Source organism: Giraffa tippelskirchi, chromosome 10, assembly GCF_054371585.1.
Source record: "Giraffa tippelskirchi isolate mGirTip1 chromosome 10, T2T-mGirTip1v1.2.pri, whole genome shotgun sequence".
NCBI classification, from domain to species: domain Eukaryota; kingdom Metazoa; phylum Chordata; class Mammalia; order Artiodactyla; family Giraffidae; genus Giraffa; species Giraffa tippelskirchi.
The window spans coordinates 48932323-49004411 of record NC_137284.1 but is presented as its reverse complement, the minus strand read 5'-3'; positions in this window follow the sequence as shown (position 1 = coordinate 49004411).

Genomic DNA, 72089 nt, shown 5'->3' with positions numbered 1-72089 from the left:
CGACTGAACTGACTTAGCAGCAGCAGCAGCATGACATATCTGATTCTGAATTTTGTTATTTCTTCCCACATTTGAAAGTAACAAATACAACTTTAACGTGCTTTACCAATAACAACTGAGAAAATCAAAGGCTACCATAACTAATATTTTGTGGCCAGAGTGGCTCTTTACTTTCTTCTCTGATGTTCATTATGTGGTTCAATCAGTCAGTTCAATTGCTCAGTCGTGTCTGACTCTTTGCAACCCCATGGATGCAGCCTGCCAGGCCTCCTTGTCCATCAGCAACTTCCGGAGCTTGCTCAAACTCATGCCCATTGACTCTGTGGTGCCATCCAACCATCTCATCTTCTGGAGTCCCCTTCTCCTCCCACTTCAGTCTTTCCCATCAGCAGAGTCATTTCAAATGAGTCAGTTCTTCCCATCAGGTGGCCGAAATATTGGAGTTTCAGCATCAGTCCTTCCAATAAATATTCAGTACTGATTTCCTTTAGGATTGACTGGTGGATTTCCTTGCAGTTCAAGGGACTCTTAAGAGTCTTCTCCAACATCACACTCCAAAGGCATCAGTTCTTTTGCACTCAGCTTTCTTTATAGTGCAACTCTCACATTCATGCATGACTACTGGAGAAACCATAGCATTTACTAGACAGACTTGTGTTGCAAAGTCATGTCTCTCCTTTTTAATGTGCTGTCTAGGTTGGTCATAGCTTTTCTTCTAAAGAGCAAGAGTCTTTCAGTTTCATGGCAGCAGTCATTGTCTGTAGTGATTTGGGAGCCCAAAAAAATAAAGTATGTCACTGTTTCTATTGTTTCCCCCTCTATTTGCCATGAAGTAATGGTCCGGGGCTGCGGCCAAGAGGAGCTAGCCTTGGCCGGAGGCAGCCGAGAAGAGCTAGTCGGGGCTGGAGGCGGGGGCGGCAGCTGAGAGGAGATACCCCAGGTCCAAGGAGTGGTGGCTGCATGGGCACAGGAGGGCCGCAAGGAGTTATTCCACATTCAAGGTCAGGAGGGGCCTTCATGAGTAGATACCCCTTTCCAAGGTAAGGAGCAATGGCAGCACTTTCCTGGAGCAGCTGTGAAGAGATATACCATGTTCAAGGTAAGAGAAACCCAAGTAAGACGGGAGGTATGGCGAGAGGGAATCAGAGGGCAGACACACTGAAACTAAAATCACAGAAAACTAGTTAATCTGATCACACGAACTACAGCCTTGTCTATCTCAGTGAAACTAAGCCATGCCGAGTGGGGCAACACAAGACGGATGGGTCATGGTGGAGAGGTCTGACAGAATGTGGTCCACTGGAGAAGGGCATGGCAAACCACTTCAGTATTCTTGCCTTGAGAACCCCATGAACAGCGTGAAAAGGCAAAAATTTAGGACACTGAAAGATGAACTCCCAGGTCGGTAGATGCCCAATATGCTACTGGAGATCAGTGGAGAAATAACTTCAGAAAGAATGATGGGATGGAGCCAAAGCAAAAACAATATCCAGCTGTGGATGTGACTGGTGATAGAAGCAAAGCCCGATGCTGTAAAGAGTAATATTGCATAGGAACCTGGAATGCCAGGCCCATGAATTAAGGCAAATTAGAAGTGATCAAGCAGGAGATGGCAAGAATGAACGTCAATATTCTAGGAATCAGCGAACTAAGATGGGCTGCAATGGGTGAATTTAACTCAGATGACCATTATATCTACTACTGTGGGCAGGAATCCCTTAGAAGAAATGGAGTAGCCATCACGGTCAACAAAAGAGTCTGAAATGCAGTACTTGGATGCAATCTCAAAAACGATAGACTGATCTCTGTTTGTTTCCAAGGCAAACCACTCAGTACCACAGTAATCTAGGTCTATGCCCCGATGAGTAATGCTGAAGAAGCTGAACTTGAACGATTCTATGAAGACCTACAAGACCTTTTAGAATTAACACCCAAAAAAGATGTCTTTTTCAGTATAGGCGTCTGGAATGCAAAAGTAGGAAGTCAGGAAACACCTGGCATAGCAGGCAAATTTGGCCTTGGAGTACAGAATGAAGCAGGGCAAGGGCTAACAGACTTTTGCCAAGAGAACACACTAGTTATAGCAACCACCCTCTTCCAACAACACAAGAGAAGACTCTACACATGGACATACCAGGTGGTCAACACTGAAGTCAGAATGATTCTATTCTTTGCAGACAAAGATGGGACGCTCTATACAGTCAGCAAAGACAAGACAAGGTGTGGACTGTGGCTCAGATCCTGAGCTCCTTATTGCCAAATTCAGACTTAAATTGAAGAAAGTAGGGAAAACCACTAGACCATTTGGTTATGACCTACATCAAATCCCTTATGATTACACAGTGGAAGTGACAAATCGATTTAAGGGACTAGATCTGATAGACAGAGTGCCTGATGAACTATGGACAGAGGTTCGTGACATTGTTTGTATAGGAGACAGGGATCAAGACCATCCCCATGGAAAAGAAATGCAAAAAAGCAAAATGGCTGTCTGAGGAGGCCTTAGAAATAGCTGGGAAAAGAAGAGAAGCGAAAAGCAAAGGAGAAAAGGAAAGATATTCCCATCTGAATGGAGAGTTCCAAAGAATAGCAAGGAGAGATAAGAAAGCCTTCCTCAGCAATCAAAACAAAGAAATAGAGGAAAAAAACAGATTGGGAAAGACTAGAGATGTCTTCAAGGAAATTAGAGATACCAAGGGAAAATTTCATGCAAAGATGGGCTTGACAAAGGATAGAAATGGTATGGACTTAACAGAAGCAGAAGATATTAAGAAGAGGTGGCAAGAATACACAGAATAACTGTACAAAAAGATCTTCATGGCCCAGGTAATCACGATGGTGTGATCACTCACCTACAGCCAGACATCCTGGAATGTGAAGTCAAATGGGCCTTAAAAAGCATCACTACGAACAAAGCTAGTGGAGGTGGTGGAATTCCAGTTGAGCTATTTCAAATCCTCAAAGGTAATGCTGTGAAAGTGCTGCACTCGATATGCCAGCAAATTTGGAAAACTCAGCAGTGGCCACAGGACTGGAAAAGATCAGTTTTCATTCCAATCCCAAAGAAAGGCAATGCCAAAGAATGCTCAAACTACCGCACAATTGCACTCATCTCACATGCTAGTAAAGTAATGCTCAAAATTCTCCAAGCCAGGTTTCAGCAATACGTGAACTGTGAACTTCAAGATGTTCCAGCTGGTTTTAGAAAAGGCAGAGGAACCAGTGATCAAATTGCCAACATTCGGTGGATCAGTGAAAAAGCAAGAGAGTTCCAGAAAAACATCTATTTCTGCTTTATTGACTAGGGCTGGAAGAAGCACAAGCTGGATTCAAGAGTGCTGGGAAAAATATGAGCAACCTCAGATAAGCAGATGACACCACCCTTATGGCAGAAAGTGAAGAAGAACTAAAGAGCCTCTTGATGAAAGTGAAAGAGGAGAGTGAAAAAGGTGGATTAAAGCTCAACATTCAGAAAACTAAGATCATGGCATCTGGTCCCATCACTTCATGGGAAATAGATTGGGAAACAGTGGAAACTATGTGACACTTTATTTTATTGGGCTCCAAAGTCACTGCTGATGGTGATTGCAGCCATGAAATTAAAAGATGATTACTCCTTGGAAGGAAGGTTATGGCCAAACTAGATAGCTTATTTAAGAGTAGAGACATTACTTTGCCAAAAAAGGTCCGTCTATTTAAGGTTATGGTTTTTCCAGTGTTCATGTATGGATGTGAGAGTTGGACGATGAACAAAGCTGAGCGCCGAAGAATGGATGCGTTTGAACTGTGGTGTTGGAGAAGACTCTTGAGAGTCGCTTGGGCTGCAAGGAGATCCAACCAGTCCATCCTAAAGCAGATCAGTCCCGGGTGTTCATGGGAAGGACTGATGTTGAAGCTGAAACTCCAATACTTTTGCCACCTCATGCGAAGGGTTGACTCATTGGGAAACACCCTAATGCTGGGAAGGATTGGGGGCAGTAGGAGAAGGAGACGACAGAGGATGAGATGCTTGGATGGCATCATTAACTTGATGGACATGGGTTTGGGTAAACTCTTGGAGTTGGTGATGGACAGGGAAGCCTGGCGTGCTGCGATTCATGGGGTCGCAAAGAGTCGGACAAGACTGAGCGACTGAACTGAACTGAATGGAACCAGATGCCATGATCTAGTTTTTTGAATGCTGAGTTTTAAGACAAAATTTTCATTCTTCTTTTTCATTTTCATCAAGAGGCTCTTTAGTTCTTCTTCGCTTTCTGCCATAAGGATGGTGTCATCTGCATATCTGAGGTTATTGATATTTCCCCTGTCTATCTTGATTCCAGCTTGTGTTTCTTCCAGCCCAGCATTTCTCAAGATGTACTCCTCATATAATTTAAAAAAGCAGGGGGACAATATACAGCCGTGACGTACTCCTTTTCCTATTTGGAACCAGTCTGTTGTTCCATGTCCAGTTCTAACTGTTGCTTCCTGACCTGCATACAGGTTTCTCAATAGACAGGTCAGATGATCTGGTATTCCCATTTCTTTCAGAATTTTCCACAGTTTATTGTGATCCACACAGTCAAAGGCTTTGGCATAGTCAATGAAGCAGAAATAGATGTTTTTCTGGAACTCTCTTGCTTTTTCGATGATCCACCAGATGTTGCCAATTTGATCTCTGGTTCTTCTTTCTTTTCTAAAACCAGCTTGAACATCTGAAAGTTCACGGTTCACGTATTGCTGAAGCCTGGCTTAGAGAGTTTTGAGCTAAACTTTACTAGCGTGTGAGATGAGTGCCCTTGTGCGGTAGTTTGATGATTCTTTGACATTGCCTTTCTTTGGGATTGGAACGAAAACTGACCATTTCCAGTTCTGTGGCCACTGCTGTGTTTTCCAGATTTGCTGGCATATTGAGTGCAGCACTTTCACAGCATCTTCTTTGAGGATTTGAAATTGCTCAACTGGAATTCCATCACTTCCACTAGCTGTGTTTGTAGCGATGCTTTCTAAGGCCTACTTGACTTCACATTCCAGGATGTCTGGCTCTCAATGAGTGATCACACCATCATGATTATCTGGGTTGTGAAGATCTTTTTTATCCAGGTCTTCTGTGTATTCTTGCCACCTCTTCTTAATATCTTCTACTTCTATTAGGTCCATACCATTTCTGTCCTTTATCGAACCCATGTTTGCATGAAATATTCCCTTGGTAGCTCTAATTTTCTTGAAGACGTCTCTAGTCTTTCCGATTCTGTTGTTTTCCTCTATTTCTTTGCATTGATCCCTGGGGAAGGCTTTCTTTTCTTTCCTTGCTATTCTTTGGAACTCTCCATTCGGATGGGAATATCTTTCCTTTCTCCTTTACTTTCTGCTTCTCTTCTTTTCCCAGCTATCTGTCAGGCCTCCTCAGACAGACATTTTGCATTTTTGCATTTCTTTTCCATGGGGATGGTCTTGATCCCTGTCTCCTGTACAATGTCGCGAACCTCTGTCCATAGTTCATCAGGCACTCTGTCTATCACATCTATTCCCTTAAATCGATTTGTCACTTCCACTGTATAATCATAAGGGATTTGATTTAGGTCATATGTGAATGCTCTAGTGGTTTTCCCTATTTTCTTCAATTTAAGTCTGAATTTGGCAGTAAGAAGTTCATGATCTGAGTCACAGTCCACTCCCGGTCTTGTTTTTGCTGACTGTATAGAGCTTCTCCATCTTTGTCTGCAAAGAATAGAATCATTCTGATTTCAGTGTTGACCATCTGGTATGTCCATGTGTAGAGTCTTCTCTTGTGTTGTTGGAAGAGGGTGTTTGTTATGACCAGTGAGGTCTCTTGACAAAACTCTATTAGCCCTTGCCCTGCTTCATTCTGTACTCCAAGGCCAAATTTGCCTGTTATGGCAGGTGTTTCCTGACTTTCTACTTTTGCATTCCAGTCCTCTGTAATGAAAAGGACATCTTTTTTGGGTGTTAATTCTAAAAGGTCTTGTAGGTCGTCATAGAACCGTTCAAGTTCAGCTTCTTCAGCATTACTCGTCGGGGCATAGACTTGGATTACCGTGAAATTGAATCATTTGCCTTGGAAACGAACAGAGATCAGTCTATCGTTTTTGAGATTGCATCCAAGTACTGCATTTCGGACTCTTTCATTGACCATGATGGCTACTCCATTTCTTCTAAGGGATTCTTGCCCACAGTAGTAGATATAATGGTCATCTGAGTTAAATTCACCCATTCCAGTCCATCTTAGTTTGCTGATTCGTAGAATGTCGACATTCACTCTTTCCATCTCCTGCTTGACGACTTCCAATTTGCCTTGATTCATGGACCTAACATTCCATGTTCCTATGCAATATTACTCTTTACAGCATCGGACTTTGCTTCTATCACCAGTCACATCTACAGCTCGGTATTTTTTTTTTTTCCTTTGACTCCATCCCATCATTCTTTCTGAAGTTATTTCTCCACTGATCTCCAGTAGCATATTGGGCACTTACCTACCTGGGGGTTCATCTTTCAGTGTCCTAAATTTTTGCCTTTTCATGCTGTTCATGGGGTTCACAAGGCAAGAATACTGAAGTAGTTTGCCATGCCCTTCTCCAGTGGACCACATTCTGTCAGACCTCTCTACCATGACCCGTCCGTCTTGTGTGGCTCCACACAGCCTGGCTTAGTTTCTTTGAGATAGAGAAGGCTGTTGTCCGTGTGATCAGATTGGCTAGTTTTCTGTGATTATAGTTTCAGTGTGTCTGCCCTCTCGCAACACCTACCGTCTTACTTAGGTTTCTCTTACCTTGGACGTGGGGTATATCTTCACGGCTGCTCCAGAAAAGGGCAGCCGCTGCTCCTTACCTTGGAAAGGGGTATCTACTCATGAAGGCCCCTCCTGACCTTGAATGTGGAGTAACTCCTCTCAGCCCTCCTGTTCCTACACAGCCGCCGCTCCTTAAACAATGTCAATACAGCACGGTTTAATTACTGTAGCTACACAGTGAGTCCTAATTATATAGTGAGCGTTGATTTTATAGTAATGAAAGTCCTCCCACTCATCCTTTTCATGACTGTCTTCATTACTCTTGTCCCTCTGTAGTTCCATGTAACTCTTTAAAGCAGTTTGTATGTCTTGCTTCATGCCTCACACTTGGACTGGTCATCTACTTCACACTGGGACAACCCAGAGTGATGGGAGGGATGTAGGAGGGAGGTCAGGAGAGGGCGACACCCATGACCGATTCATGTCAATGTATGGCAAAAACCACCACAATATTATAGAGTAATTAACCTCCAATTAAAATAAATAAATTAAAAAAAGCAGTTTGTGAATTTCCACAAGTAACCTGTTAAACATTTTCATGGTGATTACACTAAATTTTAGAAAATAATTGGAATATTTAAAATATAGATGTTTATACTTAATAAGCATGTTATAGCCTTCCAATTCTTTGGCATTTAAATATTCCTTTTAATAATGTTTTATTATTTCCTCTACAAAGTCTTTTGCTGGATTAATTCATAGGCAGTTAATTTTTGATGTTCTGGTATGTAATTTCCTATCTGTTATCCTATTTCAGAAATGACTTAATTTTGCTAATAGTGGGAGATAGTCTGCGAGTGAATCACCCTAATAATCCAGAGACTGATTTGATTTCTCTGTGGGTTGCTCAGGTTAGCCCTTTGAATAGCCCTTGTGTTTCCCAAGTGAAAACCTGGGAGGTTCATTGGGTCTCTCATTTTCAGCAGGTCCTGAACTCTACTCCCATAAGCCTACTAAAAGTTCTGTTTGCCTTATCACTTCAAATGCCACTTAAACTTTGGGGATTAGTAATCACTTTAAAAGGGCTTCCCTAGTGGCTCAGCTGGTAAAGAATCCACCTGCCAGTGCTGGAGACTACTCAAGAGACATGGATTCAAACTCTGGGTTTAGAAGATCCCCTGGAGAAGGAAATGACTGCCCACTCCAGTATTCTTGCCTGGAAAATCCCTTTAAAAGGGAAAAACAGCTGAAACATCAGACTCCCCTCTCACTGCTTCCTTTTCCATGTGATCAGATGATTAGCTCATAAATTCTCATTGTTCTGCTTACCAGCCAAGGCAATCATATAGTTATACTTACATTTTGCCCTATTTTTTCACCAGAGGTTTGAAAAAAAAATAAGTAATTTCAGAGAATCAAAATTTCACTTTGTTAATTCTGTTTATTTTTCATTATATTAAGTTCTACCTTTTTATCATTATTTCCACCCTTTACCTTTTCTCTGATGAGTTTAAGGAACTTCTTTACATCTTCATAGCAATCATAATCATCTTCTATTATGACTTTTGTATTGAAAGCACAAGACATCTTGCCATGGAGAAAGTCTTATTACTGTTATTGAATGTGAAAAATGAGAATGTCACCAACAAGCAGATGATTGTCACATTATGGAATCTGACCTGCCTGGTATCTCTTATAGCTTCTTCAGAGGGTCCAGATTTCCATGGCAGAGATTAACTTTTAGATTTTCAATGTAAACATGTGATACGAGTGTGGGCGTGGTATTTGACTATTAATATGTCACATTTTATTACCTTATTTTCTAACATAACTAAAAAAAAAAAACCTTAGAAAATGTTGGATTTATTTTTTAAAAGATTTAGATAAGCTGATTAAAAGTAATAATACTCATATCTTTCCTCCAAAGATTCAGATTTAGTAATGTAACTTGACTCACACAACCCTCATATATATGCATCACATTTTTGATGAAACTGGGCTTGTATATTGCATACTTTGCCAGTGAATTAGATGATTCTGATATTTGCTCTAATAATCATGATTTTAAAACATTGCTTTAAAGAATGAATCATAGTACTTCTAGGTGCCGGGAGCCAGCTCACGAGATCCCACCCATGACAAGGTCATGAGGAGAAGACCTGATGATCAAGGCAACTCAGGCCTCAGGGGTTTCAAAAAAGCTGCCCCGGCTCTCACCTTGAAGATGATATCTATCTTTCTGATGCTTGCTATGATAAACCTCTCCCTAATTTCTGTGACTTAGGCAGAAGGCCTTCCCTGATCTTTTCCCAAACAGATCAATTTAAAACTTTAATCAACATGCCCCCCGAATGGTGGCACCCTATAAGATTATCCATGATAAAGAGTATTTTAATCTAAACTCCTCTTGCTAGCATATTAGTTTGTTTGATAAATGTGCCTGTGCCTTTGGAGCCAATGTGCATGACTGCTCCTTAGCAATAAACAGCATTGAGAGCCTGAATGCACAAAAAGTCCCAATGGGCACAGAACCCTTCGTGGGGGAGAAAGCCTATTGGAAAACATAAGAAATATTACTTTATGAAACTGTTTACTTGCTATGTTTTTTGCTCTTAACGTGCTTAGCCTGTATAATAAAAGTATAATAGTTAGAGACTTATGTAAATAAAGGTTGAGCCTTAATATTAATAATAAGACAATTGTTAACCTAGCTGGTGATTTTTGCTAAAGAACTGACCTTTGTGCTACATTGTTTCAGCTTGCTGTACCATGACTTTATGGGACCACATTCTTTTCTGTTAGGCATAAGATAGATTACATAAAACAGGTTTTACTTTGAAACCTTGAGTTAATGAATCTTTTTTTTGTCATAATCTACTGTGCCTGTATTCTTTCAAAAATGTAGCTCAGGTACGTTCTGTGCCTGACACAAGAATACCTTTAGAAAAAGTGTTCTGGCTGATCAACCCTTATCAATAAAGAGTCATAAGATGTTAGCAGGCCTCCAAGCCAGAAGATGATGTAAACAACATGAGACTTTTGTAACTAAGGTATACAAACGGTATCCTGGTTTCGATAAAGGTCAAAACCTTCTGACCCGTTGAGCTGATTTGGCATGACTCTACATTTTACATTTTCCTCTATGTACAACTCAAGATATAAAAGCTCCCTTTGAAAAATAAAGCTAGGAGACGCTGATGCTACTTCACACCTGCCTAGTGTCTTCTCTTCTCTTCGCCGACGCCATCCATCCTGAGGGAACCCTGGACCAGCTGGAGCAGGACTCCGGCATCTAGGGATGTTAAAAGATAATGCATACAAACTTTGCCTATTCAACAGTGATTCAGATGTGTTACAAACAACTCTAAGCTTTTCCTTCACCCAATAGAAATTATCACTGTTATCAAATTATTTTCACTGAACTGAACATTTTTAATAATGATAATGAAGACATAAAATATGCCATTTCCAAAGTGAACAACCAATACTTTTTTCTTGGCATTAACGGTCTTTTATTCATAAGACAAAGTGAAAGTCACTCAGTCCTGTCCAACTCTTTGTGACCCCATGGTCTAACTATACAGTCCATGGAATTCTCCAGGCCAGAATACTTGAGTGGGTAGCCGTTCCCTTCTCCAGGGAATCTTCCTAACCCAGGGATCAAACCCAGGTCTCCTGTATTGCAGGAGGATTCTTTACCAACTGAGCTAACAGGGAAGCCCAACACAGTATTATTTGAATTTATTAATAATTATCAACATATTGGAACCAGGAATATTTAGAATATTTAAGATATAAAATACGTAATAGATTTCAAAATTTGGATTTTTTAATGCACATCATTACCTTATATTAAATTATTTCTTCTGGACAAACCTATTTGTTTAATTATATTTTACAAGGGACTTTGTCTTTGTACAATGTTTAATTGGAACTGCTTTTTTATTTTGCAATATCACCATCCCATCATTTTAAGATAAGGGGGTTAGAGTATTTTGAAGTTATTATTTTCTCTCAATGTAGTGTTACTTTTCTCTGACTAAATAAACCACACAAGATTACATAGTGTTATGGTCCAAGTCAACTATGGATTAATTGAACTAAGATAATATGAGATTATCAAATTTTGCCATTCTATTGTTTGTATGATACCTTTTAGTGTTATTAAGTTGAAATTATTTCTAATTGTTTCAGCTTTCACAAATACTGTTGGCTTGTTTTTCCTTGAAAAAATAAGTTAAAATGAATCTAGCTTGTTTATTAAGAAGCAAATTATAAGAAATTATGAAAAGCAACATATGTACATTGACATAAATGCACCAAAGCAAATAACATTAGAAAATATGTTACGTAAAATTGATTATTAAAAGGAAGTCATTGAAGAGTATCATACAGGTAACACTCTATTTTAAGTTTTTCATGTATTAATGTAGCCCTTGTTTTTCTCAGCCATCCAACTCCTTATAATTTATCCAAAAAGTCTACAGTGTACACGTTGTTGTAACTAAAAGTTATGCAATCCAATATTAAGAATAATTTTGAAAGATCAGTTTTGATGTAAAAACTCTAATAATGGAAAATTTAAATCCTATTAAAATTATGCCAAAAAAGATAATTCAATTTTTTGGGAGATTTTGAGGAAATTTATAAAATTTATAATTTAACACAATCTTGATATACTTTTATAAGTGGAAATTCTAAAATTTTGCCATACCACACATTTCACCAAGAGCTCAAAACACAAAAACCTAATCATTTTCTAAGAATTTACTGAGTAATACAGATTAAATTGAAGAGAGACTCAAACCCTCGGATATTAATTACATACTCCAGAGAAATCAATTTTGACTCCTCTGTTCTAGACCTGTGTCTTTGGCCTCTTTTGTTATTATAATCATACATAATGGCCTGCCTCAGAGAACCCTACCCCCTCTACCTGACTCTCAAGTGCCTTTGTTTACCTCAGAGGGAGACAATCTGATATTGCCAACCTGTGGATGACAGTAAACTAACACATCCCACTGCCTGAGGCTTGCCATTCTAGGAGAATGGAAATTTGGTTTGGGATCCTGGAACAGAAAAAAGCACTTTAGGTAAAAACTAAGATAATCTGAATAATGTATAGACTTTAATTAACATAGCATCAATATTGGTTCATAATTACAACATATGTACCATATTAATGTGAGACGTTAATATTAAGTGAAATGTGTATGGATTATATTGGAATTCTCTGTATCATCTTCATTTTTCCATAAATTTTAAATTATGTTAAAATACAATGTTCATTTGAAAAATACGTAGTCCTAACACAACATTGTAAATCAAGTAGATTTCAATAAAAAAATTAAAACATGTACTCTTATTTATAGAATTTCTTTCACAAAATTTTGTAAACCTGTGCTGAAGTTATAGTTAAAAGTTATTAATATAAAACAGCAATGAGTAATATTCCATTGTGTATATGTACCACAGCTTCCTTATCCATTCATCTGCTGATGGGCATCTAGATTGCTTCCATGTCCTGGCTATTATAAACAGTGCTGCGATGAACATTGGGGTACATATGTCTCTTTCAATTCTGGTTGAGGAAAACATGTACACCCATGGTGGATTCATGTCAATGTATGGCAAAACAAATAAAAAATAAATAAATTAAAAAAAATGATTCACAATTATTTATTAAGGACTAGTATAAAAGACACACTGACAAGTGCTTGGTGAAAATATATGAATAACACACAAACTTTCAACTTGTCTGCATTCTAGTGAAGATAGAAGTGAATATATTATGTAAGTGCTATGCTGGGAATGAAGAGCATTATGATTTAGCTAAAATGAAAAGAAAGCCATTATCCAACAGATGAATTTAAAAGGTGTCACAGAGAATGAATAATTAAAATACATCTTGAAATATTAGTACTCTTTCAACTGACATAGTGTGAATGAAATGTGCTCTTGGCTTAGACGAGAACATTCAGTCTTACATTCTTTCATTCTTTCAAACAATATTTATTTAATACACATTAAGTCAAGACCCAATTTTGTAGATTCTGTAGCAAATATATTTTACTGCTATTGTAATCAATAGGTATAGACTACTTTCATTTCCCTTGAATCTGGGCTAGTCCAGTGACTTGTTTTGAAAAGGAAAAGGCAATGAGTGTGATGCTATGTAGCTTCCATGTCAGTGTCTTTAGGAGATCTGCAAGCCCCTTGTTCATTTCTCAGACGGCTGCCTTTTGGAACACAGTCATGAAATGAGAATGAAGACCAAGCAGCAGAGTTTATGCATGTGGATGGAAACCTAGGTGCCCTGACCAACAGCCTTCATGAGCCCCCAGTGGAGAGAGGCACCAGCTGCCTACAGTGTGAGTCAACCCTTAGGAGTTAACAGCCCCAAACACAAACTACAGCCCATTACCAATGCTTAGTGAGATGACAACCTGGGAAAGTCAGAGCAGCTATGTGCACTTTTACATGGGAAGAATGCAAATAACCTACAGTGAGCCAACTCTAGAATTGTGAAAGAGATTAAATGTTTTAAACAATTAACTTTGGGGACTTTTGTTATGAATCAATATATCACAGAAACAGAAGTTGGTATTTGTGAGACTGGCTTTGGATCCAGGCAGAACCTCAAGTTTAAAGCAGGCTATTTGTGAAGTCTGGAAAGGAAGTGAGAAATTTGTCCACAAAATTACTATTTAAGTCTTCAGAAAAGGGATCCTAGTGTACACATAGTATGCTTGCTAGCTGAATGTTCCATGCAATAAGATGCAAGAAAGAAAATGTATACAATGAATTTGTGAATCTAAAAAAGACTTCCAGAAAGAATAAATACCAACTAGTTTCCTTTCACTGACTGTATAAAACTATGGGATTTAAAGAAATTAAAGCAACAGTCTGTAAAACTGGTAATTTAGGGAATTTCCAACCTTGGGCTTGAAAAACAAAGCAATTCCTTTAGTTTCTCCAAGGATCCAAACTTTGGCCAAGTAGGAAATGGCTCCAGGATGAAGACCAAGTTCAGGGAGCTGCCAGTGTAAAGATTAAGTCAAGTCCCAGTGGCTCAGCAGTAAAGAATCCCAGCTGTAATGTAGGAGACTGGCAGGAGACTTCAGTACGATTTATTGGTTGCAAGGATCCCCTGGAGGAGGAAATGACAACCCACTCCAGAATTCTTGCCTGGAGAATTCCATGGACAGAGGAGCTCGGCAGGCTGTAATTCATAGGGTTGCAAAGAGTCAGACATGACTGAGCAACTGAGCATACATGTGGCTACAGACCCTTTATTAAAATCTCAGAAAGCTTTAGGATGTCCCCCACAGTCCTTCCACTAAACAAAAGGGCTTCTAAGATACTAAGGACAATGTTCTACAACACCATGAAGGACTTCACAAAGTTGAGAGGGACTCATCTGTAAAAATGTACAGATATAGATGATCACAGGCAGTGGTCCCCAACCTTTTTGGCACCAGGGCAGTTTTGTAGAAGACATTTTTTCCATGGACCAGGAATGACGGTATGGTTTGAGGATGATTCAAGCACATGACATTTATTGTACACTTTATTTCTATTATTACTACATCAGCTCCCTCTCAGATCATCAGACATGATCTAGGATTTAATCCACAGTATTAAAAGGAGGTATTTAACCTGCACTGAAAGTAGCAGAAACAGTTGAACATGCAAAGGTGACTTTGAGCCCCAAGACTACTTTGGTCAGGAAGCAAGCTTAGAAAATTATTAATTTCTTATGGAACAGGAATACAGGATCCAGACAGTGGATCCAAAATCCATGAGGAAGCATCCCTGTTAAACAGAACTGATACCTGACCAAGGACCACTCTCTGTCCCAGGAACAGAGGGAGTGGGCAGCATGGGCTTGGCTTGATTCAGAAGACTGTAGTACAGTGACTATCATATGTCTCCTGTCCTTTACTTGTGTACTAATAGGTGGATCAGGGCCCAGGCAGACGGCCCAAATTTACCTCAATCTCTTGTTAAAAGACTTATCTTCAAACACAGTCAACATATGAATTGAGGGCCAGACACAGTTCAGACCATAACACCTCCTTTTTTGCACAGAAGTGTCTATGGCAGTTACTTTGTTTTTTTTTTCACCCCATTTCCTATCTGCTGTCATAAGGCAGGTAGATCCCCACAAGTAAAAAAAAAAAGAAAAAAAAATGCATGGAGAGAACCTCATCTACAATTGAACCTGATGTAGATAATGGAATCCTGTACCTTAAGACCAAACGTGATGAGAATCCATCCGTACAGGATGAAAACTGGGGAAGTTTTAAGAGGGGTGCCTGTACTTCAAAGGTGAGAGTAGTAATGTAGTGTTAGTCGCTCAGTCATGTCCAACTCTTTGTGACTCCATGGACTATAGTCTGCCAGGATCTATTGTCCATGGAATTCTCCAGGCAAGAATACTGGAGTGAGTTGCCATTCTTTTCTCCAGGGAATATTCCCAACTCAGAGATTGAACCTGGGTCTCCTGCATTGTGAGGCAGATTCTTTACCATCTGAACCACTAGGGAAGAAGGCAGGAGGAATGTAAGTAATTTACATTACTAACCCTGGGGGTAAGAGGTGCTACAAATGCTTTGCCACTCCTCCTATTGAGAGATTGAGTCCATTTCCACTCCCCTTCATCCTGGCTGGCCCTGCAATTGTTTCGGCCCATACCATGAGGCAGAGCCCACACCAAGGGTTTCCCTTGTGGCTCAGCTGGTAAAGAACCTGCCTGCAATGCGGGATACCTGAGTTCTATCCCTGGGTTGGGAAGATCCCCTGGAGGAGGGAAAATTTACCCATTCCAGTATTCTGGCCTGGAGAATTCCATGGGGTCACAAAGAGTTGGACACGAAAGAGCGACTTTCATTTCATGAGGCACAGGTGACCCTGCTCATCTTCTGTGACATCTGCCTGTGGTACTAGGAACGCTCAGTCTGAACCTAGTGACTGGGCTGAGATTGTAGAGGAAAAGTTAGAATTTTACCTCCTTCTGTCTCTATAACTCACCTTGCCTTTTGAAAAGTCTGGATCACATAGGTCACATAGTCTTAGAAAGTGGGGACTTGCAATACTAGGAACTGGAGTTTATCCCACTCACCCTTGTCCTGCTCTTTGCAATCACCCAGCCCCTGCAAACCTGCTTAATCATGCCTGTCCAGATCAGGCATACCTATCCCCATCTTGATCACTGTTCCCGCATGTGCAAAACCCCTTCGTTTAAACCAGCCTATTAACAGTTAGTGTTGTCCACTACAGTCTGTCTATAAAAACTCTGTAATCCCTTTGTTCGGGGCTCAGAGCTTGGAGTGTTAACTCCTCTGGGCCCACCAGCATAGTAAACCTGAGTTATCCAACTCTCTGAGTGCGTTGCTTGGATTCTCAGATACTGGTTTCTGCAACAAGATCAGCCTCCAGGAGATGCCACGTGCAGGAGAACTGATGTATCCCAGCTAATAAGCCTAGCTGAGCTCTTAGCTGAAAGCCAGCAACTACTCCCAGCAATGTGACTGACCCACCTGAAACATGTCCACCCAGTCAAGTTTCCATATGACGGCAGCTTCAGCCAACACCAAAGAGAGGAGAGGTACCACCTACCTTCAGCCTTTGTTTCTGGGTGGGTGAAATGCATCAATAAAGAACTGAAACTGTCCTGTATATCGCCATGTATTGTGGAAACTTTAAAAAGTAAAATAATACTCATAAAAAATATTTAAGACTTGTGAAATAACAGAGTGTGGTGACCCAAGGACAAAAGAGCAGATAAAACCAAGGAGGATCTTGGAATGTAGGAACAGAAAAACCAGACCCTTATCACCCTTCCCTCCCCCATGTTGTAACTATTAATAAATTTCAGGTCCTCCTGAACAGTATAACCTATCTCCCCTCTTACCCCATAGAGAGAATGTATTTCCCTTATTCTCCCCGCCTCCCTCCCCGCCCCTCACCCAGTATACGTGCCTCTTTCAATCAGCAAATGACCCGTAAAAGACCCCTATCCCACTCCTTGTACCCTGGGTATAAAAGTGGACTAAGGACCCCTGTTCAATGTCGGTGGTCCCTTGAGGGGGCCCACTGTTCTAACAGCGTCTCTCACCCTAATAAACTTTATTTTCCTCTCATTCTGTCTCATGTCTGGAAATTCTTTTCCAACCTGCGCCCAGACCACGACATTTTTGGTGGCCCTTACAGGGAACTTGTGGTCTCTTCCCCTATCTCCTCACTTCTCCTTTTTCAAATGGACCCTCTGCGAAGAGGCCAGTGCTGTGGAAGCAACTGGGGAACTCTGGCCATGGTTTCCATCTGGTGTGTTCCAAAGGCACCACTGCTCACTGTGCCCCAGTAGCTGTCGCCCACATGGATGAGGGCCTCTCCTTTGTCTTCTTTCCAAATGAGAACTGCTGCTGCTGCTGCTAAGTCGCTTCAGTCGTGTCCGACTCTGTGCGACCCCATAGACGGCAGCCCACCAGGCTCCGCCGTCCCTGGGATTCTCCAGGCAAGAACACTGGAGTGGGTTGCCATTGCCTTCTCCAAACCAACTGAGAACTAGCCCAACCGATATTGTGTGGGCATGGGTCAGGCACTTAAAAGTCATCAGCATGTCTGCCACATGAAGACTCCCATGTGAGTATAAGGGAGACATGGAATGGATCAGGCCATCCAGCCCCCAGCAAGACAACTTCTGTGCACCATGTCAGGCACATAGTGGTTGAAGCAAAACAGAGACCATTGTCCCCTGGCCGCCACCTCCCTGATAGGATTGTAAGGCGGGTTCCTCAGCCTTCTTCCCTGTCACTTTCACTTCTTCCCCATTTGGTCCAGATTGATTTACAGGAGCCCGTGTGTTGCCTCTGAGCCATAATTTCTTTACATTCAGTCCTTCATGGCCCTCAGTCAGAATCCGGATTTGAGGGACTCCATGCTGCACGAGTCTTTTTGTTGCCTCCCTATCACCTGTCCCACTCTGTCTCTCTCCATCAGATTTCCTAGAGGACCCCTACTTGACCTTTCATATCCACATGATCTCTAGGAATGGATTCTGAGGTTCCCTTGGGTCCAAGTCTTTCTCCTATATTCAAAAGCCTGAAGAATCAAAAACTCTCCTAATATTCTAAAGAATCCCCTCCTAACTCCTCTTGTTTCTCAGGGTGGAGAAGGACCAAGCTTCCTCCACTCCTGCAAACTCCCTTAACCCTTCAGATGGGAAGGGACAAAGACCTTACTTCCCACCAGAGGGACAATCCAAGATTTTTATCAGCTGACCTGCCTCTGATATCAGAGTCAATTTGAGCACTATTTGGTCTATATTTTAGCTATAAAAGTATGACTATAGAAAGGAAAGATGACTTTTTGACACAAGATAGCCAAGAGATTCTTTAGACTCCGGGGAGAAAATTGATTAAAATGATTTTTTTTTCTTGGAAACTCCAAAAACAGTTATTTTTGCATATGCAATTAAAAACAACTAGCTTGTTAAAAGGCCTGCCTAGGGAAAAGCTTGAAGTTAACCCTTTCCATAGCCTTGAAATACACAGCCCCACTTTGCCTGAGACCTCAGCCTTGGGCAAATTAGAACTTCAAAAAAAAAAAGGGGGGGGGTCAAAAAGACATTTTAAATCTCAAGCGGAAAACTATGAGATCTCTGTCTGTCTGTCTGTCTGGATTTATATATGTCTCAGTGTGTGCCTTTTTTTTTTTAATAATATTGCTGAAGTTGTAAATGGGTTCTAATTTAATTGGCTTAAAGGAAAGTGAGTGCTTACAAATCAGACAATTCTAAGTACAAAAAAATAACCTAAATGAATTTCAAATTCATGTGAACTGGGAAATATTCAATATTAAATATATAGTATTAACGTTTGCTTGTTAATCTAATATAGACATGTCTAGGAGTCATTAAGCATAGTATTTTCATTGTGCCTAGGTTTATTATAAGTTAAGTATTGTTATATTGTTATATCTGTTACAAGTTTATCAGCAACAAAAGTACCTCAAGTGAAGAAATTCAAAGAATATAAACGAGGTATGAGCTTTTAGATAAACTCTATTAAGAATAATTATACTTCAGAAATGTCTGTTTAAAACAGTCTCTCTAGGTTTTGGTAACCTGAATCTCTAAGGTTGTGCTAAACTAAGTGACAGAAGTTTATTGACAAATAAAATAAGATTCTGAAACATACAGTACTTAACACTAACTTCCTCTTACACAGAAATTAAAGAGATTTGGACTATTAATGAATAATCTTTGATGCCATCCTGAGATATTGTCTAGAATTTCTTTTTAGAAATTATGACTGGTATTTATGTTCACCAATCTATAGAATGCTAATATAAAGGTCAGTTCTTGGTTGCTTAAGGGAAGTAGATGTGTGTTTTCAGTAAAGAAGATATGAGGAATGAAATTGCATTTTATGAAGAGAGAGGGAAGTAGGTCTGACTTACAGATGGCTGTTTTAGGATGGGAGAACAAAGTAATGGGTACAGAACTTGATAACAAGTTTCCATGGAAAGTGAACCCCAAGAGAAGAGTTTTGTGCATAAATACAAGTTTTCTTGAGATGTTGAACTGCCTTTGATAATGGATTTCGAGTTTCTTTACCTCTGAAGCGATCTGCTCTATGTTTACCTTTGAAATCTTTTGTTAACTTTGGCTAAGTGAATAACTATTTTTTCGCAGTGACTTACATGCTCCTATCTTCCTGGTGTTATAAACCATTTTGATATTTATCAACAAAACTTCCTAAATAACTTGACTTCTAGCTAACTTTGGGATGCTTCAGAGGGCTCCCGAGACATCCCAAAGAGATATTAAACTACCTGGGTTCATTGGACATGTTAAATTATATGGGAAGTACTGCTGAAGGGGTGGTAAATCTTCTCAGGTTATACTGTATGGTTGATGTTACTAATATAGATATCCTGGAAATCATGGGAAATTCATGAAAATCTGATATGTCCTGGTAAAATGTTGTCAGTTATAATTCGAGTTATCATGTTCAAGTGTTACAAGTCACAGCAATGACCAGGTTACTTTGTCAATTACAATTTAATCAGATATTAAACATGCTTTCTATGTTTCACTCTGATGCCTTTGCAAGAATACTGCTACTTCAGGATTTATGGAAAAGACTTTTCTAAGATCAACCGATAAACAAATTTTGTTTGTTTGTTATCTGGTAAACTGATAACATACTGGAATTTAGTCTACTCTTATGTTAAGAGAACAAAGTTTTCTTAGAATACAGCTTTTGATAACAGATTATGAATTTCTTTGCCTTTAAGTGACTTATATTTGTTTTTAAAATCTTTTGTTGCTTTGTTAAAGTAAATAAGCATTATTTAAGATTATGGTACATGTAAAAGCTCATTCTGCTTCTACAAAAAAGGGTGCTTGGGGCTGATGCACTGGGATGACCCAGAGGGATGGGATGGGGAGGGAGGTGGGAGGGGGGTTCTGGAAGGGGAAAACATGTACACCCATGATGGATTCATGTCAATGTATGGCAAAACAAATACAATATTGTAAAGTTAAAAAATAGATAAATAAACTGATAAAAAAGGATATAAATAATTAAAATATATGTAACAGCAGAATCACCAAATAAATGCTAACAAATAAAAAAATAAATAAAAATTAAAAAAACTAAAAAAAAAAGCCCTTCACTGTTAGACTGAAACGTTGTTTCTGAACCATGGAAGATGCTGGGATTCTTGGCCTCCAGAGGAGAAGAATTCAATCTGGGGCCAGAGACAAGGTTTGGTTGCTCAGAGCTTTTGTGTAATAAAGTATTATTAAAGTATAAAAGAGATAGAGAAAGATTCTGACATTGACATCAGAAGGGGGCAGAAAGAGTATCCCCTTCTCTAGGGTTAGCAAGGGAGTTTTGTACTTTTTAATTAGTTATTACAATGAATCAAAAGAATTTCTGGAGGTTGTAAAGATCTTACTAGACCCACTGCCATAATTTACATTTTAAGGTAAGAGGATTAGCCAGAAGATTTTCAGGAAGGAGAAACTGTCCTCAAGCAGGATATTGTTATATAAGCCTTAGTACAGAGTTTAAACTGAGTCATTTGTTGTGTAATCATCAGTTCGAGGCTTAAAGATAAAAACGTGTTATGTGACAAAGACCAAGAGTGTAGAGGAAAAAAAAAAAAGTTTGTCCTTTCCTCCTCCTTGAGAATTCCAGACCCCTGTCTCCTTGGGGACCCCCAGACTTCTTATCAACCTGCCTAGGAATTGACTTTCTCAAGACTTTTGTTATCCTGATGTCCTTAAAACATGGCAACAGTCATGTTGCCTAAATTGGGGAATTAAAAGTGGGTGAGCAATAGCTGTAAATCAAAGAGTCAGGGCTATGGGAAATCCAAGCGGCCGTCTTGGATTTTCCCAGCTCCCTGACGAACTTCACTTAATATTAAATTAAGGTCTAGTTTTTACTAAAACTCACTTCTGAGATAGTTCCTTGTTGTTATATTATATTGCTAAAAGATTTAATTAGTTATTATAAAGGACACTCTAAGTTTGTTTCTAAAGCTTATCTCAGTAACCAATCTTTGACTAAAGGTCAGATTCTCCATGATGTACAACCGGGAGATTAACAACTGGCTATAATCATTTAACTAAGTCAGATGACCTGAAATATACCTAATGAAAATTCTTGACTTCTAATTCATACTTTTGATGTTACTAATAACTGCTAGCTCTATTATTTTCTATGTCGTTTGTTTCAGAAGATTGTTTCTTACCTTACCAAATGTGTGATTGAGCCTGTAATAAAATGTTGATATGCAGTTCTATATGAAATCAATGATTGTAACAATGTGACTCTAGATATGGGAAGAAGCAGCAAGAGGGAATATTTTCCCGGACCAAGAGGCTAATAAGACAGGTATGGTCCAGAGACTTTTGTTACTTGCAAGGTCTGATCTAGTAACAGCACACTGAGCGACCTGTCAATGGAATCTTTGTTAGACCTGGGAATGAGCCTTCACAGCATTGTGGGACACAATGGCCATGAAATTCCCCAAAGCAAGGTCAAATATGTGGCTATGAAGGGACTCTGCTGACTGGAAGTTGGCTCTTGCCAGCTCTCTGTACAAAGATTACATCATGACCATTGCAAGCTACTGACCTTCAACATCCCCTGAAAAGAGTTCAGGGTGGAGATCAGAAATATGGCACTCTGCCTCTGGGAGAAAAACAAAACAAAACAAAACAAAAAACAGAAGAACTGGCCTTACATAGTCAAATATATTTTCAGGTAAAGATTTTTATGAGCCCAAATTTTTGCATCTTCTCGTACCTAGAGAAACACTAACATCATGAACCAATGTCTGGTCCTGGGCCTTCTGACTGGTCCCTGAGAAGTTTTTCTACTTCTATTAATCTTTGGGCCATGTACCTGTAACTTTCTTGTTAATCTTGTTTCATCTAGAATACAACAAATCTCCAAGTGGCAGTACGACAAGAATATTCTCTGACCAACACCTAGACAATGCTGAGACAAGTCACCTTATCATTTCATGGACTCTCATCTCCCTCCATAAATGCACCCTGACAGAGAGAAGGCCAAGGGAACCCAGAGTCCTATGATGCCCCTGTACAACCTGAAGAAGTCAGAGTGGTCAACGCCCTTTTTCCTTTGAGACTGGGTTCCCAAGTGTCTGAGAAGGGAAATAGATAGATAGTTATACATGAGCAGGGTATCAAAGGGGTCCAAAGAATTGGCCCTAAAACAAAGAGAGGGAGGAATGTGGTGAGCCAAGGACGAAAAAGCAGATAAAACCAAGAAGGGCCTTGGAATGCAGGAACAGAAAAAACAGACCCTTATCTTCCTTGCCTCCCCCGTATTGTAACTATTAATGAACAGTATAACCTGTCTCCCCTCCTACCCCATAGAGAGAAGATATCTGCCTTACTCTCCCCACCTCCACCCCCAACCTCAGTATACGTGCCTTTTCTAATCAGCAAATGACCCACAAAAGACCGCTATCCCATTTCTTGTACCCCGGGTATAAAAGTGGACTAAGGACCCCTGTTCAACGTCAGTTCTCCCTTGAGGGGGCCCACTGTTCTAACAGCGTCTCTCACTCTAATAAACTTTATTTCCCTTTCATTCTGTCTCAAGTCTGGAAATTATTTTCCAACCCACACCTGAACCATGACAAAGAGGTTTTTAGATACAGGAAAATAGATATTTCAGTGAAATTAGTTTACATAAGATCTCTGTGAATTTAGAAATCAAGATTTTTATTTTGGACGTATTTATTTTGACACACTTATTACACATCCAAGTGGAATTTTTAATTAGTTGTTGGATATGAAATTTTAGAATTTAGTTCCAGTTGGAAATAAACATTTTGGAAACGTTGTCCAAAGAAGGTTTTTCACTCTCTGACATAAATAACAGCAGGATCCTCTATGACGCACCATCCAGAGTAATGGAAAAAAAGCAAAAATAAACAAATGGGACTAATTAAACTTAAAAGCTTTTGCACAATGAAGGAAACTATAAGCAAGATGAAAAGACAGCCTTCAGAATGGGAGAAAATGATAGCAAACAAAACAACTGACAAACAATTAATCTCAAAAATATACAAGCAACTCCTGAAGCCCAATTCCAGAAAAATAAACCACCCAATCAAAAAGTGGGCCAAAGAACTAAACAGACACTTCTCCAAAGAAGACATACAGATGGATAACAAACACATGAAAAAATGCTCAACATCACTCATCAGAGAAATGCAAATCAAAACCACAATGAGGTAACATCTCACGCCGGCCAGAATGGCTGCTATCCAAAAGTCTACAAACAATAAATGCTGGAGAGGGTATGGAGAAAAGGGAACCCTCTTACACTGTTGGTGGGAATGCAAACTAGTATAGCCACTATGGAGAACAATGTCGAGATTCCTTAAAAAACTGGAAATAGAATTGCCATATGACCCAATAATCCCACTGTTGGGCATGCACACTGAGGAAACCAGAATTGAAAGAGACACGTGTACCCCAATGTTCACTGCAACACTGTTTATAATAGCCAGGACATAGAAGCAATCTAGATGTCCATCAACAGACAAATGGATAAGAAAGCTGTGGTACATATACACAATGGAATACTACTCAGCCATTAAAAAGAATGCATTTGAATCAGTTCTAATGAGGTGGATGAAACTGGAGCCTATTATACAGAGTGAAGTAAGCCAGAAAGAAAAACACCAATACAGTATACTAACGCATATATATGGGATTTAGAAAGATGGTAATAAAAACCCTATATGTGAGACAGCAAAAGAGGCACAGATGTATAGAACAGTCTTTTGGACTCTGTGGGAGGAGGCAAGGGTGGGACGATTTGAGAGAATAGCATTGAAACATGTATATTATCATATATGAAACAGATCACCAGCCCAGGTTCGATGCATGAGAAAGGGAGGGTGCACAGGGTTGGTGCACTGGGATGACCCAGAGGGATGGGACGGGGAGACAGGTGGGGGTGGGAGGGGTTTCAGGATGGGGAACCCATATACTCCCATGGCTGATACATGTCAATGTATGGTAAAACCACTACAATATTGTAAATTAGCCTCCAATTAAAATAAATAAATTAGAAAAAATTTTTTAAAGTCATAATGCTCAAAATTCTCCAAGCCAGGCTTCAGCAATATGTGAACTGTGATCTTCCAGATGTTCAAGCTGGTTTTAGAAAAGACAGAGGAACCAGAGATCAAATTGCCAACATCCGCTGGATCATCAAAAATGCAAGAGAGTTCCAGAAAAACATCTATTTCTGCTTTATTGATTATGCCAAAGTCTTTGACTGTGTGGATCACAATAAACTGTGGAAAATTCTGAAAGAGATGGGCATACCAGACCACCTGATCTGCCTCTTGAGAAATCTGTATGCAGGTCAGGAAGCACCAGTTAGAACTGGACATGGAACAACAGACTGGTTCCAAATAGGAAAAGGAGTACGCCAAGGCTGTATATTGTCACCCTGCTTATTTAACTTATATGCAGAGTACATCACGAGAAATGCTGGGCTGGAGGTATCACAAGCTGGAATCAAGATTGCCGGGAGAAATATCAAAAACCTCAGATATTCAGATGACACCACTCTTATGGCAGAAAGTTAAGAGGAACTAAAAGGCCTCTTGATGAAAGTAAAAGAAGAGAAAGGAAAAGTTGGCTTAAATCTCAACATTCAGAAAACTAAGATCATGGCATCTGGTCCCATCTCTTCATGGGAAATGGATGGGCAAACAGTGGAAACAGTGTCAGACTTTATTTTTGGGGTCTCTGAGATCACTGCAGATGGTGATTGCAGCCATGAAATTAAAAGACGCTTACTCCTTGGAAGGAAAGTTATGACCAACCTAGATAGCATATTAAAAAGCAGAGACAATACTTTGCTGACAAAGGTCCGTCTAGTCAAAGCTTTCTTTTTCCCAGTGGTCATGTATGGATGTGAGAGTTGGACCGTGAAGAAAGCTGAGCACTGAAGAATTGATGCTTTTGAACTGTGGTGTTGAAGAAGACTCTTGAGAGTCCCTTGGGCTGCAAGAAGATCCAACCAGTCCATCCTAAAGGAGATCAATCCTGGGTGTTCATTGGAAGGACTGATGTTGAAGCTGAAACTCCAATACTTCGGCCATCTCATGCGACGAGTTGACTCATTGGAAAAAAACCTGATGCTGGGAAGGATTGGGGACAGGAGGAGAAGGGGACGACAGAGAATGGGATGGCTGGATAGCATCACTGACTCAATGGGCATGAGTTTGGGTGACCTCCGGGAGTTGGTGATGGACAGGGAGGCCTGGCGTGCTGCGATTCATTGGGTCGCAGAGTCAGACACGACTGAGTGACTGAATTGAACTGAACTGATAAATATTTCTCACATTTAGTGAGAATTCCAAGAAATAATGGGAGAAGAAGCATATAGAACAAGAAAAATTCCCAAACTCTGGGAAAAAACTGTCTATGCACGCAGTATGGAGTCCTTGGGGTGTGATCCAGGTGGGGCAGAGGTTGCCCTGTCAGACCACACAGGAACACAATGTCTCCCAGCAAGAGTGTCCTAGTGTGCCCACCCCATATGGAAGCTTAGTGATGTATCTGGGACAGACAGGTTCTTGGGGAAGACTTCTAAAGAGAGAGCCCTGGTATCAGTTGGCAATGCAGCCACCTCAATTCTTGCAGCCACAACATCACATCCTCCAGCCCTCATTCCCTCGCGGTACACCCTTGTACCAGATCTGAGATGAATGCAGCAGAGGAAGGTTCCCGGCCTGGGTTAATTCCACGTGGACCCACGAACGAATACACAGGAGGTGCTTAGGTCCGCTCTATCCCCACGGGCCTCATTTGCCTCAGTAATCCCCTCCTGAGGGGCAGACCACACACTCAGGGGCAAAGGGACAAGATTTAATTCAAACTTCAGGGCTTTTAAATCCAATAGGTAGGGAAAAGACCCCACCCCTGACAGGGTGGTGACAACCATAAATAGAGAGGAAGCCTTACCTGACACTCTGCGCAGACTTTAGATGTTTCGATGCCAACCACATTTCCTGTTCAGGGCATAAGAGCCAACACACCCATAGGAAAGACCTGGTACCAAAATCTTCCCTCCCACCAAAGACACTGGACACACAGTCTACAGCAGGGATGTTCCCATGTAGAAACACCCCTTAAAGGCCAGAATAGATAGCTTTCTGTCTCTGTGAATTTAGGAGAAACAATTAAGAAGAATTGGAGGAAGGAAGGACAACAGGAAGAAAGGAAGAAACATTTAAAAACAGAAATGTGAATGTGAATGTGCATAGGAGAATTGAGAGCAGTAAATGAGCAGTCTGGTGTAATTGGAACAAGGAGGTTACATATGTCCTGCATCAGAGAGGCCAAAGTACAATATACATTTTTGGATCCTCAGCTTCTAAAAATTTAGTAGATTCGGCAAGTTCTAGAAATAAGAACACACTCTACTGAAAGAGAATGAGTTATAGAGAGAGAATTGAGCAGAGCAAGTGCTCTCTTGTGGTCAGTGGAGGTCAGTGCAGGAGATGAAATTCAAGAAAGAAGGTCTTTTGGGTAATTATAATTGACTGCAATGTGTCATCTTCACACTTTGTACAACTTCTGTATCTCAACATCTTTCCGAAAATGAGGTCAAATTTTGTGTATTTGCATTTATTATTAATAATAATATGATATGATGTCATGTGATATAACAGCTTATCATAACATTTTCAAGTAAAAGTCCCATTTCTCATTAGAGACGAGAGAGTGGAGATCTAGTTTTCAATTATTTAATCTTTAAAGTCCACTGTATTTTCAAAAAGTTCCAATTATTTCTAACTGAGAAAATGAAAAGTTGTATCAACTGTCAAGAATTTAAATTCATCCTTTAACTAATTTATCCTTTCACAAGTAACTCTAGGCTCTTAAACAGTCCCTCATTTTCTGAACTTCACTCTATTCATATCACTTGTGCCCAGAATAAAGTTAACGACCTGCTCTTCCCTTTACATTCCTACCCTGTGCGTTTCATCTTGTCTATGTGACAAATCTTCTCTCCCAACTCCCAAAACACTCTTCAGACCCATATTGAATTTCATCTTCTGCTCAACCAGTCTCAAATGGATTATTCTCTTTCTCTGTAACTATCAAGGACATTGAAATATGTGTTTCTAATATAAAAACAAAACCAGTTACAAATTATAATGGAGGAAAGGAGTCCAAAGGACAGTAGAGTAGACTATATGTGGATAAAAATGACATATGAAGACAGACCTGCTAGAGGATTGTGACATATCCTGCTGACACTTAACAATCCCTAGAGTAATCAGCTCAACTTTCATAGTGTTTTCTGAAACAGGGTATGCTCAGCAGGAGCAAAATTGGTAGAGAAGATGAGAAATGATCACTGAAATTTAAAGTGACTGCAATTCACCTCTGTATGCACGAAGATATATAGTTCTAGACTTAGGACTGATGCTTTGGCCTGGTTCATCACAAGTTTTCAGTAACACAAGTTGAATAACAAGACTTATATGAGCCACTGGCACATGTTGAGGTCACAGATGGGATAATCTGGGGCACTTGAGTAATGTGGTATGAGAAGACATATGACAGAAGGACAGGAGCTTGAACTTTAAGAATGAAGGAAAAGAGGAGATCCTAAAAGAGAATGAATGAGAATAGCTTTTGTTGTCATGCCAGGAAGGCCAAATGCTTTAAACACTGAATGGCTCATAGTGGTGAGGGCCATAGAGAAAACAAGCATGAAACACCTTTAAAATGTCATACTTATATAAAGGTATCAAGGTAACAAATACATTTAGTGACCTTTCCAGTGATATGAGAGATGAGGAATGACAATCAATGATGTCAGTTATTGATTAATGGCTGACATTGACAAACTGATCCATAGGAATTATATTGATTAAATACTATATTCGAGGTTTTACACAGGTTTTGGGACTTCCAAAGGGGCACTGGTATTCCCATATCTTTCAGAATTTTCCACAGTCTATTGCGATCCACAGAGTCAAAGGCTTTGGCATAGTCAATAAAGCAGAAATAGATGTTTTTCTGGAACTCTCTTGCATTTTTAATGATCCAGCGGATGTTGGCAATTTGATCTCTGGTTCCTCTGCCTTTTCTAAAACCAGCTTGAACATCTGGAAGATCACGGTTCACATATTGCTGAAGCCTGGCTTGGAGAATTTTGAGCATTACTTTACTAGCATGTGAGATGACTGCAACTGTGTGGCAGTTTGAGCATTCTTTGGCATTGCCTTTCTTTGGAATTGGGATGAAAACTGACCTTTTCCGTCCTGTGGCCACTGCTGAGTATTCCAAATTTTCTAGCATATTGAGTACAGCACTTTCACAGCATTGTCTTTCAGGATTTGAAATAGCTCAGCTGGAAATCCTAGTGATGCTTTCTAAGGTCCACTTGACTTCACATTCCAGGATGTCTGGCTCTAGGTGAGTGATCACACCATCGTGATTATCTGGGTGGTGAAGATCTTTTTTGTACAGGTCTTCTGTGTATTCTTGCCACCTCTTCTTAATATCTTCTGCTTCTGTTAGGTCCATACCATTTCTGTCCTTTATCAAGCCCATCTTTGCATGAAATGTTCCCTTGATATCTCTAATTTTTTTTGAAGAGATCTCTAGTCTTTCCCATTCTGTTGGTTTCTCTATTTATTTTCATTGATCGCTGAGTAAGGCTTTCTTATCTCTCCTTACTATTCTTTGGAACTCTGCATTCAAATGGGGATATCTTTCCTTTTCTCCTTTGCTTTTTGCTTACCTTCTTTCCACAGCTATTTGTAAGGCCTCCTCAGACAACCATTTTGCTTTTTTGCTTTTCTTTTCCATGGGAATGGTCTTGATCCCTGTCTCCTGTGCAATGTCATGAACCTCTGTCCATAGTTCATCAGGCATTCTATCTATCAGATCTAGTCCCTTAAATCTATTTCTCACTTCCACTGGATAATCATAAGGGATTTGATTTAGGTCATACCTGAATGGTCTAGTGGTTTTCCCTACTTTCTTCAATTTAAGTTTGAATTTGGCAATAAGGTTTTCATGATCTGAGCTACAGTCAGCTCCCAGTCTTGTTTTTGCTGACTGTATAGAGCTTCTCCGTCTTTGGCTGCAAAGAATAGAATCAATCTGATTTTGGTGTTGACCCTCTTGTGATGTCCATGTGTAGAGTCTTTTCTTGTGTTGTTGGAAAGAGGGTGTTTGTCATGACCAGTGCATTCTCTTGGCAAAATTCTATTAGCCTTTGCCCTGCTTCATTCCGTACTCCAAGGCCAAATTTGCCTGTTACGCCAGGTGTTTCTTGGCTTCCTACTTTTGCATTCCAGTCCCCTATAATGAAAAGGGCATCTTTTTTGAGTGTTAGTTCTAGAAGGTCTTGTAGGTCTTCATAGAACCATTTAACTTCAGCTTCTTCGGCATTGCTGGTTGGTGCATAGGCTTGGATTACCGTGATATTGAATGGTGTGCCTTGGAAACGAACAGAGATCATTCTGTCGTTTTTGAGATTGCATCCAAGTACTGCATTTCGGACTCTATTGTTGACCATGATGGCTACTCCATTTCTTCTAAGGGATTCCTGCCCACAGTAGTAGATATAACGGTCATCTGAGTTAAATTCACCCATTCCAGTCAATTTTAGTTTGCTCATTCCTAGAATGTCAGCATTCACTCTTGCCATCCCCTGTTTGACCACCTCCAATTTGCCTTGATTCATGGACCTAACATGCGAGGTTCCTACACAACATTAGTCTTTACAGCATCGGACCTTGCTTCTATCACTACGGACATCCACAACTGACCCCTTGAGAAACTGCATGCAGGTCAGGAAGCAACAGTTAGAATTGGATATGGAACAACAGACTGGCTCCAAATCAGGAAAGGAGTACATCAAGTCTGTATAGTGTCACCCTGATTAACTTATCTGCAGAGTACATCATGAGACATGCTGGGCTGGATGAAGCACAAGCTGGAATCAATATTGCTGGGAGAACTATCAGTAACCTCAGATATACAGATGACACCACTCTTATGATGGAAAGTGAAGAACTGAAGAGCTTCTTGATGAAAGTGAAAAAGGAGAGTGAAAAAGCTGGCTTAAATCTCAACATTCAGAGAACTAAGATCATGGCATCTGGTCCCATCACTTCATGGCAAATAGATGGGAAAACAATGGAAAGAGTGACTGACTTTGTTTTGTGGGTTTCCAAAATCACTGCAGATGGTGACTGCAGCCATGAAATTAAAAGACACTTGCTCCTTGGAAGAAAAGTTATGACCAACCTAGACAGCTTATTAAAAAGCAGAGACATTACTTTGCCAACAAAGGTCCATCTAGTCAAAGCTATGGTTTTTTCAGTAGTCATGTATGGATGTGAGAGTTGGACTATAAAGAAAGCTGAGTGGTGAAGGATTGATGCTTTTGGACTGTGGTGTTAGAGAAGACTCTTGAGAGTCCCTTGGATTGCAGGAAATCGAAGCAATCCATCCTAAAGGAAATCAGTCCTGAATATTTACTGGAAGGACTAATCCTGAAGCTGAAACTCCAATAATTTGGCCACCTGATGCGAAAAACTGACGAATTTGAAGAGACACGAATGCTGGGAAAGATTGAAGGAAGGTGAAGTAGGGGATGACAGAGGATTAGATGGTTGGATGGCATCACTGACTCAATGGACATGAGTTTGAGTAGGCTCTGGGAGTTGGGGGCAGACAGGAAAGCCTGGCATGCTGCGGCCCTTGGGGGTCACAAAGACTCAGACATGACTGAGACACTGAACTGAACTGACTGATAAATTATTTAGTATCTAGGAAACATACTCTAAAGGAAATGAAAACTATCTAGCTAGGAGGCAGCAGATAGAGCTGAGGATAAGTCATGAAATTTACATTTAATCACTAGGCTTAAGCTCTGGATCTACCATTTGTTTATTGTTTATATTTGCATAAATTGTTAACTTGACTGTCAGCTTTCTCATTGACAACTAGGTAGAATAATTCATAAGTAGTTGAGAGATTAAGTGGGATAATCTGGTGCTACCAAGATCTGAAAAATAATTGAAAATCAAACATCTCTATTATAAAGTAGAACTTACAGATAGGCACAGAAATTTATCAGCACATTTCCATATTAACCTGGGTCATATAGCCAAAAGATCAAAATGGGACATGTAGATGAAATGGACATTATGGACAAATATCAACAATGGCTTTTGGAAATATGATGGGGAGGTGTCTGGAGACAACTCAAATTATTTGAAACAAGTCAATTATATATTTTACTATAAGAATGCAAATAAAGTTTCTTAGATTTTAGAATTGTAATTTTTTCTCTATGAATTTAAAATTCTATAAAAATGTTTTTATTCTGAAAGCTTGTAGTATTGTCATCTAGTTCTTCTGTTAGTACATGGCCTCACAATTAGTGCTGTACTTTCTGAGTAAGTGCTACAGATCTGACAGGAACCCTCTCTTCAGTTCAGCTGTGTTATAACCAGACAGTGTTGTCATTATATAATGGGCAGAACTCTTATCTTGCTACGGACAGTTTCTCCCTACTCAGTTATTACAATTCAGAATTTCTCTGCTCTCTTTATTCATTTGTCTGTTAGTACTTAATAATAAAGTTTATTGAATTATTAGTAGCAACAATGGATGGTGTACATTTAGCTTTGGTGTTGTCTTGTCATTTCTCATTACCAACACCAGTAGAACTTGACAGTAGATTCAGTTCTTTGTGGTTTCTTTCAAAAAGCCATGCCTTAAGATATAATTAGGAACTTGGCAATAGTACCATGATAAATGTTCAGAATTCTGAAATGATCTTTTTTCCCCACATCAATAAGCTGTATGTTACGTCTAAAGGCAGTCATTCAAAATTTCTTAATGATGGTGATTGCAGCATTTTGCTGACTATTCTGCAGTCACTATAGCTGTAAGAGCTGAAAATTAACTTCAAAGAAACTGAATTCATGTCACAGCCTACACTAAGCATAATCCACAGGCTGTCCAAATAGCATATGGGCAATTCAGACCTGCAAGATTACTTTGAATTTTGCTGTGTTGGCAGCAGTTCTAATAAACAAGGCACTCAAATACCAAAGAAGAAAATCAGAGTTGACAACATCTGGTGTTAAAAACACATGCATAGAGGAAGGTATAGAGGGTCCGATGAAAGGCCAAAAGAGAAAAAAAAAAAAAGAGAGAGAGAGAGAGAGAGAGAGAATCTTGAGAGCAGCTTCTGTGAATGTTCCTCGCAGCGGGAGAAGCAGATAGTCCATGACCCGTCTATTTCAGCAGATCAGGCCAACCTCTCTCTCAAATTTTCCTTCTATTCCAATGAAATAAATTATGACAGGAATCATTAAATATAAGACAAGAGGCTATTTCAGAGGGCATTATTGGAACTGTCTATGATACTGGCCTGGTAACACACTGGACACAAAAATAGAAACCTGGATTTTAACAGTTGGAAAGGAATAAGGAGATAATTGATGAGAGGCTCACTCCTATGCAGCCCTGATGTATGTTTGCTCAGCAGTGCTCAAACATTCCTAGTTCCAGGGAACTCATTATACAGAAGATAAAGCGATATATTTGAGACTCATAGACATAAATTTGAATCCTTGATTTACTTTTCTAGTAAATGACCTGGAGAGATTGAAATAAATTTATCTAGCGCTCAATTTCCTCATTTTGGAACAGGGATGTAATCCTAAGCCAAAGTCCTTATTCATTATTTCTCAAAGTTTCAGTTCAGTTCAGTTCAGTCGGTCAGTCCTGTCCGACTCTTTGCGACCCCATGAATTGCTGCACCCCAGGACTCTCTGTCCATTACCAACTCCCGGAGTCTACCCAAACCCATGTCCATCGAGTCGGTGATGCCATCCAACCATCTCATCCTCTGTCGTCCCCTTCTCCTCCTGCCCCCAATCCTACCCAGCATTAGGGTCTTTTCCAATGAGTCAACTCTTCGCATGAGGTGGCCAAAGTATTGGAGTTTCTGCTTCAACATCAGTCCTTCCAATGAACACCCAGGATTGATCTCCTTTAGGATGCATTGATTGGATCTCCTTGCAGGCCAAGGGACTCTCAAGAGTCTTCTCCAACACCACAGTTCAAAAGCATCAGTTCTGCGGCGCTCAGCTTTCTTCACCGTCCAACTCCCACATCCATACATGACTACTGGAAAAACCATAGCCTTGACTAGACAGACCTTTGTTGGCAAAGTAATGTCTCTGCTTTTAAATATGCTGTCTAGGTTGGCCATAACCTTCCTTCCAAGGAGTAAGCGTCTTTTAATTTCATGGCTGCAATCACCATCAGCAGTGATTTTGGAGCCCCCCAAAATAAAAGTCTGACACTGTTTACACTGTTTCCCCATCTACCTTCCATGAAGTGATGGGATCAGATGCCATGATCTTAGTTTTCTGAACGTTGAGCTTTAAGCCAACATTTTCACTCTCCTCTTTCACTTTCATCAAGAGGCTCTTTAGTTCTTCTTCACTTTCTGCCATAAGGGTGGTGTCATCTGCATATCTGAGGTTATTGATATTTCTCCTGGCAATCTTGAATCCAGCTTGTGCTTCTTCCAACCGAGAATTTCTCATGATGTACTCTGCATATAAGTTAAATAAGCAGGGTGACAATATACAGCCTTGACGTACTCCTTTTCCTATTTGGAACCAGTCTGTTGTTCCATGTCCAGTTCTAACTGTTGCTTCCTGACCTTCATACAGGTTTCTCAAGAGACAGGTCAGATGGTCTGGTATTCCCATCTCTTTCAGAATTGTCCACAGTTTATTGTGATCCACACAGTCAAAGACTTTGGCATAGTCAATAAAGCAGAAATAGATTTTTTTTCTGGAACTCTCTTGCTTTATCGATGATCCAGTGGATGTTGGCAATTTGATCTCTGGTTCCTCTGTCTTTTCTAAAACCAGCTTGAACATCTGGAAGTTCATGGTTTATGTTATGATTATTATTTTTTTTTCCCATCTCTCTCTTTTCTTGACTGCTCACAACCTTAATTCTGGTCTAATCTTGAATTATGTATCCATTAGTTTATCAGTGGTTCATGTATATTTTCTCCATTCACCTTCAGGATAAAGACAGGAGTGAAGGTCACTTAAAATGTCACTTAAAAACACCCTCATAGATACAGATATCAGTGGTTGAGTAATCTTAATATTTTTGTTATCTTTTAGCATTGTTGCTCCAAGTTAGTCCTAGAATTCACTGACCTCTAGGGTAGTGGTAGCACCTGAAAAACTCCTTTGGCAGGGTGTCTTTGATCTTAATTAACAAGATACTAGGGGCTTCCCAGGTGGTGCAGTGGTAAAGAATCCACTTGTCAATGCAGAAGACACAAGAGATGCAGGTTCGATCCCTGTGTTGTGAAGATCCTCTGATGGAGGAAATGACAGTCCACTCCAGTGTTCTTGCCTGGGAAATCTCATGGACATTGGAGCCTCGCAGGGTGTAGCCCATAGGGTCGCAAGTAGTCAAACAGAAGTGAGGGACTGAGCAACTGACCAACCAAACAAAACACAAAGTTAAACCTAAAATAATTAATTTCTGACTCCTGCAGCTTTAGAGATACATGGGATTTGATACATCAGTTCAGTGATATCCCTGCTACCTGCTTTATGCCCTTCTGTTCTGCCTTCTAAATGATTGATAAGTTTAAATTAAGTTTTAAGTACACCAAACCAATGTGTACAGGTATAACAAACTAAAAAGAATTGCAATTCAGACCATATTTGGGGATTTGCTGAAAGAAGACACATAAAAATCAGTTACACTCTTTATAATTCACAAGTTCCTCCCTCTCCTTAATGATGAAAATAAAATACAGATTACAGGAGGATTTTATAAGGAAGACTTTTCTATGGTGATCTTTAGGTGTACTTCAAATTCTACCTCTTCCTGTCAAAACTGAGTAATGATAATATTTTTCACCATTTTCAGTCAAAGAGAAAGGTTCACTAAAACTTATCTAAGGAATTACCGTGTGTCTTTTCCATTCAACTTGAGGAAGGCAAGTTGCACACTTGTATCAGCCTCACACCTCAAAGATCTGAAGGGTGAGAGGTGGACTTGCCAGCTACTACTGTCAGTGGTGAAGAAGCGACCAGCGTGGGAACAGGGAGCTGCATTCTAAGAGTTTGTAGTGACAAAACTTGATAGATTTTCCTGCAACCACACCTAGTAAATGCAAAAAGGTCAGTCAACATAGGAATGGATGCAGATCTACCCAGTGGAGTAAGGTAGCTGAGGAGGTTTACAGGGTGAATCCTCAGTTCTTCCACTTGGCCCCAGTAGCTGATGAGTTTTTGCAAAAATAACTTGCCAGGAAGTCATTTAGCTCCTTCTTCTCTGCTTTTTACAACCAGACTTTGTCCAGGAGGGCTTCTGCTGCCCAGTTTTAGACCCTACTCTGCTACTATAAGCAGGTGTGGAACTTTTCTGCAAGAAGTGCTCCTCACTGGCTGTTTGTGAAAGCAGCAGCATAGTGTCTTCTCACAGCTGCTTTTACAGGTCTTCCTTCTCAGTTCCCACTACTTTCTGCAACACAACATGTTCTAAACGTTTTAGGTTTGAAACAATAGTTTCCTAATTTCAACCACAATTGAATGTGTATTTTTGCTTCACGTTATCATTATTGCTTTTAAGTGCTTCAAGGAAAAAAGTTGAGAACTAACAATTTTATTTCATCAGTATTATACCAGGATTCCCTCATTGATTTTAACAGGGGAATTTTATGTGCATAGATCAATAAAACTCTTGATTCTTCTTTACACCCTCTTTTCAGACCATACAACCCCTATATGGCCAATCTTCAGAATTATATCTTTTGTTATTCAGCTATTTCACTAGTTTTGAGGAATAATCATATACATTTTTTCCTAGATTGAAAATTCTTATATAGAAGCTCATTCTTGTTTTACAGAAGTGGTATCCTCTTTTTTAATTTTCATTGCTGTTGTTGTTGTTCTCACTCTGAAAATGAATTATACTGATGTTATCTTTGTTTTCTCATTTAACTCCCTTTATATGTGTTACAAGCATACCTCTTTTTACTGTGCTTTATTTTATTGTACTTCACAGATACTAAGTTTTTTACACATTGGAGTTTTCTTTTGTCAGATGATGGCTAGCATTTTTTAAGCAATAAGGTATTTTTAAATTAAGGCACGTACTTTTTAAGACACAGTGCTCCTATACACTTAGTAGACAACAGTATTATGTAAACATAACTTCTATATAGACTCAGATATAAAAAAAAAAATTGCGTGACTCATTTTATTGCAATATTAGCTTGATTGCAGTGGTATAGATCTAAACACATAGTATCTGTGAGGCATGTCTGGAATCTCTTTCCTAGTTTTCATGCTTCTTGTTCTTATCAACCAGTTGTGATTCTTGGATATCTATTCACACTCACAAATGAACGACTTGGTGGATAGTGTTAATAGTTCTTGTGTATGCCACACTCACTGATATAAAACTTTCTGCCAATGGTGAACACTGTTTCAGATCCTGTGTGATCTTCAGCTTTATTTTCATCTTTGTATTTGTGCCTCTCCCTAGTCTCAGGGCGATTTCCTCACACATTAATCAGTACTTAATTGAATCATACTCAAGGGGCACCTCCACAGATCTCCAAAGAACCTTCCAAGCAGTCTTTCTTTCTAATGCTCCTGTCTCATAAACTCTAACAACTTGGCCTTCCTAGACTCTTAGCCCCATCTCCTTAATAAGAAAGTCTTTCAGCTACTCCAGGTTTCCTATTCAGATGGTTTTCGATGGAAGGAGAGCTACATATATGTCCTCATTCAGTCGGGGTGCACCTCCAATTAGTCAGGTCACCCGATTCAACTTTAAAAAATGTCAAGACATGAGAAATAGATATTTTATTTATAACTAGAAGTGGAGAATTCTTATGTAATTGATAAATCATATTTCTAGAGTAATAAGAAAAGATTCTTGGACTTGACACCCTCCTCTCTTTAGACAAACTCATGAGTCATAACACCAATTATATATTAGAAGATCGTCTAAATCATGAAAAGTGAATTGCCAATTTATATCTTTTCAATGTTTACATTATAATGTAGATCAAATGTGTCTTATCTTTAAATTAATAAATTATAATAGGAAATAACATTTTAATTGCCAATCCTAAATTTCAAGTTTAACTAATTGCTGAGTCATTATATGAAATTAGCTATATTAAAATAATTATTTTATTTATTTTGCTTTGTTTTGTTTTGTTCATTATTTTGTTTTGTTTTGTTCAATCATTTTATTTTATTTGCTTTTTTGTTGTTGTTCATTATTTTGTTTCATGAACAGCCCCAACATTCAAATATGACTTACAACAGTATAAAAATAATAGTCCAAGACTAATGATTTAGCATGTATGCAGTAAACCGCAGTCAAAAGGGACCCTTTTGGTTTGAGTATCACTAAAAAGTAAAATACTGAGTCATTTTTTCTGACAAATACACAGATATATCCACAATCTGTCACTTATAGTCCGTTTGCAAAAAGAGAAAGATGGACATATGAACAATTTAGTGTATCATATTTATTTCAGAAACATATAGAAAACTTAAATCAAACTTCTGCTTGTAAATGAATCTCTAAAGAACATAAGTTTTCACACTATTTGATTTTTGTTTTGAATTATGGCATAGATAATAGTAAGTTTAACTTGACAGTGTATAGTGATAGTTGTACTGAAAGTGAGAAGAGGGCACAATCCCAGGGGAGAAAATGTATGAATCCTCCTTCTGAGCATTTTAAAGATATCCATCCCACGGTTTGTGAGAAAGTAGAATCTCATTCCTTCTTATTCAAGAAATGCTTCCTTAGAATCACTCAAGTCTCTCTGTATAAAGTCAGCATGAGATTCTTTCTGTAATAAAGTAGAAACATATTCAACAGAAGCTAATGTATTTACATCTTTGAAAGTGAATGTTTCTAAATATCAAATTCACATTTTGGGTATCCCAAAAGTACATGTGAGTATCAGAGCTCTCATCTTTGGTGGTCTTTGTTGGGCCCAACCAAGGTTTCTTCAGTGATAATATACTTTTGAACTCTTTCTCCTTTTTTCTACATCTTACTTTTTTTTTTTCACTCCCCAAGATTAACACAGGAGTACTCAAATATGCCAGCTCCAAAATCCGGGAATTTCTTTCAAATCACCTATGCTTTACATTCTGGGAGAATAGCATTGAAACATGTATATTATCATATGTGAAACAGAACACCATCCCAGGTTCAATGCATGAGATAAATGCTCAGGGCTGGGGCAGTGGGATGACCCAGAGGGATGGAATGGGAAGGGAGGTGGGAGGGGGGTTCGGGATGGGAAACACATGTAAACCCATGGCTGATTCATGTCAATGTATGGCAAAAACCACTACAATATTGTAAAGAAGTTAGCCCCCAACTAAAATAAATAAATTTATTAAAAAAAAAAAATTAAAGGAAGTACTCTACCTGGAGAATGGAATGAATTCAATAAGACTATCAACAAAATAGAAAACAGAAATAAGATTCTTCAAGAAAAAATATTAGCAGATAGAATAGAGGCAAACCTGCATGATATATACAAATAATTATCTAACAGTAAATTTAAAACTCAGAAGTTGACTGTAGGTGTTTCTAGTTGCTAGCTTTTTTCTAACGACTCAGTTTAAGAACATTAACGTATTACAGTAGAACTAAGCTTACGATGATGTATCTTACTGAGTCTTACAGGTACAATAAAAAATTGGCATGCTGACAGAGGTAGTTACAGAATTGGATTCCTGCCCAGGAAATTATTATCTGTAGGTGAACCGTGGCTGTGACAGAGAAAAAAATCACAACTCCTGAGAAATAATCAATATCAGAAGCATTGAAGTTAAATTGGTCTGGAAGTTGAGGCCATACTTAGTGAGTGATTTTGTATCTGCACCCCTGAGAGATTTATTGCCTACAAGAAAAAAAAGATTATTGTGATAATATGACATTATCATTTTAATATCTTAGTTTTTCTCTGTGATAGGCTTTCTTAATATTACTTATTTAGTATGTATTATCAGTTATTTTAAAACTTGAAATAAATGTAAATCAGATAGAGTTCTCTATGTGTATTAAAGAGAATGTTTGCAAGACTACTGAAGTTTTTTTTTTTTTTTTATTGTAATTCCTGGCAAAATGGAACTTGGCAGGGCAGATGAGCTAAAGTACAAGATTGTTGTACTGATAAAAATAAACTATTAGAAGTTTGCACTATGGCCCATGAGACAGAGTGAGGTTTCATAAACAGCTCTTTCTTCAGAGATGGCTATTGTGGAGAAGTCAAAGGACAGCTGAGTTTTGAAAGACAAGTAGAAATACTCAGGGAGAAACAACACAAATACAATGTGTGAACAGAGAGAACATGGAAATTTCTCTACTTTCTGTAGCACTCACACACAAGCCAATAAGACACTTTGTACAAAATGAAATAACTGATATACACACACAAATACAAATATAGGAATATTAAAAAAAAAAATGAGCACCAGTGTCAGATAAAGAAAGAAGTATATAGTAAATCTGGAGGGAAAAAAAAAAAAAAACAGTGGGAGTTGGAGCCAAATTATCAGAGATACAGCACAGGAAACAGAAATAAAACAAAGGCTGTAAGAGGGTTCCCTTTTCTCCACACCCTCTCCAGCATTTATTGCTTGTAGACTTTTGGATAGCAGCCATTCTGACTGGTGTGAAATGATACCTCATTGTGGTTTTGATTTGCATTTCTCTAATAATGAGTGATGTTGAGCATCTTTTCATGTGTTTGTTAGCCATCTGTATGTCTTCTTTGGAGAAATGTCTGTTTAGTTCTTCAGCCCATTTTTTGATTGGGTCGTTTATTTTTCTGGAATTGAGCTGCAGAAGTTGCTTGTATATTTTTGAGATTAATTGTTTGTCTGTTGCTTCGTTTGCTATTGTTTTCTCCCATTCTGAAGGCTGTCTTTTCACTTTGCTTATAGTTTCCTTTGTTGTGCAAAAGCTTTTAATTTTAATAAGGTCCCATTTGTTTATTTTTGCTTTTATTTCCAATATTCTGGGAGGTGGGTCATGGAGGATCCTGCTGTGATTTATGTCGGAGAGTGTTTTGCCTATGTTTTCCTCTAGGAGTTTTATAGTTTCTGGTCTTAAAAAACTGGGAATAGAACTGCCATATGACCCAGCAATCCCACTGCTGGGCATACACACCGAGGAAACCAGAATTGAAAGAGACGCGTGTACCCCAATGTTCATTGCAGCACTGTTTACAATAGCCAGGACATGGAAGCAACCTAGATGTCCATCAGCAGACGAATGGATAAGGAAGCTGTGGTACATATACACAATGGAATATTACTCAGCCATTAAAAAAAATACATTTGAATCGGTTCTACTGAGATGGATGAAACGAGCCCATTATACAGAGTGAAGTAAGCCAGAAAGAAAAACAATACAGTATACTAATGCATATATATATGGAATTTGAAAGATGGTAACGATAACCCTATATGCGAGACAGAATAAGAGACACAGATGCATAGAACAATTTTATGGACTCTGAGGGAGAAGGTGAGGGTGGGACGTTCTGGGAGAATAGCATTGAAACATGTATATCATCATATGTGAAACAGAACACCATTCCATGTTTGATGCACGAGACAAATGCTCAGGGCCGGGGCAATGGGATGACCCAGAGGGATTGGATGGGGAGAGAGGTGGGTGGGGGGTCCAGGAAGGCGAACACATGTAAACCCATGGCTGATTCATGTCAATGTATGGCAAAAACTATTACAATATTGTAAAGTAATTAGCCCCCAACTAAAATAAATAAATTTATTTAAAAAAAAAAAAAACAAAGGCTGGTATTTTCATGGCCATATGGAAGATGAGCATTTTAAACTGTTTGATCCATGCATGTTTCAGTTTCAGTTCAGTAGCTCAGTCATGTCCAACTCTTTACACCTTCAAAGACTGCAGCACACCAGGTAATCACTGTCCATCACCAGCTCCTGGAGCTTGCGCAAACTCATGTCCATTCAGTAGGTGATACAATCTAAAAAGCTCATCCTCTGTCATCCCCTTCTCCTCCTGCTTTCAATCTTTCCCAGCATCAGGGACTTTTCTAATAAGTCAGTTCTTCTTATCAGGTGGCCAAAGAATTGGAGCTTCAGCTTCATCATCAGTCTTTCCAATGAAAATTCAAGACAAATTTCCTTTAGAATTGACTGGTTTGATCTCCTTGCAGTCCAAGGGACTCTCAAGAGTCTTCTCCAACACCACAGTTCAAAAGCATCATTCCTTTGGTGCTCAGCTTATTTTATGATCCACCTCTCACATTGATACACGACTACTGGAAAAACCATAGCTTGACTAGATGGACCTTTGTCAGCAAAGTAATGTCTTTGCTTTTTAATGTGCTGTTGAGGTTGGTCATAGGACTTCCCTGGTGGCTCAGACGGTAAAGCATCTGTCTAAAATGGGGGAGATCTGGGTTCAATCCCTGCGTTGGGAAGATGCTCTGGTGAAGGAAATGGCAATTCACTCCATTACACTTGCCTGGAAAATTCATGGACCGAGGAGCGTGTAGGCTACAGTCCATGGGATTGCAAAGAGTCGGACTCGACTGAGCGACTTCACTTTCACTAGGTTGGTCATAGATCTTCTTCCAAGGAGCAAGCGTCTTTTAATTTCATGGCTGCAGTCAACAACTGCAATGATTTTGGAGCCCAAGAAAATAAAGTCTGTCACTGTGACCATTGTATCCCAATCTATTTGTCATGAAGTTATGGGACTGAATGCCATTATCTTAGTTTTTCAATTGTTGGGTTTTAGGTCAACTTTTTCACTGTCCTCTTTCACTTTCATCAAGAGGCTCTTAAGTTCCTCTTCAGCCTCTGCCATAAGGGTAGTGTCATCTGAACATCTGAAGTTATTAATATTTCTCCTGGCAATCTTGACATAGAGAACTCTATCTGATTTACATATAAGTTAAATAAGCAGGGTGACAATATACAGACTTGACATACTCCTTTCCCGATTTGGAACAAGTCTATTGTTCCATGTATGGTTCTAAATGTTGCTTCTTGACCTGCATACAGATTTCTCAAGAGGCAGGTCAGATGGTCTGGTATTCCCATCTCTTTCAGAATTTTCTGCAGTTTGTTGTGATCCACAGAGTTAAAGGCTTTGGCATAGTCAACAAAGCAGAAGTAGATGTTTTTCTGGAACTCTCTTGCTTTTTTGTTGATCCAACAGATATTGGCAATTTGATCTCTTATTCCTCTGCCTTTTCTAAATCCAGCTTGAACATATGGAAGTTCCTGATTCATGTACTGTTGAACTCTAGCTTGAATTTTGAGCATTACTTTGATATCATGTGAGTTGAGTGCACTTGTGTGGTAGTTTGAAGATGCCTCCTAAGGCCCACTTGACTTTGCATTCAGGATATCTGGTTCTGGGTGAGTGATCACACCATTGTGGTTATCTGGGTCATGAAGTTCTTTTTTATACAGTTCTTCTGTGTATTCTTGCCATCTCTTCTTGGTATCTTCTGTTTCTCCTAGGTATATATGGTTTCTGTCCTTTATTGTGCCCATCCTTGCATGAAATATGCCTTTAATATCTCTAATTTTCTTGAAGAGATCTCTAGCCTTTCCCATTCTATCGTTTTCATCTATTTGTTTTCATTGATCACTAAGGGAGGCTTTCTTATCTCTTTTTTCCTTTCCCGGTGCACACAAGTTTTGTTTGATTATACTATAGTCTATTAAGTGCCCAATTTCTTTAAAAAACATATATAACTCAAAACTATTTTATTGCTAAAAAATGTTAACCATCATCTAATCCTTCAGAAAATCATAATCTTTTTATAATGATGGCATAAAAAATCACAACTCACTGATCACTATACCAAATATAAAGGTAATGGAAAAGTTTGAATTAGTGTAGAATATACCAAAATGTGAAACAGGGACACAAAGTAAACAAATGTTTCTGGAAATATGATGCCAAAAGACTTGCTCAAAACAGGATTTCCACAATGCTTTATTTTGTTAAACAAAGAAACAAAAAAGTATCTGTGAAGTACAAAACAATGAAGCACATTAAAACAAGGTATACATTTCTTCACCATTCATTCATCAGTGGACTCTTAGATTGTTTTCATATCTTGGATACTATAAATAATGTAATAATCATGGGGATGCATTTATTTTTTCTAGTTAGTGTCTGTGTTTGATCAGATATATACCCAAAGATAGAATTGCTGGTTATATGGTAGTTCTATTTTAAATTGTTGAGAAATTTCCATACTGTTTTCCATTGTGGCTGCACCAATTTATATTCCCAGCAATGGTGTTTTTTTTTACTTTATATATATATACATTTTCTTTTCATCACATTTTTCCCAATGCTTCTCATTTGTTGTCTTTTTGGTAATAACATTTAACAAATTAAACATTTAACATAACATTTAACATTTAATAATATTTTATTGTGATTTTGTATTTCCCTGATGACTGGTGATATTGAACATTCACTATCCACTGTTTTGGAAAAAAATGTTCTGTAGATATCTATTAAGTCTATAATTTCTCATGTATTGTTAAAGCACAATGTCTCCTTATTGATTTTCTGTCTGAATTATTTTCCCATTGATGCAATTTACAAATTTATAATTGTAAGTTCCCTACAGTTATTGTCTAACTCTTTGCAACCTTGGCCTATGTCCCACCAGGGATTGATTTAGGTAATATCTGAATGGTCTAGTGGTTTTCCCTACTTTCTTCAATATAAGTCTGAATTTGACAATAAGAAGTTCATGATCTTAGCCACAGTCAGTTCCCAGTCTTGTTTTGCTGACTGTATAGAGCTTCTCCATCTTCAGCTGTAAAGAATATAATCAATCTGATTTCAGTATTGACCATCTGGTGATGTCCATGTGTAGAGTCGTCTTTTGTGCTGTTGGAAGAGGGTGTTTGCGTTCTCTTGGCAAAACCCTGCTAGCCTTTGCCCTGATTCATTTTGTACTCTAAGGTCAAACTTGCCTGTTACTCCAGGTATCTCTTGACTTCCTGCTTTTGCATTCCAGTTCCCTATGATGAAAAGGGCATCTTTGTTTGGTGTTAGTTCTAGAAGTTCTTGTAGGTCATTATAGAACCATTCAACTTCAGCTTCTTTGGCATTAGTGATTGGGGCATAGACTTGGATTACTGTGATATTGAATGGTTTTACTTGGAAACAAACAGAAATCATTATGTCATTTTTGAGACTGTACCCAAGTATAGCATTTCAGACTCTTTTGTTGAATGTGAGGACTACTGCATTTCTTCTAAGGATTCTTGCCCAAAGTAGTTTATATAATGGTTATCTGTAATTAAATTAAATAGATGGCAAATAGATAGGGGAAAAGTGTAAACAGTGACATTTTATTTTCTTGGGCTCCAAAATCGCAATGGATAGTAACTGCAGCCATGAAATTAAGAGACATTAGCTCCTTGAAAGAAAAACTATGACAAATCTAGACAGCATGTTAAAAAACAGAGACATCACCTTCACCAACCATAGCCAAAGCTATGGTTTTCAGGAGTCATGTATGGATATGAGAGTTGAACCACAAGGAATGCTGAGTTCTGAAGAATTGATGCTTTTGAATTGTGGTGTTGGTGAAGACTCTTGAGAGTCCCTTGGACAGCAAGGAGATCAAACAATTAAATCCTAAAGAAATAAACCCTGAATATTCATTGGAAAGACTGATGCTGAAGTTCCAACATTTTGGCTACCTGATGTGAAGAGCCAACTCATTGGAAAAGACCCTGATGCAGGAAAGATTGAGGACAAGAGGAGAAGGGGTCAACAGAGGATGAGATGGTTGATGGCATCACTGATTCAATGACATGAGTTTAAGCAAGCTCTGCAAGATAGTGAAAAAGAGGGGAGCCTAGCATACTGCAGTCCATGCGGTCGCAAAGAGTCAGACATGACTTAACGACTGAACAACAAGCAACTTGTTATTGTATTACTGTCAGTTTTTATTTCCCTTTACACCTGTTTGTGTGTGTGTGTGCCCCCCCCCCCCCGTAGCTCAGTCAGTAAAGAATCTGTCTGTATTGCAGGAGACCTGGGTTCAATCCCTGTGTTGGGAAGATCCCCTGGATAAGGATATGACAAACCACTCCAGTATCTTTGCCTAGAAAGTCCCATGGACAGAGGAGCCTAGCAGGCTACAGTCCATGGGATTGCAAGAGTCGGACATGACTTAGTGACCAAACCACCAACCACCACTGCTAATTTTTCCATTTACACCTGTTTTTTTCTTTATATATTAGGTGCTGCTATGTTAGGTTTTTACATGTTTAGAAATGTATCTTCTTTGATTTACATTTTTTTTAATAAATTTATTTATTTTAGTTGGGGGCTAATTACTTTACAATATTGTAATAGTTTTTGCCATACATTGACATGAATCAGCCATGGGTTTACATGTGTTCCCCTTCCTGGACCCCCCACCCACCTCCCTCCCCATCCCATCCCTCTGGGTCATCCCATTGCCCCGGCCATGAGCCCTTGTCTCGTGCATCGAACAAGGAATGGTGTTCTGTTTCACATATGATAATATACATGTTTCAATGCTATTCTCCCAGAACGTCCCACCCTCACCTTCTCCCTCACAGTCCATAAAATTGTTCTATGCATCTGTGTCTCTTATTCTGTCTCGCATATAGGGTTATCGTTACCATCTTTCAAATTCCATATATATGCATTAGTATACTGTATTGTTGTTTTTCTTTCTGGCTTACTTCACTCTGTATAATGGGCTCCAGTTTCATCCATCTCAGTAGAACCGATTCAAATGTATTTTTTTTAATGGCTGAGTAATATTCCATTGTGTATATGTACCACAGCTTCCTTATCCATTCATCTGCTGATGGACATCTAGGTTGCTTCCATGTCCTGGCTATTGTAAACAGTGCTGCGATGAACATTGGGGTACACGCGTCTCTTTCAATTCTGATTTCCTCGGTGTATATGCCCAGCAGTATGATTTACATTTTTTTTGTCTTTATATAATGTCCTTCTTAGTTTTGTTGCTGTTGCTGCTGTTACACTCTCTGTTTTAAAGTCTATTTTGTCTGATATAGGTATAGATACCTCAGGTTTCTTTTTGTTTTCATTTACAAGTATATTTTGTTTCTGTCCTCTCACTTTTTACCATAAGGTTTATAGAGACAAATACAGATGCAGATTTGTTTTAAATTATAGCCTTTTAATTTTAAATATATTTAAAAGTCTGTACATTTTTTACTCCCTTCCCCATTTTATACATTTCTAATGTTATATTTTACATATTTATTTGTATCACTTAAAAGTTGCTTGTAACTATAATTGATTTTATGGTTTATGTCTTTTAACTTTTTTGCTAGCTTTTCTAACTGGTTGATCCGCAGTCTTTACTGCATATTTACTTTTACTAGTGAGATTTTTTCTAAATATATTTTATCTCATATTATGACTTTTTCTTTTTCAATTAAAGGAGACTCTGTAACATCTCTTGTAAGGCCAGTTCAGTGGTGTTGAATTTTTTTAGTTTTTGCCTACTCAGGAAAATCTTTCTCTTTCCATCAATTCTGAATAATAACCTTGCCAAAAAATACTTATGGAACACTTTTGTTTGTAGTTATTCTTTTTCCCTTCAGCACTTTAAATAAATTATGCTAATCCTTTCTGGCTTGCAAAATTCTGCTGAAAATCAGCTGATTACCTTATGAGAATTCCCCCTGTATGTGACTCTCTGTTTTTCTCTTGATGACCTTAAAATTCTCTCTTTAACCTTTGCCATTTTACTATTATATGATTAGATGTGATTCTCTTTGAGTTTGTCTTGTTTAGGACTTGTTTGGGACTCTTTCCTGGAAATGGACATCTTGTTTTCTTCTTCAAATTATGGATATTTTCATCCATTATTATATCAAATGCATTTTTTGCCTATTTCTCTCTTCTCCTTCTGGGACCCTTATCATGTACCTGTTGTTGTTGTTGTTCAGTTGCTAAGTCATGTCCAACTCCTGGAAATGCCATGATCTGTGCTCACTTCAGATCCAAATCTTCCAACAAGGCTGCTGGACACATGCAAACACATAGAAATGCTCCCATAAATAAGCATACTTTTAAGACTTGGATGGATAATTATTTTGTCTACTTTCATACAAACAAACCTAGAAAATTAAGCAAAATGAAAAAGCAGAAGAATATGTTGCAAAATAAAGAAGAAGATAAAACCCTAGGGAAAAAGTTGTAATGAAATTGTTGTTGTTAAGTCTCTTAGTACTGGTTGATGCTTTGCGACCCCATGGACTGCAGCACACCAGGCTTCTCTGTCCTTCACCATCTCCCAGAGCTTTCTGAAACTCATGTCCGTTGAGTCAGTGATGTCATCCAACTATCTCGTCCTCTGTCATCTCCTTCTCCTCCCGTCTTTGGTCTTTCCCAGCATCAGGGTCTTTTCTAATATGTCAGCTCTTCGCATTGAGTGGCCAAACTATTGGTGGTTTTGCATCAGTCCTTCTAATGAACACTAAGGATTGATTTCCTTTAGGATTGGCTGGTTTGATCTTCTTGTAGTCCAAGGGACTCTCAAGAGTCTTCTCCAACACCACAGCTCAAAGCCATTGATGAAATAGAGGTAAACAATTTATCTGATAAAGAGTTGAAATCAACGGTCATGAAAACACTCATTGAACTAAGGAAAAGAATAGAGGGACATAGTGATGATTTCAACAACAACAGAAAAATAATAATAATAATAATAATAAAAAATATTAAAAAAAGAACCAGTCAGAGATGAAGAATATAACTGAAGTGAAAAGTACACTGGGCTTAGTTGCTCAGTCGTGTCTGACTCTTTGTGACCCTGTGGACCACAAAGCCCACCAGGCTCCTCTGTCCATGGAATTCTCCAGGCAAGAATACTGGAGTGGGTTGACATGCTCTCCTCCAGGGGATCTTCCCAATCCAGGGGTCAAACTCAGGTTTCTCACATTGCAGGCAGATTATTTACTGACTGAGCCACCAGAAAAGCCTGAAAAATACACTAGACAGCATTGAAAGCACATTAGGTGTTACAGAAGAATGTACAAGCAGTCTGAAAAAAAAAGAAAAAAAAAAGGTGGAATCATCCGATAAGAACAGGAGAAATAAAAAAGAATTTAAAAAATCAGGATAGTTTAAGTGACCTCTGGGACAACATTAAGTCTACTAACATTTACATTGGAAAGAAGCACTTTTACATGTGTATAAACAGTGACAGTTTTTATTTTCTGTCAGAAATAAAAATGTGTGCCAAAGCTGTTGCCTTGACAGGGGTGGACTGAGCTAGGGTTGCTAGAGCTAGAGCCTGATGGAGGCTGACATTTCTTCCAGGATGTCCTGATGGCCTCTACCTTGGAGGGAGTGGACAGGAGTAAGGTGGACTATTGTTGAATTTTGGTGTGAGCCAAGGATTTTCCCAGGGTATTCTAATAGCTACCATGTTGGTGAGGGGCATGTCAAGAGTTGGAGGGTCTGGAGCCAGAGTATGGCATAAGCTATGGCTTCTTCTGAAGTGTGAGGGCAGCTACTTTCTCAATGTCAGGTAGGGCTGCAGCTGGAAGGGTTCCAACAGGGACCCACTGCAGGCTGAGAGGCTACCTGGGTTGGTCTTCAAAGGCCAACTAGAGTACAAAGCACTTTTCAGTCTGCTGCCTCTGAGCTGGGACCAATGTGAGCAGGTCTATGTGCACAACCTTAAATAGCAGAGCCTTGGTTTCCTACAGCCCTCCAGTAATCCTACTGGCTCATCTTCCTGATGTCAGACCCGAGGGCTGAAGCGCCCACTTGCTCCTTAGGGAGTATTCTTGAGTTTGTGATCTGCTAGGTCAACAGGCCTGTGAGTCTTAGATTATTTCCTTCCACTCAGACCACTCTTTTTCTTCATACCTTTGGATATAGGGGCACCATTCAGCTGTCTTCTCAGAGAGTGCTCTACCTGTAGTTGTAGTTTTAGAGTTTGGGGTAAGCTGAGAGTCTTCCTTCTCTGCTACCTTGATCACAGAAAAACTATTATTTCTTGATATATGTTTGAATATCTGTCAAGTGTCCTTTCATTTCAGCCTGAAAGACTCTCTTTATTATTTCTTGACACCCAATCTACTAGAGACAAATATTCTCATTTATTGTTGATGTTTTTAATCTTCAGTTCAGTTTGGTTCAGTTCAGTCCCTCAGTCATGTTTCACTCTTTGTGATCCCATGGACCACAGCACACCAGGCCTCCCTGTCCATCACTAACCCCCGGAGTTTACCCAAACTCGTGTCCATCGAGTCGGTGATGCCATCCAAATATCTCATCCTCTGTCATCCCCTTCTCCTTCTGCCCTCAATCTTGCCCAGCATCACGGCCTTTTCAAATGAGTCAGCTCTTTGCAGCAGGTGGCCAAATTATTGGAGTTTCAGTTTCAACATCAGCTTCCAATGAACACTCAGAACGGATCTTCTTTAGGATGGACTGGTTGGACCTCCTTGCAGTACAAGGGACTCCCAAGAGTCTTCTCTAACACCACAGTTCAAAAGCATCAATTCTTCAGCACTCAGCTTTCTATATAGTCCAACTCTCACATCCATACATGACTACTGGAAAAACCATAGCCTTGACTAAATAGGCCTTTGTTGGCAAAGAAATGTCTCTGCTTTTTAATATGCCGTCTAGGTTGGTCATAACTTTCCTTCCAAGGAGCAAGTGTCTTTTAATTTCATGGCTGAAGTCACCATCTTCAGTGATTTTTGAGCCCCCCCCCCCAAAAAAAATTAAGTCAGCCACTGTTTCCCCATCTATTTGCCATGAAGTGATGGGACCAGATGCCATGATCTTAGTTTTCTGAATGTTGCACTTTATGCCAAGTTTTTCACTCTCCTCTTTCACTTTCATCAAGAAGCTCTTTAGTTCTCCTTCACTTTCTGCCATAAGAGTGGTGTCATCTGCATATCTGAGGTTATTGATATTACTCCCAGCAGTCTTGATTCCAGCCTATGCTTCATCCAGCCCAGCATTTCTCATGATGTACTCTGCATATAAGTTAAATAAGCAAGGTGACAATATACAGCCTTGATGATTTGGAACCAATCTGTTGTTCCATGTCCAGTTCTAACTGTTGCTTCCTGAACTGCATACAGGTTTCTCAAGAGGAAGGTCAGGTTGTCTGGTATTCCCATCTCTTTCAGAATTTTCCATAGTTTACTGTGATCCACACAGTCAAAGGCTTTGGCATAGTCAATAAAGCAGAAATAGATGTTTTTCTGGAACTCTCTTGCTTTTTCGATGATCCAGAAGAAGTTAGCAATTTGATCTCTGGTTCCTCTGCCTTTTCTAAAACCAGCTTGAACATCTGGAAGTTCAGACTGTCTTAATTTCTGCTTCAGTTTTTAAGCAAGATTTTGCTATATATTGTACATGCGTTTACCTTCTGCACTTTAAATATTCCAGCCAATCATTTCTTCTCTATACATTTTCATTTGATAAATCAGACATTAATGTTATTAAAGATTCCTTTTATATGATGCCTTGTCTCTCTTGCCATAGACTGATTTCACCACGTTTGGAAAGTTTTGGCCACTACTTTCTCAAATATTCTCTCTCTATCTCTTTTCCTTGTAGAACTCCCAAATTTTGTATGTGGGCATGTTCAATGGTATCTTACAGATTTCTGAGATGCTTTTATTTTTCTTCACTTTTTCTTATTCTTGTACTCAGACTGGATAATCTCAATTAATTTACTCTCAAGTTAACTAAATCTTCAGTATTCAAGTCTCCTGTTGACTCATTGTGTTAAATATTCATTTATTACACTTTTAAACTCCAGAATGTTTATTTGGTTTATTTTTATATTTTGTATCTCTGTATAAATATTCTGTATTTGTTGTGACATTGCTCAGATGCCTTCCTTTGTTTCTTTAGTTATGGGTTTCTTTAGTTAGTTTGAAATAGGAAATATAAGCTTTTTGTCTAGTAAGGTTAATTTTGGTCTAGTATGATTATTTAAAGACAGTTTCCACTGACTCATTTTTCCTTGAGTATTGAGCATACTTTTCCATTTTATTGCACATCCCATAAATGTTTTGTTGACAACTGGATAATTCTAATAATATAATATGACAACTCTGGAAACCAGATACCTCCCTACACAGAGTTTATATTTATTATTTTTAGTTCTTTTTGTTGTTATTATTGTTTTCCTGTTTGTTTGCTTGTGACTTTCCAACACTAATTTGGCAAAATCTGTATTTTTTTCATGTGGGGTCACAGAAATCTCTCTTCAATTAGGTCAGTGGTCTGCTAATGATTGGATATTTATTTTCTTAGAACAATAGGAGTCCTAACCCTTGGTGAGAGTATGTGTGTTACAGGACATGCTGTCAATGTTCTGGCTGGCAGTTTATTATCCAGAGAAAAGAAGTTAGGACCTTCTTAGCCTTTTCTTCAGCATGCATATGGCCCTCCACGTGAATGTAAAACTCTAGATTCCCAGGAATGTGTTGGGGCTTTTCAATGCTCTTCATGGTTATCTCATGTATTTTTTTTTCCTTTTAATTTTTTCAGTCCATTTATTGTTACCCCCAGCTACATTACTGCCTGAGGCAGATGCAGTATTAAACCAATTGACACAGATTTTTCCCAATAAACATCTCAGGAAAAAGGAATTGAGCAAACTCTGAGTCACTTGCAATAAAAGCAAGCTCTGTGTGTGGTGTTTTCAGGAAGTTGCCAAACAAGTGAAATAATAGAAATAATTGGGGTTGTCGGGAAAGTGCCAGGTCCATTCTTCTCTCTCCAATGGATACTGGTTTTCATGGTGACCATCATTATAAAACTGTTGGTTTCTAGGGCTTCCTTGGAGTTAGAGACAGCAGAAGGGAAAGGGGGCAACTTAACAGACCACAAGCTCAGTTTTATGGAGATTCTGTTATTTTTCTTAAGCAAATGCTTCTCAGATTATCACAAGCTTTCACAATTTTCAGAAACCAGTAAGAGTTGCTTTTGACAGGTTTTATCACTGTTCTCATTGTTTTTATTGAGGAATAAATTTGGAGGAGGTTCTAACTCCATTGTTATGGAAGTGTTGTCTTGTACACTGTTTTTAATTTTCAGTATTGGCTTAAAAATCTTTGTTAAAGCCAAATACCTAAGCCTGGAATAACCTTCATATTAAAAACCAAAAATATACTTTGGGCTTCCCTGGTGGCTCAGATGGTCAAGAATCTGCCTGCAATGTGGAAAACCTGGGTTCGATCCCTGGACTGGGAAGATCCCCTGCGAGAGGGCATGGCAACCCACTCCAGTATACTTGCCTGGAGAATTCCCATGGATAGAGGAGCCTGACAGACTACAGTCCATGGGGTGGCAAAGAGTCAGAAACGACTGAGTGACTTAAGCATACTACAAAAATGTCCTTTAAATTCAACATTACTACCAAAGTTTATTTATTCAACTAAGGCTTGTGCCAAGATTCTAAGCAATATATGACCTAAAATACTTTGTGTTAAAACTGAAAATGAAGATAAGAGAAATTAAATGAGAAATTTAATACAAGAAATCTTCAAAAGATAAATAAATCAAAATAAATTAATAACATTAATAAACAACAAAAAGTAAAAGGAGAAATTAACAAAAGGAGAAAAACAGTTATATAGATAATGAAAAAATAAATCACACATATATTATAGACTGATTTTTATATTAAGGAATTGGCTCACACAATCATGGGGTCTGGTGGCAAGTCTGAAATCTGTAAGGCAAGCTGGTAGGCTAGAGCTTCAGTGAAGAGCTGACATTCAGTCTTGAGTGCAATGGCTTGAAACTGAGGCAGAATTTCTATGTCATAGTCTTCTAGTAGAATTGTTTCTTCTCTCAGAAACTTCAGGCTTTGCTCTTAAAGTCTTTGACTAATTGAATGAGGCCACCCAAATTATGGAAGATAATCTGCTTCACTTAAAGTCAATTAACTTTAAATGTTTGTCATGTCTAAAAACTATCTTTACAACAATATCTAGATTAGAGTTTGATCAAAGAATAAGTCACCATAATCTAGTCAAGTTGAGACAGAGTTGATCATCACACTCACACATGAAAATGAGTCAGATTGAGACTCAAGGCTGCTTCTTTCAGTGACTTCAGGTCTATTTTCCTCTAGTTCTTTTGCTTACCCATGTTTTGGCTTTATCTTCAGACAAGTGATTAGATATCACAGCATTTTCAAGCATCAAATTCATGCAGTAGAGGAAAGCACCCACTAGTTCACCTAAGAATTAAATAAATAAGAATGTTCTCAAATCCCTTTGAAAGGATCATTTTACATCACTTTGAGAAAAATGTGTTTACAACCTCCTTTGGGAATTAATTGCTATCTGAAAAGATAGTGTTGCCCCTAACCAGTGAGATCTGTCTCTGTAATGTAATGAAGTAGGGTCAACTTCTCTGAATTCTGTGGCTAGGAAAGGCATAGATAACTGAACAAACTGGAGCTCTTTTGAAAACACTGAAGTGAGCCAGTAGCAGTGTCCCTACCACCTACGAACTAACAGCTGGTATTAAAGACAATAGCAAATACAATGAAAGCAACAGCAATAACAGCAGCAACAAAATTCATCTGAAGGACAAATTGCAGACTAGAATCATTCAGTTAGAATAGAAATACCTAGATAAACACTATGAAAGATAAAAATAGGCCATGATAGAAGCTAGATATTTTTTTTAATTTTAAAATTTTAAAGAATACTTCAAATAAATTATGCCAACATTTTATTTTGAATTTTATTATTGACAATGAAAGGAATAATTTTAGAAAAGTTATAAATTATGAATATTTATTTTAAAATGAATGGAAAGGTTAAGTAAAACAACAAAATGAAGAAATTAAATTTTCTGTCACCTCTACTTAAACAAAGGATTCAGTTACAGAAAGTTTTCTAAAAATGTTCTATTAAAGTAAAGGAAGACATAATTCCTACTAATTGTAAAATGATTTCAAAAATATGAGAGGGGAGAAAACATTTCATTAGTGTAACTTTGATACCAAAATGAGACAAGTAAAGAAAACATTAGAAAATGATAGTCCAATATAATATATGACCATAGATGCAAAATTTTTAAATTAAAACTAGCCCAAAATTATAACTAGGCAGTTTTTTTCCAGATGTGCAAAAATAATTAAACATTATAAATCAATTACTATAAATCATCACATTAATGGATTTATGTAGAAAAATATCGTAATCAGGATACAAGAAAATATGTAAAGAACATGATTAACAAACATTAATTTAAAGATTTTGAAACATTTGATACATACTAGTGATAAAATGTTCTGAACAGACATAAAACTACTTTAAAGTAAAAACCATCATTGTATAAATCCTATAGTCTAATCTCACACTTGTTTTTTTTTAATTTTAGAAGTATCTCAGTTCAACTCAGGTGAAAATCATCATAATCGTTATAGTGCTTAGTGTTCCATTGTCAAACAAAAGCAGAGTCAGACTCTGGTAAAAGTACTAAAAATAAATGTTGTTTAGAAACTATTAGAGTAGGGAAAACAGAGACCTCTTTACAGAACTGAGGCTCAATTTTGAAGACATCTGGAGTTTAATGGCAGGGAGATTTGGGTGTGGAGGAGAGTGAGTTACTGGATGAAAATTACTGAGAGGTGATATCCAGGTTGGGAGGATTCTTGCTAGAATGACTCACACAGGATTGTTTCTGAAGGCAAACCAGGACTATCAAGTATTAACAGTGGAGGACAAGGAATTTGACTAGATAGCAAGAATGACCACATAACAAGGTGGGGGAAGGTCTCTTTAAACTGACAGCAGGATTCTTGCTAAAACTGGGCCATGAAGATCTGTCAAGGATGTGGCCAAGGTCATGGCCTTGTCAAGAGGAGCTTGACTGAAGTTAAGTTAAAAAGTATGTCTTCCAGAGTAGAAGGATGAGGTGGGGTGGGGAGTAGGAGGGAGGCTCAAGAGGGAGGAGACATATGTATACATAAGACTGATTCATGTTGTTTGGCAGAAACCAAAGCAACATTGTAAAGAATTATCCTTCAATTAAAAATGAATTAAAAAAAATTAGTCAAGAGATTAAAGAATAAACCAATAAGAAAAGATTAAAAAAAAAAAAGAAGTATGTCTTCTCCAAGCCAAACAATGAAGCAAACAAATAAAAATGCTATTTTTTTCTAATTGTTCTTTCCTTAAAATTGTACCTTTTTCTTTTTTAGAAACCACAACAGATTTTAGAGCAGGTAGATTTGCTGGAAAAATGAAAAAAATGGGAAAACCAACAGCATAAGAGTAGTTGCTTAGAAAAATAAGCATACCAACAGAAGTCTTACCTTTTCATATCAAAAAATCTATTTAGATTTGAAAAAAAGTTTTGCCAAAAAGTATTAAAAACACTGTTGAAGTATGTAAAACATGACTTGAAGAAACAAGATAGTCCACTTTCATGAAAAAAGATTGCAATTTTGATAAAATTATTAATAATAGTTAAAACCGACATGTACAAAACACCCTCCATGTGCCACATATTTTTTCAAATACTTTACAAAATGAATTTATTTAATTTCTACTACATAATTTTGAAGATTAGATTCATTTTAAAGATGGAGGAACAAGACAGGCAGAGGTTGCACAATTACTCACTGTCACAGGAACAGTAAGAAAAGGCGAGATGCAAATTCTCCAGTTCTAATTTAACAATTTAATGCAAATTCAATAAAATATCTAAAAGAGCAAAGCATTTCTGCATTTTTGTAGAAGGCTTATTTTCAGACTATCCAGAAATTTTTAATTTATTAATTCATGTAATCCTTAAGATATGTCCATGAAAAATGCACTATTGAGATGAGGAAACAGAGGCAGAGGAAGTTGAAGTCATAAGACTATGGTCACACAGCTAGTTGGTGAGAAAGCAGGGATATAAGATAATCCAATTATCTAATGGTTAAGAAAGTGCAGAGAATCTCTATGGCCCTCTTGCTCAAGGAGTTTGCTGCTTTGCCAGAGAATTATCTCCTCTCTGATCCTACAAAAAGCATCTGTTGGTTCTATCATGCAGGGCCATCTTAGCAACCAGCCACCTGCCTTACTCCTCTGTACCAAGCAGCAATTTACTTTTCCAATCAGCTAGGCAGAGCGATATGCCCTGGTGTCCTCTACTCCTTTTATAATGTTTATTGAATAAAGTGATTTATGCTAATTTATTCAAAGACATAGCATTTTGAAACAGAAATAATTTTTCTTCTAATTTTATAATAAATATAAATGTTTGATTTTTTAGTTAAAAAATAACCCCACAGGTTGGCACAAATATTCTGACTTGATGACATTTTTAAAAAGACATATATGGGAAAAAAACCAAGTAGCAACATTAATGTCTTCAAAGAAAATTTGAAAACAGAAATAGTTAATATATAGACTGAAATATGCAATATTAAAGGAGTAGAGAAATCTATTTAGAAAATTTATGAAAATAAAACTTGGGAGAATGACAATTTAGTAGTAAGTTTTGTTGGATAGAAGATCTATATTGGGTGTCAATTTTATGAGACACATCCTCTCATTTTAGCCAATATTTTGTAATGAATTTTTTAATATTAAAATTTAAATATAATTTATTTCTAATAAATGATCCATACATATAAGTGCTAAAATAATTTATAGTTTTCTCATTATAATCTAATGGTCTTACAGGAAGTACTTTATAGAAAAAAAGTGTATTTCAAACCTAGAATATATAATTAATAGATGCTAATTATCTGCTTATAATGAGTAAGTTTCAATTTAAGAGAGGTAAAATGACTACACTATTTTCTGTAAAACTTAAAGAGGAATGAAGAAGCAAATGTAGATTTTAAATTAGACACTAGAATAAAAATTAGTTTAAGAATAAGTAAAAATAAGCCATTTATTTTTATGTATGGCAGGTAAATAATCGTAGTTTAAGGAAGGAAAACAAGCAAATATAAATTACTTTTAAAGGGAAGGAAAAGAGATATACTTGCATATCACCTGGATCATATTTAAAGTGTAATAGTAAGTTATACTTCTTTATCATGGGATATGACTGTAATAAAATATCACAGGAATTGACCTGTCACATTTAGAAAGATACATTTGATCTTGAAGATAATATTTTAAATAGGTGATAGAGAAGAGATAATACACAATTTAATATTAAACTTTAAAGGATAATATTATAGTAAGCCTGGAGAACAACAGACAACCTTAAAATAAATTAAAAATAATAATATTCAATGTTAAAACCAGATTTTTTATCTACTTCAATAAATGTCAAATTATATGCTGGAAATAACATGAAATTGATTTAATAGCTATTAATAAAATTAACAAAATTCCTATATTCATTGATGCTTACTCAATGACATTCGGTCTAAAGATTTCACAAGGATTCTCAAACTGAACTTTATTGTTTCTGCATTAACTGTGCTAAAACATTTTTCAACCAAATATGTAGCTGAGAAATACCAGGGAAAGTAACTTAGTTTCATTGTAAAGAATTTTAAAGAATGTGATTTGTCTTCATTTAATTAGAATAGACTTGGATTACTGTGATATTGAATGGTTTGCCTTGGAAACGAACAGAGATCATTCTGTCATTTTTGAGATTGCATCCAAGTACTGCCTTTTGGACTCTTTTGTTGACCATGATGGCTACTCCAATTCTTCTAAGGGATTCCTGCACACAGTAGTAGATATAATGGTCATCTGAGTTAAATTCACCCATTCCAGTCCATCTTAGTTCGCTGATTCCTAGAATGTCGACATTCACTCTTGCCATCTCCTGTTTGGCCACTTCCAATTTGCCTCGATTCATGGACCTAACATTCCAGGTTCCTATGCAATATTGATCTTTACAGCATCAGACTTTGCATCTATCACCAGTCACATCCAGAGCTGGGTATCGTTTTTGCTTTGGCTCCATCCCATCATTCTTTCTGGAGTTATTTCTCCACTGATCTCCAGTATCATATTGGGCACATACTGACCTGGGGAGTTCATACTTCAGTGTCCTATCTTTTTGCCTTTTCATACTATTCATGGGGGTCTCAAGGCAAGAACACTGGAGTGGTTTGCCATGCCCTTCTCCAGTGGACCACATTCTGTCAGACCTCTCCACCATGACCCGTCCGTCTTGGGTGGCCCCACACGGCATGGCTTAGTTTCATTGAGATAGACAAGGCTGTGATCTGTGTGATCAGATTAGCTAGTTTTCTGTAATTTTAGTTTCAGTGTGTCTGCCCTCTGATGCCCTCTCACAACACTTACCGTCTTAGTTGGGTTTCTCTTACCTTGGACATGGGGTATTTCTTCACGGCTGCTCCAGCAAAGTGCAACCATTGCTCCTAACCTTGGACAAAGGGTATCTACTCACGACGGCACTTCCTGACCTTGAATGTGGAGTAACTCCTCTTGGCCCTCTTGTGCCCACACAGCCCCTGCTCCTTGGGCCTGAGGTAACTCCTCTCGCCACTGCCCCCAGCCACCAGCTTGGCCTAGCTCCTGTCGGCTGCCGCCCCCCGGCCCAGCCTAGCCCGTGTCGGCCACTGGCCCCAGCCCCTGGCCCGGCCTAGTTCCTCTCAGCCAAGCTTCTGCGAAGAGCCGTCGCAGCCGCCTCGCTTCTGCGCGGAGCCATTGCAGCTGACCAGTAACGCCAAAGAAGCTGAAGTTGAACGGTTCTATGAAGACCTACAAGACCTTCTAGAACTAATACCCAAAAAATATGTCCTTTTCATTATAGGGGACTGGAATGCAAAAGTAGGAAGTCAGGAAACACCTGGCATAACAGGCAAATTTGGTCTTGGAATACAGAATGAAGAAGGGCAAAGGCTAATAGAGTTTTGCCAAGAGAACGCACTGGTTATAGCAAACACCCTCTTCCAACAACACAAGAGAAGACTCTACACATGGACATCACCAGATGGGCAACACCAAAATCAGAGAAACCTGTATGCAGGTCAGGAAGCAACAGTTAGAACCTGACATGGAACAACAGACTGGTTCAAAATAGGAAAAGGAGTACGTCAAGGCTGTATATTGTCACCCTGCTAATTTAACTTATATGCAGTGTACATTATGAGAAACGCTGGGCTGGAAGAAACACAAGCTGGAATCAAGATTGCCGGGAGAAATATCAATAACCTCAGATATGCAGATGACACCATCCTTATGGCAGAAAGTGAAGAAGAACTAAAGAGCCTCTTGATGAAAGTGAAAGAGGAGAGTGAAAAAGTTGGCTTAAAGCTCAACGTTCAGAAAACTAAGATCATGGCATCTGGTCCCATCAATTCATGGAAGGTAGATGGGGAAACAGTGAAAACAGTGTCAGACTTTATTTTTTTGGGCTCCAGAATCACTCCTGATGGTAATTGCAGCCATGAAATTAAAAGACGCTTACTCCTTGGAAGGAAGGTTATGACCAACCTAGATAGCATATTTAAAAGCAGAGACATTACTTTGCCAACAAAGGTCTGTCTAGTCAAGGCTATGGTTTTTCCAGTAGTCATGTATGGATGTGAGAGTTGGACGGTGATGAAAGCTGAGCACCACAGAATTGGTGCTTTTGAACTGTGGTGTTGGAGAAGACTCTTGAGAGTCCCTTGGCCTGCAAGGAGATCCAATCAATCCATCCTAAAGGAGATCAATCCTGAGTGTTCATTGGAAGGACTGATGTTGAAGCAGAAACTCCAATACTTTGGCCACCTCATGCGAAGAGTTGACTCATTGGAAAAGACCCTAATGCTGGGTAGGATTAGGGGCAGGAGGAGAAGGGGACGACAGAGGATGAGATGTTTGGGTGGCATCACTGACTTGATGGACATGGGTTTGGGTAGCCTCTGGGTGTTGGTGATGCACAGAGAGGCCTGGCGTGCTGTAATTCATGGGGTCGCAAAGAGTTGGACATGACTGAGCAACTGAACTGAACTGAATTAGAAACATGCTCCTAAGTACATATTCACTTAGAATTAGTGTCTTTTTGATAAACCAACCCTTGTATCTCTATGAAATGCCCCTCTTTACTTTGAAGTTCTCATTTTTGATATTGCCACACTAGCTTTCTTACATTGGAAATTCACAGGGTATGTATAGTTTAATCATTTAACTTTCACTGTCACTCTATGTCCTTATTCAAGTACCTTTCTTTCAGATGGAATTACTTGAGTATTTCTTTTAAAAAAAATAAATCTAGGTTTGTAATCTCTGTCTTTTAATTGGAATGACTTTTCCATTTGTATTTAGTGCAGTTATGCATGTGGTTGAGTTTAATTTTATCATCTTGCAGTTTTTTTTCAATATATTTCATCTTTTACTTTTTATTCTTCTTTCCTTCTATGTCTACTTATGGTCAACCAAGTGCTTATTTTCAGCACTCTTTTATAAACATTTTATTGTTTTTCAGTTGTAATTTTTTGAGTTTTTTGTTGGTGTTCTAAAGTGCTCTAGAAATTGGACACTCTTAAATTATCACAATCTCCATCAAATTCATTTTATATAACCCTATGTATAATGCAAAAACCTTGCAATATTAAATTCCATTTATATCCCCTCCCATTTTTTCTGCTACAATTGTTACATGATTTACTTTAAAATATTTTATAAACTCCATAATACATGTTTATAAATTTTTGCTTAAACATATCAATTGTCATCTTCTATTGAAAAATGCTTGTATTAAAGGAGATATGAAATACAAAATGATTGAATTTATAACAAAAATGATAATGGAAAAATCAATATCTCAGAATCTGTGGAATTTATTAAAATATTCATCACAGGAAATTTGATACCAATATACACTTTCATAAGTAAAAATTAAGGAATTAATATAAATGAATTAAAGCCCATCTTGAAAACCTGAGAACAACAGAGTAAACCTAAACATGGCACACAAAAAGGGAAATAATAGAAAAATGAATTAAAGTAATAAGGAATTTTAAAAAGAGTAGACAATGAATAAAACAAAATCCTTGTTTGTGAAAAATGTTCCAAGAAGTATAAGCCACTATTTAACTTGTTTAATTTTTTTAAAAAATTACTAAAGCACAGAAATACAAAATAAGAAATAAGCAAAGACAATTAACCATTGATATGGAAGAAAATAGTTTTTAATTCTTAAGAAGTTATTTTGAAGCCCTATATATACATGAACTTGAACATCAAAATGAAACTGACATTTTTCCAGTCCTGTGGCCACTGCTGAATTTTCTAAATTTGCTGGCATGTTGAGTGCAGCACTTTAACAGCATGATCTTTTAGCATTATATATAGCTCAGTTGGAATTCCATCACCTCCCCTAGTTTTGTTGGTAGTGATGCTTCCTAAGGCTCACTTGAATTCACACTTCAGGATGTCTGGCTCTAGGTGAGTGATCACACCATCATGGTTATCTGGGTCATATGCCAGAGAAAAATGTGACGTTTAACTGAGGAGGTTTCCAAGCAAAAGTTTGAGAATGCAGTCTGATTTCTCCTTCCTGCTTTTGGTGAAATGTGAGAGAAAAGAGAAAGATTGAGGAAGAAGCTGATAAAAAAGAACAAAATCTTGATGATTTTGTAAATTCCCAGCGTATTAGATTATAAAGGATGATAAAGTTGGCATGCTTCTCCTTAGTCCTGCAAATTCCCCAGCCTCTATGGCAATCTCTGTGACAGGCCTACTCACCTGCCTGCCCAATAAACAGGTTGCTTCTCACAAATGAAAGGTTTGTACTTCTCCAAATTTTTTAACCAAGACTTTGTTGCAACTACCTTTCTTCAACAACCTCATAGTCATATATGATTTTATTTTATTCATTATCTTTGTTCCCTTTTTTTGTTAAGTATGATGATTATTAACATCATTCTACATTCCAACTAGATGAAATCTACTGAGAAAAAAATCCTCAACTTTTAACTAATCACAAAAAGTCATTAATATTCTAATATGGTAAACATTATATATTTAAATAATTTCATTTAGGGACTCATCTTACTTCTGTGTAAATTCTTCCTCAATTTTGTTGTGATTTATGAGATAATCTGTCATCCAAAGGACTGATGTTAAATTGATAATATTCATACCAATATTACATGATTTTGTCAGGTATTTTACTAAGATTTTTAACAAACAAATGTCAGTAATATTGAAATAATTAACAAGATATTTGATGCAGTCTCTAAAAGTGCTATGAATTCATGTTTTAGGCCAATTAGAAGCAGGGATACTGATAAAAGGATTTTTTTTTTTCTTGTGGAGTATTTTTTAAGCTCTATGTATACTGGCAACCATTTTGTACACATTATTAATAATTGTGTTAAAATAACATTTCATCCATGGTCTTTCTCATTCCTTAAGCAATTTATATATGTTACTCAGTAAATTTCATTTGTCATACAGGATGATTTCATTGGTAATAAAATTTTCTTGGACTTTAGTACGTTACTGTTATTTCTGAAATTTTTGGTGCTCTCATTGATTCTTTTAAAGCAGTATTATAGCTCAACTGAAGAAAGAGATTGTTTATTTGTATTTTTTATCAGCATATTAATAACCCTCTCACACTTAATAATGGAGAAGGGCATGGCAAACCATTCCAGTATTCTTGCCTGGAGAATCCCAGGGACAGAGGAATCTGAAGGGTGACAGTTCATGTGGTTGCAGAGTCGGACATGACTGAAGTGACTTAGCACACTTAATAAGATTAGTTTTCCCTCAATAGTCCATGGCTTATCAGAGTTATTACTTCTTGCTATTTGTTACCTAAATTTAAAATTTCTGTCCTGTTAATCAGAAGACATTTAAAGATTTTACAGATAATATTCTATTATTTTCCTCTGCATGTCAGAAATAAGATACACCTTTCCCAAATTTATCAGTACATGTTGGCAAAATATTTATTTAATCTTGACAGTTAATGTCCTTCATTAAAAAAAAAAAGTTTTAGCAGAGTAAGAACTGTGCAGAGAGATATAAAAATAAATTAGTCAATTGAGTGTCAGTGCTTAACTTTGATTATATGAGAGAAGTTTTATACACAAATGTGACACAAAAATGGAGACCAATACAGAAGTGTTGCACTGGTGACTCAACTACTTACTTGACATAACTTTCTAAATTAGTAAATTGTTGGAAAAGTTCCAAACAAAAATATTTTTCTGCAATAATCCATGTATAATAAAGACTTCCAAAATGTAATTTGATAACTAAAATGGATATTGAGTTGAGGATACATTTTTCACCTACATAAAATGTTTTGTGAGGTATTTTATTGTTATGTGGGATTCATGAAAATCCTTCATGGGCAAGAATTTATCTAACACCATGGGTCACATAGCACCCCATATTTATACTCAGTAAATGCATTGGTACTTTTTGTCACTGGGACACTATATTATAAAGTAACTTACCAAATTTAGCCATAGGGAAAATATGACCACCTGGAGAATCACTGTTCTAAATAAATTTATAAAAAACAAACCTCAAAAGTCAAAATTTTCAATGTAAAACAAAAGAACTGGAAATCATTAACCAAAGAACATGCTGTTAGGTACAGTTTAGGGCTAATATGATGTTGAAGGTAACTAGTCCATTTTTCCAGCTGTGCTTCTAGCACAGACTTTTGGTAAATCTTGATGAAATATTATACATATAAAATACATTTCTGAACTCAAACGAAAGGAAAGATTATCTCCAGACTCTGAAAACAAAGGTATAACTTAAATTCAGATAACACACACACACACATACCTGCTATGGTCATTGTTATAGGTTAAATTATGTCCCCGAAATTCATAATTGAAGTCATAACTTCCAGTACCTCAGAATAGTCTTTATTTGAAAATAGAGTCATTGCAAATGTAATCAGTTAAGATGAATCAAATATTGGAGTAGGGTGGGATCCTAACCAAATGTAATTGGTGTCCTTATAACAAGGGGGCACTTGAATACAGAGCCACACACAGGGATAACACCATAAAGAGTCTGGAGTGATGCTGCCACAAACCAAGAGAACTGTGAGGAGCCAGGAAAGAGGCTGGATCAGAAATTTCTCAGGGAGCAGGCCCTACAAGACTCTTCAGCCTCTGACTCTCAGCCTCCAGAATGGTGAGACGATAAATTCCTGGTGTTTAAAATGCTCAGTTTTGGTTACTTCATGATGACAGCCTTAGCAAACTAGTATAATCATGGAAACTAAAAAATAGAATGGATACTTTTTTGAATGAAGTAGAATAATTTAAATATGCACAGTGAAGTAAGTCAGACACAGAAAACTAAACATCATAAGATATTGATTATATGTGGAATCCAAAAAAAGATACATATGAACTTATCTACAAAACAGAAGTACAGTCACAGATGTAGAAAAAGAACTTATAGTTACCAGGGGGAAAGGAAGAGAAAGAATAAATTGGGAGATTGGGAATGGCATATACACACTACTATATATAAAATAGATAACTAATAAGAACCCACTGTATGTCATGGGGCACTCTACTCAACACTGTAAAGGCCTATGCTGTAAAAGAATCTAAAAAAGTGGATATATGCATATGTGTAACTGATTCACTTTGCTGTACAGTAGAAACTAATGCAACATTGCAAAACAACTATATTTAAATAAATAAATAAATAAATAGCTACTTACATAGTTTAAAAAAGTAAATATATGTAGATCATACAAGTAAATTGCAGAGAAATAATGACTTATTAAAAATAAAAATATATTAAGAGAAAAGTAAATAGAGTGGGAAAAAGAGGCCCTGGATATCTATACAGAAAGAAACTGAGGGAAGAAGGGGAAAAAATACTTTAATTAATAATTAATAATGCAAAATCTTCCCAATGTTGAAGGTAATTTCTCATACCAAATCTCCAGTAGGATAAGGAATAAGCTTATCAACTTCTAGACACAATATCATAAAGGTTCATGGCATCAAACACCAGGAAATTATCATCATATCAGAAGGAAGAAATAAATATTACTCATGGAAGAATACTAATATTTACAGAAGGCTCTCATTATCAACTATAGATTTTAGTGAGTTAAAATTCCTGAAGAAAAATTGTAAATATACTGGAATTCTATATCAAAATGAACCACATTCAAGAAAAATGGTGAAATAAAGATATTTTAGAGATAGTGAATTTATTTCTCACAAATTATTAACTTAAAAATCCCTAAAGAATAATGTCACTCAAGATCTTGAAATAGATCTCCCAATTTTTAAGAAATGATGTGCAAAAGACAAGCAAAGAAAATTTTAAACAGCATCATTTGAATGAGTCTAGTTTGAAGACAAGATCAGAAATTGCTAAAAGTACTATACAGCACAGCAAGACTGGAAGGAAAGTAGATTCAACTTGTGGACAAGAATTGTAGAAGATAAAGAAACAAGCCAGATATCTAGGCTGCAAATATAGTCTGAACTGAAGAATATTGGTTTGAGGACATATATGGCAAAGGGGCTTGCATAACACAATGAAGCTATGAGCCATGCCATGCAGGGCCACCCAAGACAGACAGGTCATAGTGAAGAGTTCTAAAAAAGCGTGGTCTTTGGAGGAGGAAATGGCAACCCACTCCAGTATTCTTGCCTGGAGAACGCTATAGACAGTATGAAAAGGCAAAAAGATATCACACCAGAAGATGAACTACACGGGTCAGATATATTGTATATTGTAAATATATATGACCCCAGTTAATATATTACTGGGGAGGAGCAGAGGACAATTAATAGCTCCAGAAAGGATGAAGTGGCTGGAACAAAGCAGAAGCAACACTAAGTTGTGGATGTGGCTGGTGATAAGCAAAATTCAATGCTATAAAAACAATATTGCATAGGAACGTGGAATGTTAGGTCCACAAATCAAAGTAAACCGGATGTGGTCATGCAGTAGTAGGCATGATTGAACATGGACATCTTAGGAATCAGTGAACTAAAATGTACAGGAATGGACAAATTTAATTCAGATGACCACTATATCTACTACTCTAAGCAAGAATCCCTTAGAAGAAATGGAGTAGACCTCATAACCAACAGAAGAGTCCAAAATGCAATACTTAGGTGCAACCTCAAAAATGACACAAAGATCTCATTTCATTTCCAAGGAAAACCATTCAACATCACACTAATCGAAGAATATGCCCCGATCACTGGTGATGAAGCTGAAGTTGACTGGTTCTGTGAAGACCAACAACACCTTCTAGCACTAACGCCAAAAAAAAAAAAGTCCTTTTCATCACAGAGTATTGGAGTGCAAAAGTAGAAAGTCAAGAAATACCCAGAATAATAAGGAAGTTTGGCTAGGAGTACAAAATGGAGCAGGGCCAAGGCTAAGAGTTTTGTCAAAAGAACACACTGGTCATAGCAAACACTCTTTTCCACCCTTTTCCAGCACAAGAGATGGTTCTACAAATGGACATCACCAAATGTTCAATATCCAAATCAGACTGATTATGTTATTTGCAGACAAAGATGGAGAAGCTCTATAAAATTAGTAAAAACAAGACCTAGAGTTAACTGTGGCTCAGATCATGAGCTTCTTACTGAAAAATTCAAGCTAAATGGAGGAAAGGGAAAACCACTAGGCCTTTCAGGTATGACCTAATTCAAATTCCCTGTGATTATATGGTGGAGGTGACAAATAGATTCAAGGTATTTAATCTGTTAGAAAACATGCCTGAAGAACTAAGGACAGAGGTTGGTAACACTCTACAGGAGGCAGTGACCAAAACCATCCAAAGGAAAAGAAGTGTACCAAGGCAAAGTTGTCTGAGGAAGCTTTGCAAATAGCTGAGGAAAAAAGAGACGCAAAAGACAAGGGAGAAAGGAAAAGATATACACAACTGAATGCAGATTTCCAGAGAATAGCAAGAAGAGATAAGAAGGCCTTCTTAAATAAGCAATGCAAAAGAATAGAGGAACATAATACAAAAGGAAAGACTAGAGATCTCGTCAAGAAAATTGAAGATACCAAGGGAACATTTCATGCAAAGATGGGCTCAATAAAGGACAGAAATGGTATGGACCTAACAGAAGAAGAAGAGATTAAGAAGAAGTGGCAAGAATACACAGAAAGACTGTACAAAAAAGGTCTTAATGACTCAGATAACCACTGTTGTGTGTCACTCACTAGAACCAGACATTCTGGAGTGTGAAGTGAAGGGACCCTTAGGAAGAATCACTACAAACAAAGCTAGTGGAGGTGACAGGATTCCATCTGAGTTATTTAAAATCCTAAAAGATAATGCTGCTTTAGTGCTGTAATCAATATGTCCGCAAACTTGGAAGATACATCAGGGGCCACAGAACTGGGAAAGGTGAGTTTTCATTCCAATCTCAAAGAAGGCCAGTGCTAAAGAATGTTCACACTACTGTACAATTGCACTCATTTAACACGCTAGCAAGATTATGCTGAAAATCCTTCAAGCTAAGCTTCAGCAGTACATGAACTGTACAAACCCAGATGTTCAAGCTGGGTTTAGAAAAGGTGGAGGAATCAGAGATCAAATTTCCAACATTTGTTTGACTATAGAGATAATTCCATTAAAAAAAAATCTACTTCTGCTTCATTGACTAAACTAAAATCTTTGTGTAGTTCACAACAAACTATGGAAATTCTTAAAGAGATGGAAATACCAGACCACCTTACCTTTACCTGAGAAAACTGTATAGGGGTCAAGAACCAACAGTTAGAACTAGATCTGGAACAATTGACTGGTTCCAAATTGGGGAAGGAGTACAACAAGGCTGTATATTGTCATCCTGCTTGTTTAACTTATATGCAAAGAGCATCATATGAAATGTTGTGATGGATTAATCACAAGCTGAAGTCAAGATTGCCTGGAAAAGTATCAACAACCTCAGATAAGCAGATGATATCACTCTAATAGCAGAAAGTGAAGAGGAACTAAAGAGCCTTTTGATGAGGGTGAAAGAGGAGAGTGAAAATGTGGATTGAAACTCAATATTAGAAAAGCTAAGATGATGGTGCCTGGTCTCATCACTTCATGGCAAATACAAGAGGAAAGTGTGGAAGCAGTGACAGACTTTATTTTCTCGGGATCTAAAATCACTGCAGACTCTGACTGCAGCCAAGAAATTAATAGATGCTTGGTCCCTGGAAGGAAAGCTATGACAAATGTAGACAACATATTAAAAAACGGAGACAACACTTTGCCGACAATAGTCTGTATAGTCAGAGCTATTGTTGTCCCAGTAGTCATGTACAGATGTGTAAGTTGATCCATAAAGACGGCTGAGCACCGAAGTATTGATTCTTTTGAACTGTGATCCTGGAGAAGACTCTTGAGAGTCCTTTGGACTGCAAGGAGAGCAAACCCATTAATGTCAAAGGAAATCAACCTTGAATATTCATTGGAAGGACTCCTGCTGAACCTGAATCTCCAGTACTTTGGCCACCTGATGGAAGAGTCAACTCATTGGAAAAGACCCTGATGCTGGGATGAAAGGAGAAAGGGGGCAAGAGAGGATGAGATAGTTGTGTGTGCTCAGTCGTTGTGTGTGCTCAGTCGCTTAGTCATGTCCAATGCTTTGCAACCCCATAGACTGTAGCCCACCAGACTCCTCCATGCATGGGGATTCTCAAGGCAAGAATATTGGAGTGGGTTGCCATGCCCTCCTCCAGGGGATCTTTCTAACCCAGGGGTTGAACCCAGGTCTCCTTCATGGCAGGCTGATTCTTTACTGTCTGAGCCACCAGGGAAGTCTGATATAGTTAGATACTATCACCAACTCCATGGACATGAATTTGAGCAAACCCTGGGAGATAGTGAAGGGATAAAGGAGACTGGAATGCTACTGTTCATGGAATTATGAAGAATTGAACATGGATTAGAGACTGAACAACAACATCAAATGAACATAATACTTATAAGAAAAAAGCAGAACATCCACCTCTGAGTCTGGTAGAAGAATCTCAAACTTTCTGCTAAGACTGCAGATCAAAACAATTGAGGTTTCATGTATATGAATTGATATATGATATTTGTTTTCTCTTTCTGACTTACTTTACTCTGTATGACAAACTTTAGGGTAATCCATGTCTCTATAAATAACCCTATTTAATTTCTTTTAATGATTGAGTACTATTCTATTATACATACCTATATATATATATATATATATATATATATATATATATGTGCCACATCTTCTTTATCCATTCTTCTGTTGTTCAATGTTTAAGTTGTTTATATGCCCTGGCTGTTGTAAATAGTGCTTCAGTGAACACTGGGGTACATGTGTCCTTTTGAATTAAAAAACAAACAACAAAAATTTAAAAAATAATGAGAACTTTTGAAGATAACTATTTTTGCTATAGATTATAGGTTAACAAGTGAAATAATATGAATAGAATTTAAAACTACTAAACCATAAAGAGGAGCAGAGGGGAAGCTATGTAAATATGTAACTAATCCAATGGAAGGGAAAGATAAAGCAGAAACTGAACAAGTGAAAACAGTGACAGAGTAGGAAATGTCAAGTACGTAAGTTACTACAATAAAAGTAATCATATAAAACTAGCAAGAGGCACAATCTCAGCCAAAAAAAAATACAACAAACCTAACTCAGATAGTATTCATAAAAGACAGCTTTACATATATAAAAACGTGGAAATGTTTAAATAATGGATCAACAAAAGCATGCTAAAATTTACTTAATATCTGGAGATAACCACATGACTTTTGTCCTAGCAATATTAACATCAAATGTTCCTTAATGGGATTCCTGCAATCAAGCTATCTTGAATTTCTGATATAAGCCCTTTGAGATAATTTTGCCTAATTTTCAAGCATCCCATCTGTTATTTAATATTTTGTCTCAATATTCACAGCTGAAAAATCTTTCAGTTTGAGGATCAAGGTTCCTATACATATTTCAAAGTAGTTTGGAAAATTTTCTTCTTTTTTCTCTGCTTATCTAATCTTTGCAGATTTAATAGAGCTCCCTGTGGAAGTGATTGGCTCATGCTGGGTCTATGAGGAAACTCTTTAACCATTTTCTCAATTTATTCTGTGTTAATTGAAATCTGTTTCTCATGGAATATATTTTTATAAATTATGCATGTTTCAGAAAAGCATACATTGTGGAAAAAGTCTCAGTTTTTCAAAATATTGTTAGTTTTTATAATTATTTTCCCTTGCTATTTCAAATTTAGGGTATTTATATAATCTCATTATTACTTAATTTTTTTTTCAAACCAGCTTTTGTATTTACTTCTTAGTTCTATTTTTTATTCTACTTTATGATGTTTTTAGAGCCTTCCTAGTGGCTCAGTGATAAAGAATCTGCCAATGCAGAAGATGCAGGTTTAATCCTTGGTCCAGGAAGATCCCCTGGAGAAGGAAATGACAATCTATTCCAGTATTCTTGTGGAAAACCCCACAGACAGAGAAGCCTCGTGGGCTACAGTCCATGGGGTCACAAAAAGTTGGACACAACTAAGTAACTGAACAAGAATAGTGTTTCTATTTGTTGTTATTGTTGTTTGTTTGTTTTGTTTTAATCAGTTTATTCCTCATGCTTTCTTTTGTTATTATTTTTCTTACTGTAGGGTTTGGTTCTTTATTTTTTTCTTTTTTATATGCACTCAATTTTATACCATATATTTAATATATTGTGTTTATTTATATTATCCCCCCAAAATCTACAATTTGGGATTATATCAAAATTAAAATGTCTATTTTAATTTCTAAGAAAATAAATTATATTTAAATTATTAATAATTACAGTAACAGGTTATGCTAAGGTAATGTTTGGATTATTTCTGTCCTTTATAATTTATTAAGATTTTCTTTGTTGCTCAAACTATGGAAATTTTCACATAAGCCTGAAAATAAGAGCTATTCTCTGCTATTTGTATTGCAATTTTGATACACACCTGTAAAATCTGTGGTGTTGGCTAAGTTCCTTCTAGTCTATGTGAACTGTTTTGTGTCTTTCTTGTATAGATCTTCTGGTGTATGGGAAACAAATCAAGGGAAAACGAGCTTCTTCATGTTCATTACAGCCTTCCTGGCAGTCTGAAGGTCTGTTTGGTCACATATATAAAATCTTTGGTTACCATTTTCTTTTTTTAATGAACTTAAATCTTCTAGTCTGGTATCTCTTTGAATGTCAAAAATCTATGTCTGTCAATGAGTTTGATGTCAGTTTAATTTGCTTTATTTTATAAATAGAATGATCAAATGTTCTCTCAGCTAAAATATTCCTGGTTTACAATATATGTCCCTTGCAATCATTATTAGCATCCCTTCTCAAAAGCCTCCTAGTATGCATGATAAATTACCTGGTCTCTCTAATGATATGCAGCTTAGTCCTTTTCTCCAGATGCTTGGAGGATATATATATGTGTATCTTTTTATTTAGAATTTAAACATTTTATTAAAATATGTTTCTGCCGAAGTCCAGCTCCGACAGCCAGGGAAGCACTGAAGGGATGAACAGGGTGGGCAAATGATGCAGCCTCTCATTCATTTGGGCTGCATGTTTATTTTAAGGATCAGGTTTTTCTTTTATACTTTTACAAAAGCATTAGGTCGGAGGTATGACATCTTCAGTTTCCCCTCACCCAGATTTACTGTCTTCATAAATCATTGTTGTCCTTCAGAGTTCCTTCT